Source organism: Paroedura picta, unplaced genomic scaffold, assembly GCF_049243985.1.
Source record: "Paroedura picta isolate Pp20150507F unplaced genomic scaffold, Ppicta_v3.0 Ppicta_v3_sca19, whole genome shotgun sequence".
NCBI lineage: Eukaryota > Metazoa > Chordata > Lepidosauria > Squamata > Gekkonidae > Paroedura > Paroedura picta.
Genome location: NW_027518616.1, coordinates 501,919 through 574,007, shown reverse-complemented (window position 1 = coordinate 574,007; position 72,089 = coordinate 501,919).

Sequence of the window (72,089 nt, the reverse complement as noted above, 5' to 3'; positions counted from 1 at the left end):
GGTGGAAGTAGTGGGCACACTTGGTAGTAGTTACCATGTGATTTTGGAATTTACAGTTGTGGGAAAGAGAAAACCTTTACATAGTTGGACGTATACACTGGACTTCAGGAAAGCAAATTTTAACAGATCCGGGTAACTACCCACCCATCAGCTTGACATCTGTAGCTGGTAAAATTCTGGAACTAATAATCAAACAGTCAGTCCTTCAGCAGCTGGAACAGAGAGCTGTGATTTCTAAGAGTCAGCATGGGTTTTGCAAGAACAAGTCATGTCAGACCAACCTTATCTCTTTTTTTTTTTTGCGGAAGCGACTACCTTGCTGGATCAAGGGATTGCTGTGGACATCGTTTATCTGGATTTTAGTAAAGCATTTGATAAGGTTCCACATGATATTCTTGTTGACAAGTTGATAAAATGTGTTATGGGTCCTAATTTTGTCAGGTGGATCGATAACATGTTGACAGATCATACCCAAGGGTACTTGTTAATGGTTCAGCATCCATAAGTCTTCATGGTGGCCTAAAATGCGCACCTCTCACAAACAGGGACGGGGTGGTATCCTGAGCCGGGCCTGCAGGGTGTAGTCGTCTGACCATGGTATGGCTGAAACTGCTTCCAGATCCACCTCTATTCCAGCATTAAAGATCAGGCCAGCGTAGAGCGAGTTACAGAAATCTATTCTGGAGGTGACGGTCGCATGGATCACTGTGGCCATGGATCCAATTGCCTAACATTTTGACGCCCCTGTTCAGGGGACAGATGGGCACTAGTAGCTGGGGGGCTTGACAGAGATGTTAAAATGCCTGGCCAGCTACTCTTTTGACCTGAGTATCCAGAGTTAGAGGCATCAAGGGTCACCCCCAAATTCCATGTTTGGCGCGCGATCTTAAGGGAGGGTAAACACACTTCTTCCCCTGGCCCCCTACATCCCAGCCATAGGACCTCTGTCTTAGAGGTGCTGAGTTTCAGGTGACTCTGCTCGAGCCATTTAGTCAATGCTTCCAAACATCTGCTGAATGAATCCGGAGGGGGGGGGGAGATCTGGGTGGCTGTCCATGAGGAGATAGAGCAGGGTATCATCAGCATGCGGATGAGCATACTGATCAGCACACTGATGATACCCCAGCCCAAAACTCCATATCACCTGGCCCAGAGGGCACATAAAGATGTTGAAAAGCATAGGGGAGAGCACCGCACCCTGAGAGCCCCCACAAGGGAGCCGGTTAGGGTGCGATATCTCATCTCCCACCACTACCCTCTATATCCGGTTGTGGAGGAAGGAGTGTATCCAGCTAAGAGCATATCCAGCCCCGTATCCCCGTCCTGGTGAGGCGGTGGGCCAGCAGTTCATGGTCAACCACGTCAAATATGGCTGACAGATCTAAAAGAACCAGCATGGCAGAACCGCCTCAATCCATCTGGCAATGGAGATCATCTAACAAGGCGACCAACACCGTCTCCACGCCGTGGCCAGGCAGAAGGCAGACTGATATGGATTGAGTGCTGAAGTTTTCTCCAGAAATGCCAGGAGCTGGTCCACCATGGCCCTTTCAACTACTTTCCCCAGAAACGCTAAATGTGCAACTGGTTGGTAACTGGCTGGGCCCCGTGGGTCCGACAATGTTTTTTTTTTTAGGAGAGGGTAAACCATCACCACCTTGAGCAGCACAGGGAACTCCCCAGTATGCAGGGAGCAGTTGATGATATCTCTGAGCTGATCACCTATCCGCTAACTGCCCCCTTTAAAGAGCCAGCATGGACAGGGATCAAGAGGGCAAGTAGTAGCTCTCACCTTCCCTAGCAAACCGTCCACTTCAGGTAAAGAGAGCCGCCTAAAGCCATCAAACATCACCTCCAGCGGCGGCCAACAGGCCTCCAGTTCATTTACTGTATCAATTGTAGCAGGAAGGTCGTGGTGGACTGACAAGACTTTATCCACAAAATAGATCGCGAATGCCTCACAGCCATGATCCAATCGCCTAACATTTTGATGCCCCTCTTCGAGGGTGGTAAGAGACCGAACTACCCTAAATAATTGGGCTGGGTGAGAGCTTGCGGATGCAGTTTCTGTAGCAAAAAAAAATCCCGTTTTGCCGCTTTCACTGCCATCTCATATGCCCTCATAAGCGTACGCTAAGATGTTCTCACAGCCTCATCCCGAGACTCGCCACGCTCGCTTATAGCTGTCTCACTTCCCCGGAGTGAGTTGGGGGTAGAAAGGGCATCTAGGAGCAATCTTGTCGATAGGCAGTGCTCCATCAATGCAATGAAGTAGGAGGGAACAGGGAAGAGAGAGCCGATGAAAAATCTTCTGCAAATGCTTAGAGGAACTTTACTATCATTTCTGCTTAAGAATTTCCCAGAAGGAAATCATTGACAAATCTAATGTCAGTCACTGGAAATGCCACAGTGGTTCTGAAGTGGTGGTGTTGTGTTTGTGTTTCTGCGAAGGACCGAGCTTGAAGTCCAAGCTGTAAACAGCATTTTCCTTTGAAAATAAGGACTGTTCTCTGTGAACTCAAATTGTTTATTGCTGGATGTAAACTACCAATGTAATTTACATCCAATGTAATTTACAGCCGATGTAAATTACCAATGTGGGATAAATCCCATCTGCAGGATCCAATCAGTTTAAACTGAAATTGACCAATAGCGCTCACGGGTCGGAAGATGTTTGCTACTGTATATAAGTTGGGAGTTTTCAGGGGGTTCTCAGTTCAATTTTGCCTCTTGTACCACCATGGTGAGATCACAATAAATTGCTTTTGGAACTCCCAGTTGTCCTGGCTTTTTGAACTCATGGATTTAACAGGTGTTAATGCCATTTAGTGCATCTATGTACGTTGTATGTCTATCAATTGCCCCAGAGCAGTGTTGCCAACACTGGGTAGGGAAATGGGTGGAGAGTTGGGGGATTAGCCTGGTGTCATGTACCATGGTACTTCCCCCCAAAAGTGCAATCTCAGAGTGTTTCCGCACAAGGACTAATGTTGCCAATTGGTTCCACAAAGCGGAAACGGTATTTTAAAAAGTGCAATCTTGGCGTTACGCATACCTGCATTTGTAGTGGAATCCAGTAGCATTTCATTCGTTTCCCACACGTTTCCGGTCTTGCGAAAATCGCTAGCAAGGAAGCGATTTTTTCTGTGCTTGGTCCCTGGCCGTCAATCAAACGGAACAGCCAATGGGTGGTTGTTATCATGCTCCGGAAAAACCCCTTTCCCTTTAAGCACAGTTTTTTTAAAACACACACATTGTAACGAATATGCGTTGATTCTTCCTAATGTAGAGACCCATCTAGCTGGTGTGTGAGATGGTGAGTCATCGTTACCACGCTCCCCCGAGTGGGAAAAAAATCCCCCCCCCGATTTTCGGCAAAAAATAAAGGGAACTTGCAAACGGGGCTATGTTGTGCTTGGGGGACTTAGGGGAGCTTTAAAGCACTTCTGTGGAGGGACTGTAGCTGGAGAAGCCTCGCTGGGTGAATGAAGGCTCGCTGGTTCGTTGCTTTCCCTGCTCACTCCGAGGGGGGGGAAATGGCGATCACTTTGCCAGAAGTTTGGAGGAGAGAGCCAGGGGGAGGGACTTTGTTGGAACCGCAACAATGAGAACGCACAGGTCTTTTTCGCTAGTGTTGCAGATTGTTCGCAAGAGTGTAGCACTTTTCGGAGGGTGAATCCACTTTTCCCGATTTCCCTAGAAGCGCTACAACGAATCGCTTTTCGCAGAACTGTTGCAGGAGTGTTGCAGATTGTGTGCGAACTGCAAATTAGTAGCGTTTACAATATGAAAGCCTTCTGCTATATTAAAGTCATGCGGAATGGACCTCAGAGTTTAAGCAAAGCCTCAGTGGTTTATTTTCAGAAAGGAAATAATAGCATCACAGCAGCTCTTGCGATGCTTCAGACAAAGGCCAGAGCGTTGAAAGAACATTGATAGAGACAAATCCCCCATCCAGCAATAAACAATTTGAGTTCACAGAGAACAGTCCTTATTTTCAAAGGAAAATGCTGTTTACAGCTAACACCTCTGGGCACGAAAAAATAGCCAAAACATCAGGAGCTGCAATAGAGGCCATCAGGCCTTGAACATGGGAACATGAGTGTGTGTGGATGATTGGAGCAACTCTTCTCAAATGATTCTGGGGCTCAGGTCAATAATGTCATGGAAGGGAGCCAGGGGCAGGTACAGTTTGTGGTGGGAAGGGACCTTAGTGGGGTATAATATCACAGATATCCAAAACAGCCATTTATCCAATATCCAAAACAGCTATTTTCTCCAGGGAAATGGATCTATGTATCCTAGATATCAGAAGTTACTCTGAGAGGTCTTCAGCCTGAACCTGGAGATTGAGAACCTTACCTCAGAGACTTTGGCTAAGTTCACCGATTCTATTATCTAAAGCCTCTAGTTTTATGTACTTTTCATTCACTCTGCTTTTGGGCCATTTCTGCCTAGGTTGTTTTGAGCCAAATACAGAAAAGCATCACAGGTCAGCAATATGCAAGAAAACAGGAAACACCGGTATGGCCCATTATGCACGGGGGGGATAGTCCACATTCGGAGTGGAATGGCGTCAACTAAAATCACCGATAATGCACAGCATCGGCGGAAACTGGCCGCAGATTCGATGCACGCCGCCGAAAAAGCCGCGTTAGCGAATCGAGGAGGTCCGGGGTTGAATGCCAGCGCCACCATCGAAGCGGCTGCTGGAACACCGCCGCAGGCAGGAGGGAACCAAAGGGAATGGGGACAGAAAGACGGCCGGGGAGCCCACAGGGGAGGGTGACCAGGGGAGCACGCAGGCAGGGGGCCAGGGCGCGGAGCACCGGCAGGGAACAGAGGGCACCATGGCCCTATCCAGGGGTGGCACAGAGGCCGCCTCACCAATCACCCACCAATCCCCAAACCCTCCCCCAACCACAAACCACAACAGAGGCGAGGGGGTGTATGAAAATAGAAAAACTTTATAAAACAGTAAAAACAAGTGACAGAGAACAGCAATGCAAAAAGGGCGTTCCACCGGCGGCAGGCAGCTCGCCTCCAGGACAGGGAGGCACCCCACCACATCCCCCACCTGTGCCATGCCTCCTTGGCTCGGTGTCACCTCCGGAGCCTTCTTCGGCGCTGCCGTCACCGGACGGTCGTGGAACTGTCCGCCATTAGAGCACGCAAGCCGCTTACTAGGACAGCGATGGCTGCTCCCACCTGTGCGACTGCCACTGCCGCTGCCCTGCGGTCCATTCCGTTTATCCGAGGGTCATGGCTACGGCACTTGCTCTCTCCCCCTCCGTGCCCTTCAGACCTGGCAGGGCTGCGCCTGCGCAGGCTCTGTCCGCATTTCCTGGTGTCTGTCTCCGACGTGGCGCCCGCTTGCCGGCACAGGTTTGGAGCTATGCATAAGCAAGGTACATATCTAAGGGTGCCCAAAGTGACATTTGTATATTCCACACATCTCCAGGGTGGGGTCTGAAGATCTCCAGGAATCACAACTGATTTGCAGATTATAGAAATCCATTCCCCTGACAAAATGGCTGCTTTGGAGGGTAGTCTGTATGCCATTATATCCCACGGAGGTCTCCAATCCCCATTTCCCCAAACTGAGTCAAAAAGTAAATGCCGCTGCCCTTACGTTTATAGCAGATTGGATAGAAGAGCCGCAGACAAAGGAATTAATTTTTGAAAAAGTAACATTAGGAAATAGCCTACATGAAATTTTGTGGCCATCTTCAAAACAAAAGTTCATGGCTTTTAGGATTAATGAATGTATGGTTAAAATACAAAGAAAGACTTTCACCAGCACCATCTGTGATGAAGTCACCAACAGAAGCATATTTCAATAAGGTTCAACAGAAGAGATTGACTTGTCTTCTATATAAAGATCTTTTATCCAAATCTGGCAAGATTAAATAATTGCAAATACTAGAAAAAGAATGTAACCAACTTTTATCTAGGTTCAAAGCAGAGTTCCAGGAACTTTTAGACTTAACAGCCTTTATACCAGAATTTGAGAATATGTAGATACAAAATTTGTAGATACAAGGTTTACCTCATCTACAGGGTCAAATATATAAACTGTTATTAAAATATGAAACTGAGATGGAATGTGTAAAGCCTTGTATGATTAAATGGATGCAAAATATAGAGACAAATGTTACGTTTTAACAGTGGCAATATGTTTGGTCTAGAATTCCTAAGCTTACAAATAGTCAGATTCTTAAAAGTTGGTCTAAAATGTTCTATAGGTGGTATGTGACCCCTAAAGTGACTGCAAAAATGACAAAAGGATGTGATGATAAATGTTGGAAATGTATAGACAAAGTAGGTTATGTGGTGGAAATGTGAGAATGTCTATAAATTTTGGGCAAAGGTCCACTCTATCTTGGAGTAAATTCTAGTTGAAAACTTCCCTTTAAAACCTGAATCTATTTTATTAAGTTTGCCACTGCAGTGCCTTCCAACTCAGACCAGAACATTCTTTTTTTATGCGACAACAGCAGCAAGACTGGTATTGGCCAAGAAATGGAAGTTGCAAGTACTACCTTCAATAGATGACTGGTTAGATAAACTGGCAGACTTAGCTAAAATGGCTAAAATAACACTGATTGTTAATGGAAAAACAGAAGATGTCTTCTGAGAGCAATGGGGCCCTTACTTGAGCTTTTTTAGCAAAATAAGCCATATAATATGATAGGAGGGGGAAGGTTGTATTGTATTGTACCATAATAAGCAGGTATGTTTTATAGCATTCCTATCTGTATACCATGCTCCGCAGTATAAATAAAAGGCTAAGGGGGGTGGGAGTGGGCCGAGTCCAGGATCGAAATCAGCCATTAGCCCCTTTGCCACGGACTGATGAGTCAGGAGGCGCTGTGCCCACACACACTGCCCCCATTACACGCATGCCCACGGACACGGCAGGTAGGTGGGAAGCCAGGGGAGCCTTCCGTGCGGGCCTCGGAGCTCCGAGGCCAGCATAGAAGCGGGGGGTGGCAAGCTTCCCCATGACCCGGCAAGCGCAACCACCTTCTCGAAGAGACAGTGGGTGCGCTTGCCCACCCGGGGGGAAGAGCCGAGGGAGGGTGCCAAGCTTCCCCACGGCCCGGCAAGTGTACCCGCCGCCTCAAAGAGGCAGTGGGTGTGCTTTCCGGGCCATGGGGAAGGCCTCGAGCCGGGGGAAGGCCTCGAGCCGGGGGAGGCTTCCTTCATCCCATCCCTTTCTTTCTACACTTCTCCCTCCCTTCCAACCAACCATCCCTTAATCTGCTCTCTCCTCTTTTTCTTTCTTTCTTTCTTTCTTTCTTTCTTTCTTTCTTTCTTTCTTTCTTTCTTTCTTTCTTTCTTTCTTCCTTCCTTCCTTCCTTCCTTCCTTCCTTCCATCCACCCATCCCCTTCCTTCCTCCTTTTTCTTTCTTTCTTTCATCAATCCCTTTCTCTCCTTCCTTCTTTCCTTCCTTCCTTCCTTCCTTCCTTCCTTCCTTCCTTCCTTCCTTCCTTACTTCCTCTCTTTACCTCTTCCTTCCTTCCTTCCTTCCTTCCTTCCTTCCTTCCTTCCTTCCTTCCTTCCTTCCTTCCTTCCTCCCATATTCTGGACACTGCATCTTTTTCCTCCCTCCCTCCCTCCCTCCCTCCAATCCCAAGACTTCAAAGCATTACACTCCACCATCCCACCATGCTAGGGCCCATTGTATTTCCTGCTACAAGGGGCTTAAGCTACTAGTTTTTCTATATGGTGTAAAATGACATGTTTTACTACTACATTAGTACTTTCCTATCTTATGTAAAATGAAAATAAAAATATGTTATAAAAAAGTAAATGCCTTTGGAAATGTGCTTATACTTTCTAAATAATAGTATTTGCCTAAAAGAATGCTGGGACATTGTTCCTTGGATCATTAAGTGTACTGAAGCTGTGTGGGGAGGAAACCAGCGCTCACATTGAAGTGAACACACTCAGAATGAGTTATTGCTGCAAATGATAACACTGCAGGCTGATTGCTTCTTGGCAGCTACCAGACGAGGGAAGTGATCTCTATCGCTGCCTTGCTTTAAATAAATATTTAAATATTATTAATGAACATTGTCACGTCTCTCTTCTAAAGGTGGCATTTATACACCGAACAGGGTGAGCGAGCATAATCTGGAGTTCGGTTTCAGAATTAATGTTTTTTTTTTCTTCATGCAAGGGTGATGTGTCTAAACTTTAAGCGGCTTTGATGGATGGCTTGCAGCGTCAAATAACAAATCGCATAACCCATCAGAAGCCCTAAAGATTGGAGGCAGCGTGATTGTTTCAGCAGGTGAGTGTTAAAGGGTCTTGTTTTCTTAGCGCTTAGCTACGAAACCTACATGCCCTGTTATTTCTTGTATCTACCACATTCAAATCACACTTGTCCAAACTTCTCTAAGTACTGAAGGCTTTGTAGAGTTCCTCTTTTAACTAATCCTCGTCTCATTCATTCACTCATTCATTAGTTCGGTCGTTCATTCATTCATTCCATAATATAATAATGAGGAGGATGATCATGACATATTTGAGTTGCAGAAGTCCAGTCTAGAGGTGACCGTCGTGTGGATCACTATAGCTAGATACGCCAAGTAGGGCGCTAGTAGTTTGGCTTGCAAAAGGTGGTGGAATGCCAGCCATGTTACCATCATGATCTGAGCCTCCATTGAAAGGGAGGCATCAAGTATGATAACCAGGTTCCTGGTGGAGTGGGCCACTGAAAGCTGCACTCCATTCAGGTTGGATAAGTGCACTTTTTCACTTGGGCCCTTCCTGCTCAGTCCACAAGACCTCCGTCTTTTAATTAATAACATTAATAATAATTAAGTAGAAAAACAACATTAAAAATCCAATAAAGCCACTCATTCTGAAGTCATCCTATCAGTTTTGCACCGGGAGGGGCGATATAAGCATAGATTCACAAATCGTTTAGAATAGCAATCCCCAACCTGTGGGCCGCGGACCACATGTGGTCCTTTGACTAAATGGAGGTGGGCCCCGAAGGACGCCTTCTCCCCCCCCCCCCCGGCCCTTTACTTCATCCCCCCCAGCCTTTTACAACACACTTCATTGTTGTGGCGTGTCTGTATCTTATTTTGAAGGCATGTTTAAACATTACTATAGCGATCAGAGAGCGTTAGGGCAGTGGTTGAGAGTAGAGGAGTAAACTACCCCCCCCCACCGGGCCTCAGTAAAAGCCAGTGAGTGGTCCCCAGTGAGTGGTCCCCAGCATTGAGTGGTCCCCGGTAATAAAAAGGTTGGAGACCACTGGTTCAGAACTTTACAGGTAATAACCAAAACCTTGATCCGGTCTTCAATCTGGAGCCAGTGTTGCTAAGAGAGCACCTGTTGAATATGTGCTGTTCACTGGGTCCTGATAAGGACCTGCATTGCTACATTCTGGACTAGCTGAAGCTTCTAGTGCAGCTTCAAGGGCAGCCCCACATAGAGCGAGTTGCAGTAGTCCAGTCTGGAAGTGACAGTTGCATAGATCACTGTGGCTAGAACAGGTGCTGACAGGTGCGAGTTGTTGCACCAGGCAAAGATGATAAAATGCCTGGTGGGCAACATTTGTAACCTTGGCCTCCATTGATAGAGAGGGATCCAGGATCACACTCAGGCTCTTGACAGTGGTCAGAATTGTTAATTAGACTCTGTCAAGAACGGGGAGCTGCATTGTCTCAGGCAGAGGAACTCCATCTTAGCTGGGTTCAGAAGAACATAAAAAAATTCTGAATCAAAGGGTGTCAACGCAGGAAATAAATGAGGCAATAACAGCAACGAAACTTCATAAGGCACCAGGACCAGAGGATCTTCCCTCATTGTATTATAAGAAGTTAGCTCAAGTTATTTGGGCTGATCCTGCGTTGAGCAGGGGGTTGGACTAGATGGCCTGTAGGGCCCCTTCCGACTCTATGATTCTGTGATTCTGTTATCACACCTATATTACTCCGGATTATAAATGAAGTAATGGACCATCCAGAAAAGCATTTATCAGTTTCCTGGCAATAAGCATCAGTAACTCTTATTCACAAAGAAGGGTCGGATCCACTTTCACCAAACTCCTATAGACCTATCACATTACTTAACGTGGGTTATAAAATCTTTGCAAAGATTTTGGCAGAGAGAATGAAAAAATGTATCTGACATGGATACTTCATTGCTCCGGCTGTGAAGTTATTCCAGAAACTATTAAATACCTTGGAGCAGGAGTAGTCTAACTACGGCCCTCCAGATGTCCATGGACTACAATTCCCAGGAGCCGCAGTTTGACTACCCCTGCCTTGGAGTATATCTTGGAGTGGATTCTACCATCCTAATGGCAAATAATTGGATCTGGCAAGATAGACTAAGCAAAGATTTTCATGGCCGGCTCGAATGGCAATAATCAAAATGAATATCTTACCCAGGTTTAATTTTTTATTTCAAGTCTTGCCTTTATTGATTAAAGATGAGACCATTCACAAGTGGCACAGTCTCATGCTGCTTTTGATAAGACATTCTACCACCCAGGAGAGACAGTGGGTTAGGCAGAAGATGCCATCTTGGATAAGGTGACCAGATTCCAAGATTGGCAAAGAGGGACACCACTGACCGGGGGGGTTACCAACCTCCAGGTATAGCCTGGAGGTCTGGAATCACCTCAGGCCTGCACAGCTTGGAGACATCAGGGGGTTGCCATCCTCCAGCCGTGGCCTGGAGATCTGGAATCACCACGTTCCCCTTTATCACTGAAAGATTGGTAAAGAGGGGGGTTCAATATGGAACAGCAAAATTTTGCATAGAACACAAAAAATAGTATTGTACTTTTTATTTAATTTCAACAAATAACAACTACAATTAACAAATATTAAACATTAAACAAAACTTATTTATAGTATTATTTTATTCTTTGGCATAGATTCAGATTCAGAGTCATGGCATTGTTGTCAGTTATTCTTTGGCATATTTCTCACTCAAGGGAATTTTTTTAAGGAGATTGCTGTCGTTGCTTAAGATGTCATGAAATTTGTCACAGGAATTTATTAAATTATACTTCACAACTAAAATGGCTTTCAAAGTCTCAACAATTGTGTGTGTGTGTGTGTTTTTTTATGTCCCCACTTTATTTACAGTAGAAAAAAAACGTTCAGTCACAGCATTAGTTCCTGGTAAGGACAGTGCATATTCCACAATTTTTAGTGCATTTTTGTATGGAACATGGTTTGTTTCAAAATGACAAGATATTTCTAACCATTTGTTCTCTATTGTGGTTTTTGCTGATGCCCAAGATGTTACCTTTCCCTTATCAGCATTTTTATTTTTTTTTTACTAATGATACCTCATTAAAAAGATCATTTTCAGAAATATCGCAATCTGGATCATGAGTAACATGATCAAATGATTTTTGCATTATTCCAATTAAGTTCTTGTTTTAATGTAACCCAGTGAAAATGCTCAATATCATTATAATGTACTGCCCACTCTTCTAAATAATCTTTGCAGTTACCATAGAACTTTTTAACATGACTCATGAAATCCGCACGATTTAGCGCACCTTGTTCTTCTAGGTGGCTTACACTATGACGGATGGTCAATGGAAGAAAAGCATTCTCTAACCGCTCTTGGCACGGAAATTTTATATTATTAACTTCATGTGCCACCTCCATCACCGTGATTTTGTCACCTTCAAGGAGTTTTATTGCATTTTAAAAAAGATCTGCTTGACTGTGTACAAACTCAAGCCAAACTTCTGAGGATTCCTGTTCAAAAAACTCTTTGAAATCAGTCTTGGTTTTTTTAAGAAAAGGAAATTCACATTTCAGATCATCATTGAAGCTGCATGCTCTTTTCTTACTCATGATGTTGATGAGCTAAAAAAAGGTGCAGAATTATATTACAATGTAGTATATACATATTGCTTAACATATTATATGAAAACTATATTAAAAGCCCATTTTAAATGTAAATAAAATGGGTGCTAGCTGGGGGAAACGTAGGGTCGCGAGACTCTTGGCGGCTGGGCGTGGTCGGCGGGGCTGCGGGCACCCGTATATTGGCGCGACACTGACCTTGCGGAGGCTCTCAGGGAGCGGCGGAGGTCTTTGTCGCGTGTCGGCAGCGGCCTGGCCAGTCCAGAGGGCCGGGCATGCATCGAGGCAAAGGTGGGCATCAGGAGGCGAGGCAGGAGGCATCCGGGGATGCGCAGAGGCGCGGGGGCATCGGCCCAGCCATGGCGGGCCAGGCATAGCAGGCCAGGCGCGGGGTTTTCGGAGGATCGGCTTGTTGGAGGCGTGCGGTCAGGCGCAGAGGCATGGCGGCGGGGGCATCGGCCCTGCCGCGCCGGGCCAGCCGCGGGGCTTGCGGAGGATCAGCTTGTCGGAGGCATCCAGGCATGCGCAGAGGCTGGCAGAGGGGCAGGCGCGGGGCTTGCGGAGGATCGATTGGCCCGGTGCCAGCAAGTGTGGAACCACGTAGTTCCCTTGCCAGCGGCGGGCCAATCAGAGGGCCCAATCGGCAGGCGCAAAGCGCCTGCCGATTGGACCCTCCAATTGTCAGTCTGAAGGAGGGGCCAATTGGCACCCTTCATCATCCTGGACACAGCCCGACCTAACTCCTCCCCCCCAGCCCTTATGGCATTATTTAGTCCGCGGCGCCTGTGGCGCCGTGGGCGGTGTTCAGATATTTTATTGTTCGTTTATAAAGTAAATTAAATTGATTGTTGTAAAGTAACTGTATTGTGGAAGTTATTTTAATTTTAATCCTATATTTCTTTCTAAGTAATGACAATACTAACCTGTATTATTTGTTCTCTGATTTTGCTGTATCATGAGTTGTGTCACCTTCAAGGCCGGCACTACATTTTATGCCACCAATATAAAATATAAAAAAAATTGTGTGGGAATCAGATTCCCACATCTATATGTGAAATATTGTACGCAGCAACCTTGGTTCACACAGCGTTTCCTGGGAAAGACAAAACAAAAACAGCACTTTAAATTGTGCTGTAAGACGATTTAGAAGCCAGTAGGTTTTTTCAAAACTGAAAAGACATTTCCCAAACCCTTACCAGTCAGTAGTCTTTCAGTTGTCCTGAAAAGCTGAGCTGGTTCAGAAGACGACTGCAGAAGCAGCCACACGTGGCTGGAAAGACCTGCAGGAAGAGAGTGACCACATACTTATTCCAGTGGTAAGTTTTACCTTCCAGGCCCCTCCCGCCCCCCCCTCAGAATTCCATCAATAAGCCCTGGACCTGTTTGTACTGCTGTATTGTTTACTGTTATATTGTGCTGTTGTACTGTTATCTGGTTACAATTATTAGTTATTATTATAAGGTTATTCACATGTTTTTATAGACCGTTTTATGTATTGTTCCTTGTTATGATGTAAACTGCCCTGAGCCTCCAGGGAGGGCGGTATATAAGTAAGATAGATAGATAGATAGATAGATAGATAGATAGATAGATAGATAGATAGATAGATAGATAGATAGATAGATAGATAGATAGATAGATAGATAGATAGATAGATAGATAGATAGATAGATAGATAAAGTTTAAGCAAATACTGTGTCCTTACTATGGAGATAATCCTAGATAAATTGCCCATATAAGCACAGTCAAGAGAACTATAGGCTAAGCTAAGAACCAGCTCTTCTTCTTCTTAAAGAATTATATGCAGGTTGCGCCCAGTTTCTGGGTGCTGATGGAATATTAAGGATTAAGAATATGGTCAGACTGGTGTTGAGGCAAAATAGCACCATGTAACTAACATTCCTGCATAGTGTCCTGCATGGTGCAGGGGGTTGGACTAGATGACCCATGAGGTACCTTCCAACTATGATTCTACAAAGGGTCAGGATATTTTTCTTCAGGTTGTTGGCAACCCTAAGGCATGGAAAGTCATCAAGTTGTATAGATCTGGTAACTCTACTTGCACATACACATATTTAATCCTCTGCAGCACTGGATCTTTGAATCACAGCATATTCAGGGCCACAGTCCCATGTATACTTAAGCTGAACATGGTAGAACTCTTCCAAATGAAAGTAGAGTTCTGCCATTTCTGGAGCCAGCTTGGTGTAGTGGTTAGGAGTGTGGACGTCTAATCTGGCATGCCAGGTTCGATTCTACGCTCCCCCACATGCAACCAGCTGGGTGACCTTGGGCTCGCCATGGCACTGATAAAACTGTTCTGACCAGGCAGTGATATCAGGGCTCTCTCAACCTCACCCACCTCACAGGGTGTCTGTTGTGGGGAGAGGAAAGGGAAGACAGCTGTAAGCCGCTTTGGGAAGGGAAAAGTGGCATATAAGAACCAACTCTTCTTCTTCTTCTTCTTCTTCTTCTTCTTCTTCTTCTTCTTCTTCTTCTTCTTCATTTGTCTGTAAACACAGGCACACAGCCTCCAAAGCATTCATCTTCCCAAGGGGAACTGATCTGTGTAGTCTGGACATGAACAGTAATTCTGGGAGATGCCCTGGCATCTCCTAGAAGCTGGCATCCCTCAGGCTGTTCCTCAGGCTGGAATTGCAGCATGTAAATAACCTTAATAAATAACCAGAAAACAGAAATGCTCATAGTTCTAGTGAGCTTCCTGTCCAAGAAGGAATTCGAACGCAGGTCTCCAGCCAATAACCCACAACAAGTTGCTACTGTACCATAATAAAGGCCACCAGAATTTTGCAAATTTTGAAGGTACAGTACTATGAAGAAAATAGCAGTTTTCCCAAATGGATTTTAACAGGATATTATGTCCAGAAGATTCCCACCAGCCACCCAATCTATTGAATATAATAATGCAGAAAAATGGAAAAAACTTCACTTGAATGTTTTAAATGTTAGAAACACAGCAGCATGCATGTTACAGACAGGGAAATTCCTGGTGTGTGGCATAAGCAAGGAGAGAGAGGCGTCCTTCTCTCGCTTCCGGAGGCTGCAGCGGGCCATGCAGAGGTCTGCACGGTTTGCTTTGCTCCCACCCAGTGAGCGTGGCCAAGTGCGGGCACAACTGCCGCGCCTGCCCGGCTGGGCGGTCGGGGGCTTCTGTTCTGCCCCGAGTGCTGCGCGGCAACTCAGCCTGGGACCCTCCAGCCGAGGGCAAGGAGGATGCCAAATTTCTTCCCCCCACCCACCCCCACGGGGTCCGAGCCGGAGCGACCGCTGCTCCCCGAGCTGGGCTCACCGGAAAGTCGAAAGAGCAGAAGAAAGAAACGGCAGCAGTAGGCTTTTTTACGGTGTGTTCCCTCCCTCGCAGTGAGTCACACGCACAGCTCGCCTCCATCCTCCACGTGCTGCCTGGACCCACTGAACAAAGAAGGCGGAGTCCAGGGCAGTGGCAGCCTGCACGGGCCCGGCAGAACGCGCATGGGTGGCACTGCGGCATGACCTCAGCGCAGCCAGGGCCACGCCATCAACAAAGGAAGCCAGAGGAGCATGGAGAATGCCGAACGCCATCTTGGGCTCTGCGCGGCCAAGCCCGGGCCCAGAGGACACTGCGGGACATTCTGCTGATGGCCAGGGACGTGGGACATTTGGGGAAAACCCGTGACTGTCCCACTGTTCTCATGGTGTATGGCCACTATAATCTTGGGGAATGGGTGGGGATGCCAAGCAAACTGGCTGGTAACCACAAAGGCAAGGGTTGATGTAGTGAAAGAGTCCGTCAGATAGGCATGTCCTAATTGGGTGAGCTTCGATATAGATGGTCAAGGAAATTCCCAAAGCTTAATGTGCTCTAAGTGAAGTAAAGCATGCAGCTGCATCTAGAACTGCTTGATGTTTCCATGTTGTATTTAAGGGTAGCCCAATGTAGAATGCATTTCCAATTAAAAACTAGAAGTCTCTTTAATTTACCCACGACATGGAATAAAAAAACAAAACAAAACAGGGTTAGCATTCAGTGGCAATTTTTCTTTTTAAGCAGCGCAGCATAATCTCTGTCAAAGCAGTTCAAGGGAGGCTATTCTTTCAGCAGCTATCTTTTTACGAAATGCCCCCAACAATGAAATGAGATGGCCCAGAGGCAGCTAACCTGCCTCGCCTTCCCATTATTCTGAAGACATTCAGATGCCATGCAGGGCTCAATTGGTGAGGCTTAAAGCAGTCTGTGGCCAGAACGGCAGCAGCACAAGAGGCCGCTCAACTCTCATCCACTGTGTATACCCATAATAAAATGAGACACAGATTTAAAGCAAGATAGCAGGGGGAATGGGTCATTAACCACAAGAAAGTGGCAGTAACACAGGGAGACGGATTAGCCATGACAACGACGATGTCCTTGATGAAGAAAAATGCAAAAGAGGCAACATTGCTCCCAGACACCCTCCCCACACACACTCCCTTAAATTCCTTTTAGCTGCTCTTTCTATGGGCTTTGTTTCTGTGACAGGCTGATGAAGGGGACTGTTGCTGGTGTTCACAACTTCCGCACGACTGTGTACAGGCACGGGTCTGCATGGGGAACAGTTGGTGGGCTTGGGGTTTTTTTTATGGTCGGATCATAACATCCATGTCTTCCTGGCTGAGCTCATGCTCTATACCAGGGGTAGTCAAACTGCGGCTCTCCAAATGTCCATAGACTACAATTCCCATAAGCCCATGGGAATCTTAGTCTACGGACATCTGGAGGGCCACAGTTTGACTACCCCTGGTATTTATTGTTATTGTTATTGTTATTGTTATTGTTATTGTTATTGTTATTGTTATTGTTATTGTTATTGTTATTGTTATTGTTATTGTTATTGTTATTGTTATTCAATTTATTTTCCACCTCTCCCTATAGGCTCGAGGCGGGTAACAATAATCTCAACCCCATTAAAACCCATTAAAACCCCAACTAAAACTATGAGATACTAACATGACAGCAGAAAATCCTCATCCCTCCCCATAATAACATCGGAGATAATGGAAGAGTGCGATGTACACTTCCTAACTCCCGGGGGGGGGGTGATGTCCCTGGTTCGCTGACCCCAGCCTCAACCATAAACCTGGTGGAAGAGCTCTGTTTTGCAGGCCCTGTAGAAAGCTGACAAATCCCGCAGGGCCCGCAGCTCACCCGGGAGTTCATTCCACCAGGTGGGAGCCAGGACCGAAAAGGCCCTGGCTCTGGTCAAGGCTAGGTGCGCTTCCTTAGGGCCGGGAATGATCAGTAGGTTCTCACCCGCAGAGCGTAAAGCCCTGCGGGGAGCATAGGGCAGCAGGCGGTCCCTCAGGTATGTGGGTCCCTACTCGTGTATGGCCTTGAAGGTTAGAACCAAAACCTTGAACCAGATCTGGGCAGCTATTGGTAGCCAATGCAGTTGCCTCAGCACAGGACGGATGTGGGCCCTCCAAGGTGTGCCAGTGAGGAACCTAGCAGCTGCATTTTGCACCAGCTGTTTAAGTTTAAAGAGCAGAAAACAGGGATTTAAATCCCTACAGACAGTGATTCCCACCTTAGGGATTTACAACCACCCTTTTTGGTACTAAAATACTGAAGTCAGATAAACAGATGAACAGGTGAACAGATAAACAATGCCAGAATGGCACCCAGAGAAAACCTGTTGCAACACAGGCCCAAGGGAGACAATAACGGAAACTGCTCGTGGTCACCTCTGGCTCTCAAAGCCAATCAACACATCATCAGTGACTTACAACCTGGATAATGACAGTAATTGTGAAAATATTGTGAAAAAGACAGTTGTCTTTCACAGATATTTTCTTACCCACAGACAGCCCTTTCATCTTAAACAATTCCACACCCAAAACACTACATCTAACTAGAACATGGACATTGGTAAATGTAAAGGTAAAGGTATCCCCTGTGCAAGCACCGAGTCATGTCTGACCCTTGGGGTGACGCCCTCTAGGGCTTTCATGGCAGACTCAATATGGGGTGGTTTGCCAGTGCCTTTCCCAGTCATTACCATTATCCCCCAGCAAGCTGGGTACTCATTTTACCGACCTCGGAAGGATGGAAGGCTGAGTCAACCTTGAGCTGGCTGCTGGGATTGAACTCCCAGCTTCATGGGCAAAGCTTTCAGACGGCTGCCTTACCACCCTGTGCCACAAGAGGCTCTTTGGACATTGGTACCAGATGTCAACTTTGCTGACACATATACCCAGACAACATAATTGCTGGACCTATCAACATCAACTACACCATCTCAGGATCATTCACTTGTTCATCTTCTAACACTGTATATGCTGTTAAAATGCCAACAATGCCTTTCAGTTTGCTATACAGGGCAAATAGGTCAAGCCCCATGCCGAGGGATAAAGGAAATTTCAGAAACAAACTATAAACAGAGATTGTTGAATTGCAAGTTATTATAACACTCTGGACAATGGAACACCCAAGGTTTAACAGAGATCTTGGTTTCTTATCTCACCATGCCTGCTAACTTCATTTTCACACATTGTTTGTAAACTCTTTTGCTGCATGCTAATTTGCTGCTATTCATAGGTCTTAATAATTGCCTTAATCCGATCTTCAATGTGTTTACTGCTCAGTTATTTATTTATTATATATTATTAATTATTATTTATTATTATTTATTTAGACTTTTATACTGCCCTTCCATATGGCTCTGGGCAGTTTACATAAAACATTGTAGAACATTATGCATACGTACTCTAATATTAGCCCTTCCTGATCATACTCTCCCCAACTTCTAACTATCTATAAGGGTTGATGACTTCCGTTTCAGGGTCTCTGAAGAAGTGTATATACACTAAAGCTTATATATAGATTAAACCTTTTTTTCTGTTAGCTCTGTACTGTTTTATGGTTGTTTAAATTTTATCTCCTTATTGGCTGGTTTATAGGTTATTGTTCGGTGATATAATCATGTTATTCTATTTTTATTTTGTTTGTATTTGTGTTTTGTATGACAAACACAGTGATATGGTATATTAACTGGTGAAGTATATATATTTTAAATAATATCAACAAAGAAAGATTCAAGCAGGTAGCTGGGTTGGTTTGAAGCAGCAGAATACACTTTGAGTCCAGGGGCACCTATAAGACCAGCAAAGTTTTATTCAAGGTATGAGCTTTCGTGTGCAAGCACACAATTGTGTCTGAGGAAGTGCATGTGCATATGGAAGCTCATACCTTGAATAAAACTTTGTTGGTCCTTTAAAGGTGCCCCTGGACTAAAAATTTATCAATAAAGAAGGTGGCAGATAATGTCCTTATCAGCTTCTAAATTTTTTTTGCTGGGAACTGAAGGCACCTGTGTATGTGTGTATGTGTGTGTGTGTTTAAGAAAGGCTTAATTTAATCAAGATCACAGGAAAAAGATAGTGTCCCTGTCAACCAATTTTAAATTTTCACCTGAATCTTAGTGCTTTTTGTATTGTCAGATTGCATGTGGTACGTAAGGGCACCTGCCTCGGTCTCATGATTAACTGCACTGTGGCTACCCCGGACACCTCTGGACTGCCTAACCAGGAGATTCCATTAGGCTGCCCGATTATATTTTTGCCTCACTTTGAAAGCAGTCAAGGTCTGTTGAATTTGTGGTTTGTTAAATGAATGTTTAGTTGAGCAGCTCGGACAGTTTTATTGGCAAGATTAGGAGGAAGGTTTGAGGTTGCTAAAGGACTACATGACACCCATAACATTAAAGGAGAACTCTGGATCCTTTTGATGGCAAACAACCAGCACGTAGGGCAACATGGGCAGGTTTTGTGCTTTAAATGTTTGTGCTTCATTGTTGATTTTCAAATGAGATTTTGGGGTTTTTTTTTGCATATTCCTCTGTTACTTTTCATCAGAAGAAATAAATGTGTTGCTGGAGAAACTGCTGCTATGTCAGCTATCAGTGAGAAGAGTTAACACCTTTTTGTTTAAAAGAACAAACAATACTCCAACAGCAGGTACATTTTTATGGTCATACCACGCACTTATCCATTTTAGCTTCATAGATTCATGAAACATACACTACAGAGCAGGGTTTTTAAAAAATGAACTTAATGCTTTTGTTATATACCTATGCTGTTTTTCTAGTTTGGAGAATATTCAAAGTCATGAATAGCATAAAACCAAGTTGTTGTTAGGTGCAAAGTTGTGTCCGACCCATCGCGACCCCATGGACAATGATCCTCCAGGCCTTCCTGTCCTCTGCCATTCCCTGGAGTCCATTTAAGTTTGCACCTACTGCTTCAGTGACTCCATCCAGCCACCTCATTCTCTGTCGTCCCCTTCTTCTTTTGCCCTCAATCACTCCCAGCATTAGGCTCTTCTCCAGGGAGTCCTTCCTACTCATCAGGTGGCCAAAGTATTTGAGTTTCATCTTCAGGATCTGGCCTTCTAAGGAGCAGTCAAGGCTGATCTTCTCTAGGACTGACCGGTTTGTTCGCCTTGCAGTCCAAGGGACTCGCAAGAGTCTTCTCCAGCACCAGAGTTCAAAAGCCTCAATTCTTTGACACTCGGCCTTCCTTATGGTCCAACATTCACAGCCGTACATTACAACTGGGAAGACCATAGCCCTGACTAAACACACTTTTGTTGGCAGGGTGTTGTCTCTGCTTTTTAGGATGCTGTCTAGATTTGCCATAGCTTTCCCCCCAGGAGCAAGCATCTTTTAATTTCTTTGCTGCAGTCCCCATCTGCAGTGATCTTGGAGCCCAGGAAAATAAAATCTGTCACTACCTCCATTTCTTCCCCATCTACTTGCCAGGAATTGAGACGGCTGGATGCCATGATCTTTGTTTTCTTAATGTTGAGTTTCAAGCCAACTTTTGCACTCTCCTCTTTCATCCGCATCAACGCGCGCCTTAGTTCCTCTTCACTTTCTGCCATTAGAGTGGTATCATCTGCATATCTGAAGTTGTTGATATTTCTCCCTGCAATCCTGATCCCAAACCAAGTACAATCCGCTAAAAAAAATCAAAAGTCAAAAGCAAAGGTTTTTCCTCCCATTTACATTTGTCGTGGTTCGGTCCTTGGTGGCTTGGGAACCAGACCGAACCCCGCCATCAGAGGCGCCCGCGATCACGGAGGTAGGGCATGGTGATCACAGGCAAGCCGGCAGCTGGGCGCCCCACCCGATCGTTGAGGTGGCAATGGCCGCTAAAGAACCTCAATGTCCCCCTCCACCTTTTTGACAAGGGCCCGGAGATGGCCCTTTGTTCCAGGAAAATGGGCCATCGGGAACCCCGGAAAACCTCGCATATGTGCATGAGTCATGATTGTATCAGCATGTTCCCTCCGGAAGTACTGGGTGGGGCAATACAGCCAAAGGAGGTGGGTTTTGTATAAAAGAGAGCTTCCACCTGGAGTTCGGTGGAAGCTCTTACTCCATACCAGCGGACTCCACGTTGCTGAAATAAAGCTTGTTCCTGTTGTATCGTTCACCAGGCCTGGCGTGACGTTTTCTTCAAGGGGCACCCTGTTTTTTCAGTTAGCAAGCGGGTTCCCGACATCGTAAGAGCTTCCCACCGAACTCCAGGGTCGGCATCGCATCCGAGCGCTTATCGGGACGGATCCAGAGATGGCGTTTTCAAGCAACGAGGCGGTCTCGACCCCCACGAACCCCGGGAACATGGGTTTAATGTCCCCGGGAGATTTCCTCCGAAAATCGGGGGGCCAGGAGCAGCTGTCCGGGACCCCGAGACCCTCGGCAGCGGCGGCCAAGGGAAGGCGCCGGGCCATGGGGTTCCCAAGCACGGCGGGGAGCGCGCCGAGGTCTGGGGGGTTGGCCCCAACCTGGGACACCCAGCTGAGGCAGGCGCTTCGCCCGGTAAGACCTGAGGAATCCCTAGAGGACCTGCGGCGGGCCATGGCGGACTTGGCCAGGCGCTTGCAGGCAGCTGAAGCCCGTGAGCAAGCTCGGGCCGGGCCCGGAGGGACTGGTAATACAACGGCGGAGGGGATCGCGTCGAGTGAGGACGCCTCCAGCGACGAGGACGAGCCCGGCACTGGTGAGCGGGCCCCGGACCCCGACCCGGAGCAGTTTTCAGTCCCGAGTAGGCGAGACGGCCAGCGGAGAGGCGAGACAGCAGAGGATCTCGGGGGAGCGGGCGAGCCGACGGGGCGGCGAGAGCCGGACCAACGCAGGAGCGACGTGCAAGGCAGGGAGCGGCACGGCGTCGTTGGGCAAGTTGGTAGCCGGTGGAGCGGAGCAGGACGAGACGGCGGACGCCGAGAATCCCGGATCCGGAGGGGGTCGGACTACTCTCCAAAACGTTCCCCCCCAGAGCTTAAGGCGCGTTTCGACGGGACGCCGGACGATCTCCCGCAGTTCCTCCTCCACGCGCTGACGCATGCCCGGAGATATGGAGACCGGTATGAGGACTCCGAGGACTTGGTCTGGGGGGTGGCCTCGTGTCTCCAGGGCAAGGCGGGTCAGTGGCACCTGGGGTTTTCATGAGTCTAATTAATGAGGTGTTGCAGGACCTTCTGTTTCAGGGGGTGGTTGTTTATTTGGATGACGTCCTGATCTACAGCCAAGATCCCCAAGAGCACGTGACCCTGGTGAGGGAGGTGTTAAAGCGCCTGCTGGCAAACCACCTATACGTGAAGCTGGCTAAGTGCGAATTCCACCGTCCCTCCCTGGACTATTTGGGTTACCGCATCTCAGCCCAGGGCATAGCTATGGACCCCGAGAAGGTGCAGGCGGTGCTGGACTGGGAAAGGCCCCGCACCCGGAAACAGCTACAAAGCTTCCTGGGGTTTGCTAACTTTTTTAGAGGCTTCATCCCCAGATACTCCTCCGTAGTGGCTCCCCTCACGGACTTGCTAGGTACCAAGGGGAGAGGTCCTCGCGCCACGCGGCCCAGCGCAGCGCTCGGCTGGAATGAGAAATCGGAGGCAGCGTTCCTGGCCCTCAAGCAAGCTTTCGCGTCTGAGCCCACGCTACTGCACGTCGACCCAACCCAGCCGATGGTGGTACAAGTCGACGCCAGCGACGCAGCAGCCGGGGCGGTTCTCCTGCAGCGAGACCAGGCGGGGCAGCTGAGGCCGGCGGCCTACCTCTCACGAAAATTCGCCGAAACGGAGCGGAACTGGTCTACCTGGGAGAAGGAGGCGTTTGCGATTAAGTTCGCCCTCACCGAATGGCGGCATTGGCTGGAGGAAACAGAGGAGCCGTTCGAGGTCTGGACAGATCACAAGAATCTGGAGGCGCTCCGGCAACCGCGATCCCTGAACGCCAAGCAGATGAGGTGGGCGGAGTTCTTTTCGCGGTACAATTTCAAGCTGGGTCACATCCCCGGCAAAGAGAATTTCCTCGCGGACGCCCTCTCCCGGCTGCCGCATCATGGGGAGGGGTACGCTCCCTGCACCAGGTCTGTGTTCGGTGAGGAGCAGCTGGGACGGGGGGTCGTCACTAGGCGTCGGGCCAGGGGGGAATGGGAGCCCGACCCGGCGACCGCCCCGCTCCGAGACCGCCTAGTGGCAGCCTACGGGACAGACGAGGAGCTGGCTGAGCTCCGGGACTCTTTGATTTTAGACTCCGGTCTCTGGCGCAGGGGGGAGGCTGTCTACGTCCCGGAAGGGCTACGACGGGAAGCCCTCAGCCTCTGCCATGATGCTAAGACCGCCGGGCACTTCGGTTTCGTAAAATCCTGGAAGTTGGCCCGGCGGCGGTTTTGGTGGCCCAGTCTGCGGCGGGACACAAAAGCTTACGTCAGTGGTTGTCCTGTCTGCCTGACCTGCAAGCCGGGGGTTGGCAAGCCGAAAGGGCTGCTGCACCCGCTCGAGGTCCCGACCCGGCCGTGGTCAGTGATCTCCATGGACTTTATAACAGACTTGCCTCCCAGCAAGGGGAAAACGGTGATCTGGGTGGTGGTAGATCTATTTTCCAAACAGGCCCACTTCATTCCTTGCGCCAGTGTCCCCAGTGCTTCACAGCTGGCTCGGATGTTCCTGGATCACGTGTTCCGACTGCACGGGCTGCCGGACAAGGTGATTTCCGATCGGGGCTCACAATTCGTGTCCCGGTTTTGGCAAGCTTTCCTGCGCCTGTTAGACATCGAGCAAGGGCTGAGCTCCGCTTACCACCCCCAGACGGACGGGCAGACCGAGCGGGTTAATCAAGTACTGGAGCAGTACTTGCGGTGTTTCGGTTCCTATCATCAAGACACCTGGGTGCCCCTGCTCCCCCTGGCCGAGTTCGCGTACAACAACGCAGACCACAGCAGCACGGAGATGTCGCCTTTTGCCGTCGTCTACGGGACAGACCTGAGACACTTCCCGGAGCTTGGAGAGGTCCCCGCCCGGGAATCGGCCGACCTTCGCGAGTGGGGGAAGCGTGCCGGGAGCTGCTGGAAGTCGCTGCAGGAGCAGCTCCACAAAGTCAAGGCAGCGCAGAAAGAGGACGCCGACCGGAAGAGACGACCAGCTGAGGAGATCCGACCGGGGGATCGAGTTTACCTTTCCACCCGGAACCTCCGGTTGAATTTGCCCAGCAAGAAGCTAGGCCCTCGGTTTTTGGGGCCTTTCGAGGTCTTGGCCCCGATCAACGAAGTTTCGGTCAAGCTCAAGCTCCCCAAGAACCTCCGGCACATCCATCCCGTCTTTCACGTGAGCCTTCTAAAAAAAACTCCGGACGGTGACGTTTGGCACCCCGTGTTTTCCCCGCCAGCGCCCGAGGTCCTGCCGGGGGGGGAGCACCACGAGGTGGCGGATATCCTGGACTCTAGACTCCACAGGGGGAAGTTGCAGTACCTCGTGGAATGGAAGGACTTCGCTTTGGGGGACCGGGAATGGGTCTGGGCAGCGGACGTCCTTGCGCCCCGACTCACTGAACGTTTCCACAAGCGGTATCCTGGCCGTCCCGGGGGGTTGGAGAATGGACCTTTGGGGGGGCAGAATGTCGTGGTTCGGTCCTTGGTGGCTTGGGAACCAGACCGAACCCCGCCATCAGAGGCGCCCGCGATCACGGAGGTAGGGCATGGTGATCACAGGCAAGCCGGCAGCTGGGCGCCCCACCCGATCGTTGAGGTGGCAATGGCCGCTAAAGAACCTCAATGTCCCCCTCCACCTTTTTGACAAGGGCCCGGAGATGGCCCTTTGTTCCAGGAAAATGGGCCATCGGGAACCCCGGAAAACCTCGCATATGTGCATGAGTCATGATTGTATCAGCATGTTCCCTCCGGAAGTACTGGGTGGGGCAATACAGCCAAAGGAGGTGGGTTTTGTATAAAAGAGAGCTTCCACCTGGAGTTCGGTGGAAGCTCTTACTCCATACCAGCGGACTCCACGTTGCTGAAATAAAGCTTGTTCCTGTTGTATCGTTCACCAGGCCTGGCGTGACGTTTTCTTCAAGGGGCACCCTGTTTTTTCAGTTAGCAAGCGGGTTCCCGACAACATTCAATGTTTATATATGTATGTGTGTATTTATATTTATATATTTATATTTAGCAAATAGCTTTCCAACTGATAGAAGGGTCGGAGCATGTAGGAGGTGACACTTTGTGAGATATATTTGCCCTTATTCCAGTCATGAATATTCAGCACTGGAAAGCAAGGAGGCTAGAAAAACCATTGATTTGACTCACACTCTCTTCACTGAGTAGGACGAGGAAGCCAGTTTTTTGTTGATCTGTTCCCTGTTCACATACAGTTGGATCCTGTTCATTTGGTGACTTTTTACTATTCCAATACTGCAGCACAGGACAGTGCAATTGGTTGTGTTTCAAACATGTGCGTGGAGATGGGGAAGAAATGGAGATAGTGACAGATTTTATTTTCCTGGGCTCCAAGATCACTGCAGATGGGGACTGCAAACAAAGAAATTCAAAGACGCTTGCTCCTGGGGTGGAAAGCTATGGCAAATCTAGACAGCATCCTAAAAAGCAGAGACATCACCCTGCCAACAAAAGTGCGTCTAGCCAAGTCTGTGGTCTTCCCAGTTGCAATGTATGGATGTGAAAGTTGGACCATAAGGAAGGCCGAGCGTCAAAGAATTGAGGCTTTTGAACTCTGGTGCTGGAGAAGACTCTTGCGAGTCCCTTGGACTGCAAGGCGAACAAACCGGTCAGTCCTAGAGGAGATCAGCCCAGACTGCTCTTTAGAAGGCCAGATCCTGAAGATAAAACTCAAATACTTTGGCCACCTCATGAGAAGGAAGGACTCCCTGGAGAAGAGCCTAATGCTGGGAGTGATCGAGGGCAAAAGAAGAAGGGGACGACAGAGAATGAGGTGGCTGGATGGAGTCACTGAAGCAGTCGGTGCAAACTTAAATGGACTCCGGGGAATGGTAAAGGACAGGAAGGCCTGGAGGATCATTGTCCATGGGGTCGCGATGGGTCGGACACGACTTCGCACCTAACAACAACAAACATGTACTCTTACATAGAATCATAGAGTTGGAAGGGGTCATCCTGGCCATCTAATCCAACCCCCTGCTTAGTGCTGAATCAGCCTTAAACAGGGGTTGCCAAACTGTGGGTCTCCAGATGTCAATGGACTACAATCCCCATAAAATGCTGTGTTCTCCCCTCCACTGCCCACAAAGGGCAAGTTTGAGGTGCCAGTTGAGTGATAGCTTTGGGAGACAAGTCAGTAAGCAGGGGAGCACCCCTTAACTGCTATTGTTTCTTTGCTGGTGAATGACAAGGGAGGATGCTTGTTGCTATTGGAACCAAGCAGATGGGGCCTGCTGGGAAATCAGGTGGGCTAAAAAGTTTTTAAGAACTTCAGATGTAAGCCTAGATTTTCTCCAATTTTAGTTCTGAAAAAAAAGCACCTTATCTATCAGAAGCATGGGGAGCATTGCTACATAACGTGAACCTCAAAAGTAAATCTCTTTGAGTTCTACAAGACCTGCTCACCAGTAAGTATGCCTAGGCCTTTAAGACCTGGAATTTTTTTAAAAAAATCAAACAAAACAGATTATTCTGTATGAATAATGGAAAAATAGATCCTGTCACATTACTGCAACAATGTATGAAAAGTTCAGAAGACTGACAGGTATTTTAAATAGGGAACATTTGCCTTAAAAAAGCCTCAAAAGTTTCTGTTTTCATATTCCTTACACACTTCTTTTAGAGGAACATTTTCATCTCTTTCAAAAAAGGTGGAAGAGGGAGAAAGAAAATGAAAAATGCAGGCTTTCTCTCCCCACATGGTCTTCAATCCTTGATGCTTCAAGCCCCAGGGAAGAAGAGACTGGCTTGATATTAACCGTTATGGCGTCTGCTGATGGCTTTGCATCGCCAACTGGTGTGAAAAAGTCAGGTTATGGAGAAGACTTGACCTTTCCGATTACTAGGTGATTTGTGCTGTCAGTATGCATTTGCTGTTCTGTGATCCCAGACAGAGACAAATAATACAAGACATTAGGGGGCAGTCCAAAGAAAAGTGGTCCAGCGTTTTCTTGAAACCAGGGGTAATAAACCTTAATCCTGCTAATGACGGATAAAAAGAGGGTTGGCAAGGAAGCTTAGCGCAGGCTTCGAGGAAGGAGATGATAGCTGTTTTTATCATTGTGTTTTAGGGCTTTTAGTGAAAACAGGGAAGACAAGATGCTACAGTAAATAGTACAGATTACAGTAAACCAATTTACTTTTGATATGGTTTGGAGATTTCTGGCAGGGTTATTTAATGAAGTGAGGAGGTTTCCCACTGACTTTGCATTATCATGCGGAATAATTTTTCTTTCCCGTGACTTGCTGTGGTTTGTAAACTGCCAACACAGGAAAGGGGGGGGGGGATCCAGTTCTCTTGCCATTTATCGGTCTTTGAATAAAGAAAGAGCTATCATTTGTCTCTTTCATATCCCCAAAGCAGATTGTCGGGTGCAAGTGAAAAGATGATAATAGATGTTTCAGTTTGAAGAGTGAAACCTGAGGATATATTAGATTGGATGTTGCAAGAGGGCTTCCTAATTCTGCACATCCTCGGTTGCCTGCAGTTGTCCGAAGAACAGACAACACAAATGTGTGGATGGGATTAGCCTACCTTCCAGTCTCTGACCCAGGGGTCAGAAATCACAGGTGGTTCATGGAGCTCTGCATGCTGAGTTGCTGACTTTTTTTTGCTTTTGGGAAGGATTTTGGGAAGGATTTTTGGGAAGGATTTGCTCGCGTCATGACCTGCTCTGCCCAGCCTAGTGACTCCAACGCTTGAGAGGAGAGTCTGAGGGAGAACAGAGGGACTGGGGAGGGCTCAGCAAGGCAGAGGCACCTGTTCATAACATTCCAGCAGAGCTACAGGCCTCCTCATCCTTTCAGAGTCTTCAACGGCAACCTCACCACTGGCCCCAAAATAACTGGCATCCACTGGACAGGATGCAAACCCATAGCCCCTCCCAAGATATTCTTACTCTGCAGGAATGGGAGGGAAGACCATAGTGTTGCCATACATGATGGCCGCAAACGGTTCAGATATATTTGCAATTTTTTTTTTTTGCAAAATGTTTATTTTATTTTCCAAGATTAAGATAATGCAATACAGTAATCTACATTATTGATACAGAAAAAAGTAGGTTATGCTCTTCATTTAATACACCTAATCCCCCGTTTCAATCCCCTTTTGATTTATTTTCTTAGATAATTCAAATAAGGGCCTGATATGTTTGCAATTTTGCTCCTTTTGAAAAGGGAACCAAATAGTTATTGCGAGAGGATATGGAGGGTTTGATTTGAGAAAACTGATATTTCAAATGAGTTAGATTTTTGAACATATTCTTTGTGGGGAAGGCATGGGGAGGGGGGACAGTGCACTGCCTTCTAGCTGTATTGTTTCAAACACGATGGGGAGAAAGGCTGCTCATATGGCCTATAACGGGTGTTTAGGGATCTGAACCCAGTTGCTTTCTCTGTTCAATTTTCTCTACAGATGGGGAGAGGGGTTTGACTCAGTGGCAGGGAGCATCTGCTCAGCATGCAGAGGGTCTCAGGCTGAGTCGATGGCATCTCCAGTTCGTAGGACCAGGCGGGTGCATGATGGGAGTGATCTCTGCTCCCTGGGGGCTGATGCCAGTCAGAGTGGACCAGACTTGGTGAGCCAGTGGTCTGATTCTTCTCAGTGGACCTCAAATCTCTGGACATGCATTGGGAAGCAGGGACACCATGGCTCTGCCCCCAGTTGTGGTAGGATATGAGCTGCGAGACATTTGAGTTTTTGAGACATATACATATTTGATAGTTGGTTAGATAAATATATAAATAAAACAAGCTTTAGTAAACAGGACCTGGACCAACTGTTGCAAGAGTGGTTCTGACAGTGGGATTGTCACCTTGTCAGGTCCTTCACCAGTGAAGGTCTTCGGTCTTCTGTCGGCAAAAGGTTTTCTTAGGGGTCAGTTGGGGCTTCTAGGTATTTCCCCCATCTGTTGAGCCTCCCTGAACTTTATAGATTATGGGTACACAGTTGACCTCTTATCTTCTCCTTCTGCCTCAACCTCTATTTTTAATTATTTATATTTATGTACCGCCCTCTCCTGAGGCTCAGGGCAGTTTACATAAAACATAGGGAATTGTACATGGAACTTTTCTATACAACAGTGATAATATTAGCATTAATATGAGCCAGCCTCAAATGGCAACGGAGAAGGCATGGCGCGGGGGGTGGGGCCTGGATCCTATTTAGGCCCCTATTTAGCCAAAGGCTATTTAGCCAAAGGCCAAAGGCTACATTTGGCTATTTAGCCAAAGGCCCGTATTTAGCCAAAGGCCTACGCTGGAGACCTCCCTTTGTTCTGCGGCTCCCAACACCTCAACTGTTTCTCACCTTCCCTCTCTTTGGCTAATCAGATGTTGTGTTGATTGTTTGGCTACATTCTGTTCTGATGTGTTTTCTTTGTCACAGCTGGTGGTGTTGGTAAGGGACAGGCTATCAGGAGCCTCCGTAAGAGGCTGGGTGCATGCAGAGCAGTGGCTCCTCTATGGGTGTGGAGCTGCCTCACTGTGCAGGTGATGGTGGGAACCCTAATACAAGATAACGTCCATAGGGCCTTCACCAATAACCCTCTGCTGTGGGACCCAGCAGGCCTAGCGGTTGGGATGAGATTGACCATGGGTGTCGCTCGGTTCCCAAAATGGTTGGCCTGCTGGGGTGGTAGGGCTTCAAATGATCCACTTGCCATTCGTAAGCTGAAACCACCCTGTTGGTACACCAACTATCATGTTCACAGTGAAGATGTGGCCACCTTATATGCCAGAAAGAAATATAGTTTCCTGAGTCCTCTATTTCCCTGTCCTCATAGAATCATAGAATCATAGAGTTGGAAAGGGCCATACAGGCCATCTAGTCCAACCCCCTGCTCAACGCAGGATCAGCCCTAAGCATCCTAAAGCATCCAAGAAAAGTGTGTATCCAACCTTTGCTTGAAGACTGCCAGCGAGGGGGAGCTCACCGCCTCCTTAGGCAGCCTATTCCACTGCTGAACTACTCTGACTGTGAAATTTTTTTCCTGATATCTAGCCTATATCGTTGTACTTGAAGTTTAAACCCATTACTGTGTGTCGTTTCCTCTGCAGCCAACAGAAACAGCATCCTGCCCTCCTCCAAGTGACAACCTTTCAAATACTTAAAGAAGGCTATCATGTCCCCTCTCAACCTCCTTTTCTCTAGGCTGAACATTCCCAAGTCCCTCAACCTATCTTCATAGGGCTTGGTCCCTTGGCCCCAGATCATCTTTGTTGCTCTCCTCTGTACCCTTTCAATTTTATCTACGTCCTTCTTGAAGTGAGGCCTCCAGAACTGCACACAGTACTCCAGGTGTGGTCTGACCAGGGCCGTATACAATGGGACTATGATATCTTGTGATTTTGATGCAATGCCCCTGTTGATACAGCCCAAAATTGCATTTCTACCACTGCATCACACTGCCTGCTCATGTTTAGTTTACAATCCACAAGTACCCCAAGGTCTCGTTCACACACAGTGTTACCTAGAAGCATATCCCCCATCCAGTAGGCATGCTTTTCATTTTTCTGACCCAGATGCAGAACTTTACACTTATCTTTATTAAATTGTATCTTGTTCTCATTTGCCCATTTTTCCATTGTGTTCAGATCTGCAAACTTGATTAGTCCCTCCACCCCCTCATCTAGATCATTAATAAATATGTTAAAAAGTACCGGACCGAGCACCGAGCCCTGAGGTACCCCGCTGCTCACCTCCCTCCAGTCTGATGAAACGCCATTGACAACAACTCTTTGAGTGCGGTTCTCTAACCAATTCCCTATCCACTTAACTATCTGAAAATCCAGATTGCAGTCCTTCAATTTATCCATCAGAACATCATGGGGAACCTTATCAAAAGCTTTACTAAAATCCAAGTAAACAACATCAACCGAATTTCCACGATCCAGCAAACCTGTTACTTGGTCAAAAAAGGAAAACAGGTTGCTCTGATAGGACCTGTTGGAGACAAATCCATGCTGACTTCCTTGGATCACCAAATTGTCCTCCAGATGTTTGCAGATCATTCCCTTTAATATGTGCTCCATTATCTTAACCACAAAAGAGGTCAGACTCACTGGTCTGTAGTTTCCCGGGTCATCCTCCCCCCCTTGTTTGAAGATCGGAATAACGTTTGCTCTCTTCCAGTCCTCCGGAATATCTCCAGTCCTTAAATAGGTCCCAAAGATGATGGACAAGGGCTGTGCAAATTCTCTGGAAAGTTCTTTGAACACTCGGGTGCATTTCAACCGGCCCAGGGGATTTGAACTCATCCAGTGCAGTTAAATGCCTCTCGACAACCTCTCTGTCTATGTCAACCTGGACCCAGACACTATCTCTTGGCTACTGCCATCTCTAGATGTGCGTAAACCCTTTGACCTCTCGGAAAAAAACTGTTGTAATATAGGCACTGAGCCTTTCTGCTTTCTCTGCATCCTCTGTTAGAGTTTGTCCATCCGCACCCAACAGTGGGCCTATTGCCTCCTTTACTTTACGTTTGTTCCTCACATAACTGAAAAATCTTTTCTTGTTACAGTGGGCTTCCCTGGCCAATCTTAGCTCACTCTCATCTTTGGCCTTTCTGATGATTGATCTACAGTGCCTATTAACCTGTAGGTACTCTTCATTAGAGCTCTGTCCTTCCCTCTATTTCCTAAACAGTTCCCTTTTCTTTCTTAGTTCCTCTTGAAGTTCTCTGTTTATCCAAATAGGCTTCTTAGAGCTCCTGCAGTGTTTTCGTCTTTCTGGGATAGTCTGGGATAGTCAAAGAGACTGTGAGTAGGGTTCCCAGCTCCAGGTTGGAAAAGTCCAGGAGGTGTCGGGGATTAGAGGGTATAGTTATTAAATTTGCAGACAATACTAAACAGGGAGGGGTAGCAAAGACAAAAGAAGACAGAATCAGAATACAGGATGAACTTAGGCTTAAGAAGTGGGCTAAACTAAATTAAATGAAATTCCATAGGCACAAATGTAAAGTTCTGCATTTATGTAGGAAAAAACACATATACCAATATAGGATGGGGGAGACTTGCCTTGGCAGTAGTATGTGTGAAAAGGATCTAGGATCTTAGTAGACCATACATTGAACATGAGTCAGCAGGGTGACTTGGTGGCTAAAAAGGCAAAAGGGATTTGGCACTGCATCAAACCGAGTATCATGTCCAGATCACGGGAGGTGATGGTACTCTGTTCTGGTTTGGCCTCACTTGGAATACTGTGTTAAGTTTTGGACACCACAATTGAAGAGGGATGTAGACAAACAGGAGTGTGTCCAGAGGAGGGCAACAAAGATGGTGAGGGGTTTGGAGACCAAGACGTATGAGGAAAGGTTGGGGGAGCTTTGTCTGTTCAGCTTGAAGAGGACACAATTGAGAAGGGATCTGACAACCATCTTCAAGTATTTAAAAGGCTGCCATGTAGAGGATGGAACAGGGTTGTTCTCTCTTGCCCCGGAGGGATGGGCCAGAACCAGTGGGATGAAATTAATGCAAAAGATATTCCGTCTAAACATCCAAAAAAAGTTCCTAACAGAGCGGTTTCTCAGTGGAACAGGCTTCCTCGAGAGGTAGAGAGTTCTCCATCTTTGAAAATTGTTAAACAGAGGCTCGATAGCCATCTGACAGAGAGGCTGATTCTTTGAAGGGTCAAGGGGGTGGCAGGCTACAGTGGATGAGTGATAGGGCTGTGAGTGTCCTGCATAGTGCAGGAGGCTCCTTCCAACTCTATTATTCTATGATTCTATGATGAAGCCTGGAGAGGACATTGTTAAGTGTAGGGACTTAGGACTGCGAGTTCTTGGTTGGGAAATATATTTTGGGGTGAACCTGATGGATCTTTGTTGTAATCCCAGAAGATCTCCAGCCATTCCCCTAGAGCAGAGTTGACCAAACTGTGGCTCTCTGGATGTCCATAGACAGTTCCCATGAGCCCCTGCCAGAGCATGCTAGCTGGGGCCCATGGGAATTGTAGTCCATGAAGATCTTGAGAGCCACAGTTTGGCTTCTCCTGCCCTAGAGGTTACAGATATAAATGGCCAAACTACAGGGGTTGGCAAAACGTATTTGAGGCTCTAATTGTTTGTAAGCACAAAAAAATCACATCATTACTGAAGAATAAACTTCTTTATAGTGAGCAAGTAAATAAGGGAATTGTAAATATGGAGTCTCTCTAGCGACTTCCAGTAAAGTCGTTTTCAACTTTAAATTAAAGTCTTCATCAGGATTTGCATTGCGTCTGCACCTCCATAGAGAACATTGTTTGATAGGAGCATAAACAACTCGAAAACAACTTTACCGGAGGTTGCTAGAGAGACTTTTCATTTACTATTTAGTATTTTCTTATTTACTTGCTCACTATAAAAAGTTTATTCTTCCGTGTTGATGTGGCTTTTTGTGTGTGTGCTTACAAACAAGAATTCAAGCCTCCAATGTATTTGGCCTATTTACCCACGTGGGGTCTGGCAACTCCAGGGACATCAGTGAGGGTAATTCCATATAGTCCAGCTTCCAAAGCAGCCATTGTCTCCAGGGGAACAGATGCCAGCTTAGTGTAGTGGTTAGGAGTGTCAACTTCTAATCTGGCAACCTGGGTTTGATTCTGTCCTCCCCTATAAGCAGCCAGCTGGGCGACCTTGGGCTCGCCACAGCACTGATAAAGCTGTTCTGTGGCCTGGAACATTCCAGCCTGCTAGATAATCCTTTTCATGCTGTGACCTGAATAGCCCAGGCTAATCTGATTTTGTCAGGTCTTGGAAGCAGGGTTGGCCCTGATCAGTATCTGGATGGGAGACCACCCAGGAACATCAGGGTTGCTATGTAGAGGGATGCAATGGCAAACCACCTCTGAATGTCTTTTGCCCTGAAAACCCTACGAGGTTGCCATAAATCGACTGAGAATTGGTGGCCAATGTTATGTATGTAAACAGTCTGCTCAAGAACTGCAATATGCAAATGAAGGATTGAGATCTGACCAATGACTGACCCAAGATAGAACTCTTTTATGGGCCAATCAGATGGCTCTGTTAAGAGCCAATCAGGTTCCTTGGTGGGCCAAAGTGTATACAAATTCCATGAGTTCCTATGTCTGCTTTTTGTGTTTCTTGTTGGAGTTGGGTTTACGGAACCCACAGACCTAAAAGCCTCCCCACCAAAATCATTTTCATAGCACCAGGATTCTTCTCCAGTAATTGGATGTATTGACTACTAAAGTTGCTAAAGTTTGGATCAAAGACTTTGTTAGCCTATTTAGAGTTTTAAAAAAATCCCACTGCATGTTTTTTTAAAAACAAAATTTACTGATAATTCAATACCAGTCTAATGTTTGCTCGTTTCAATTTGCGGGACAAAATTAGTGGTGGAAATATATTCTGGCCATTAATCAAATGAGAACATTAACTAAAAGAAAATCATCTTGCTGCCATTTGTTTCCCTAACTTCCTGCAGCTTTAACACATTTTCTTCTCTCAGTTAGGGCTTCTTATTTCTTCCTAAAACAACATAAGCTATTTGGGTATAGGATAGTATGTGATGGCATTCTATTACACAACCAGTCGGGCATGTGCTGGTACTGACTTCACTAACAGCCAACCAAAATTAGTTGAGAGAGAGGTCATTGCTTCCAGCCGGATCTGAAACTGTGGGGTGGGTACTGACACCGGGTAGTGCCCTTCCTGAAATATGCCTTGCCCCCTCAGCAAACAGCTGCCTATAGACTAATTTATGTGGTAGCCAAGAAGAGGGAACAAAATAAAACAAAAAGCCTGCCCTGTGTTAACTCTGGGTTCTGATTGGATGTGGTAGATGGGGGTGGTGATTCTAAGCCTTGTTGTTGTTGTTATGTGGGGGAGATTTCAGAATGGCAGCCTCCATTCCTCCCCAATGCACACTCTCTGCCTTCTTAGCTCCCAGCTCCTGCCTGCTTGGTGAGAGGCGGCCCACCCATCCTCAAGCAACCTATCATTTTAGGGGAAATTACCAGGGAAGTCTGGGGTTATCTTGTGTGGAGGGGGTCTGGTGAATACTGCTCTCCACCATGCTACACTGTCCCCTTACAAAAAACAAATGCCCCTCCACCAAAAAATTCTGACTACAAGCCTACTTCCAGGATTGAACAGTTTAGATTGGGAAATAATTGGTGAATTGGGGTACAGCCTGGGGAGGATGGAGTTTAGGGAGTGGGGGAGATCTCAGTGGGTTATAATAATGATTATTTATTTAATTTCTATACTGCCCACCCAGTGAGATGGCTCAAGGCGGGGTACATCATTTAAATGTATAAAAATACAATCAGATCCAAATTAAAACAAATATAAGATAAAATCTTATAAAACCAATGTAAACAGCATGTAAACAGTCAATCAGCATATCAGATTATAAAATTAGTCAACATATAAATAATTAAATATCAACAAGCCTGTACTGAATCGTCAACAGTTCACTTGGAACTAGTCTTCAGTCAGGGGGTATTTTCAGAAGGGAGGCCTGGTAGATGTTCTTGTGTGCCCAAACAAATGTTTGGTGGAAGATCTCCATCTTATTATAGAATCCACCTTCCAAAACAGTCATCTTCTCCAGGGAAACTGCTCTTTGTAGTCTGAAGATCAACTGTAATTCCAAGAGATCTCTAGTTACCACCTAGAGTTTGGCAACCATTCAAATCATCCTGGCTAATGAGGAAGCATTTGGTTAATACAATTATATTGATGAGGATGGACGATGCCTGTTAATGTCAAAGCAATGCGTCATATCCACCCTCCAGCTAAAGGCAGGAGGGTTGAGTTAGAAGCTTACTGAGCTCCTCCCTCCCTCCTTTCACTCTTTGAACCTCCCCTGGCCTTTTGGTCAACTTTATGACTTTCCTTCCTCCGCTGTGAGAACTCTGAGGACATTCCCTCATCCATGCCATTTGTTCTTGGTTTCTTTGGGAGATGCTGGGATTTACTGGTTTGTTTGGGGAGGCTGGAAATTTACTGCCAAAAACAACTGTCAGGGCAGACCAGATGTCTCCATGCTATATTTGCACTTTTTTAGATCAATATTTTTTCCCCGATGTGAATCCCTCTTCCCACCTGAACTCCCCTCCTATAAAATCCCCTATCGGGTCAAACTACCCTGTCTCAGTCAATGTTCCCCTGTACCAGTGTTTTCGCATCATCTAATGGGACCTTTCATGTGTCAGGAGCACTTTTGTTTGAGAGGGTCTCTTCCGATTGAGCATGATCAGACGCGGTTTGAGACACAATTCAAACACTTTCATCCCCCCATTGTTTTCAAATAACCACTTTGTTACCCATGAAAATATTGGCGAAACCTGTCCACTCCCCTTTCAATTCAGTCTAACATTTGATGACACTGTTCTTCTGATAACCACCCTTGGCAGGAAGAAGCACTCCCTGCTAAAACAGCATCGTCAGAAGTGTGAGATCTGTCACCAGCAGACTTATAAATAGTTTTTGAGCCTTAATCTATCATGCTGAGGGTGGGTGGTTTTAAAAATATCCCGCTGTAGAGTGAGTCTTGCCAAGAAGGTGGGGGTTCTTAAGCATCTACAAAAGTCATAAATGACTCTTTATTCAGTAGTAGCCTTTTCTAAAAGGATATGACAGCATATCGTGCTTGGGCCTCTGCGAACAAGTAGTAAGAATGAGTGGCAAGAAGCACCTACAAAATATGTCTGTGATTCTTTGGATGATCCTATCATCTCCTGTATTTGGAGAAGAAAAATGGCTATTAACTACTCTGGGTGCTAATTATAGCAAAGGCCTTGCCCGAACAATAGCACAGTGTCTAAGGTAACCTGACCTTACGCACCATTTTGAAGGAGACAGAACCATTTTTAACACGATTCCTGGCTGTCCTCTCATTTTAATATAAATAACAATTTTGTCCCCTTTTTAATAAAGAGATACATACTTGCTGTAGTGTTAGTTTTCGGTTTTGTTTTGCCTGCAAACTGTTGTAACCCATGTCATTTTCATTTATGTTTGATATCTGTTAGACAGAATTTGGGCCTGTTAGACAGAATTTGGGCCTTCATGGAGTATGCGTAGTTGGTAAACTTGTAGCTCCATGAGCCCCATCCCGACAGTTCTTCTGTGCTGCAGGGAAGGGGGGGAGGGGGGAAGGGGGAATAGGGAGAGAGCCATGCTGAAGTTAATCCCTAAATCATAGAATAGAATCATAGAATCATAGAGTTGGAAGGGACCATACAGGCCATCTAGTCCAACCCCCTGCTCAACGCAGGATCAGCCCAAAGCATCCTAAAGCATCCAAGAAACGTGTGTATCCAACCTTTGCTTGAAGACTGCCAGTGAGGGGGAGCTCACCACCTCCTTAGGCAGCCTATTCCACTGCTGAACTACTCTGACTGTGAAAACTTTTCTCCTGATATCTAGCATATATCGTTGTACTTGAAATTTAAACCCATTACTGCGTGTCCTCTCCTCTGCAGCCAACGGAAACAGCATCCTGCCCTCCTCCAAGTGACAACCTTTCAAATACTTAAAGAGGGCTATCATGTCCCCTCTCAACCCCCTTTTCTCCAGGCTGAACATTCCCAAGTCCCTCAACCTATCTTCAGAGGGCTTGGTCCCTTGATCATCTTCGTCGCTCTCCTCTGTACCCTTTCAATTTTATCTGCATCCTTCTTGAAGTGAGGCCTCCAGAACTGCACACAGTACTCCAGGTGGTCTGACCAGTGCTGTATACAATGGGACTATGACATCTTGTGATTTTGATGTGACACCCCTGTTGATACAGCCCCAAATGGCATTCTCCTTTTTTACCGCTGCATCACACTGTCTGCTCATGTTTAGTTTACAATCCACAAGTACCCCAGGGTCTCGTTCACACACAGTGTTACCTAGAAGCATATCCCCCATCCAGTAGGCATGCTTTTCATTTTTCTGACCCAGATGCAAAACTTTACACTTAGCTTTATTAAATTGCATCTTGTTCTCATTTGCCCATTTTTCCATTGTGTTCAGATCTCGTTGAACTCTGTCTCTATCTTCTGGAGTATTTGCCAGTCCTCCCAATTTGGTGTCATCTGCAAACTTGATGAGTAGTCCTTCCACCCCGTCATCTAGATCATTAATAAATATGTTAAAAAGTACCAGACCGAGCACCGAGCCCTGAGGTACCCCGCTACTGACCTCCCTCCAGTCTGATGAAACACCATTGACAACAACTCTTGGAGTGCGGTTCTCTAACCAATTCCCTATCCACCTAACTATCTGAAAATCCAGATTGCAGTCCTTCAACTTATCCATCAGAACATCATGGGGAACCTTATCAAAAGAATATTGATAATAAATATTTAAACTGGTATTTGTTTTCCCCTCACTTGGGTTTTAGCAAAGACTAGAATTTTAGTTTTGTCATAGTTTATTGTGAGCTTGTTTTCAAGACAGTTATCAATAAACATTTTGAGATATTGAATCAGCCCCACTCAAATTCTTCTAGCTTGCCACACCCAGGGGCAGGAGGTGCCTGGGCTGCAGAGCCTACCCGGAGTCTACACCAGAGTAAAGTCAAAGTCCAATCCAAGTTGTTAGGAATCAAAGCAAGCAGAGTTAAGGGCGAGGCAAAGAGTAGTCGAGAGAAAGCCAAGGTCAGAGTCCAGATAAGCATATATTCAACAAGGCCATTTACCAGATGCGTAGTGAAAAGCTATTTGCCAGGAGTCAGGAAAGCCCATGGTAGTCATAAGTTCGCAGACCAAGGAATCCAAGCCGGACAGGAGGGTTTCTGCATATATTGTACCGAAGAGCTGATGCTGTCTCTCCTAAAAGCAGCCCAGCTAATTGGCTGCACCTGGAGGAGGACTCACTCATCCTCCCCAGGAGCTATCCCAGCTGGGTCCCAACTACTTTGACAGCGTGCCTGCAGTCTCTGGCTCCTTCGGCGTTCAGCAAACACCACCCTTCTGCTTTGCCTGCGTGGCTCGGGCAAGCTGTCAGGGCTGGAATGCATCTGCGGATGCACCAAAGATGCCTCTTGGGAAGAGCTTGGCTGACTTGTGCTGCTTTCCCCTGCTGCACATTCAGAGGCCTCTCTCTCTTCTGCCAGAGCTGGCTCAGCTGCAGGCCCTGGTTGCTGTGGCAACTCCTGGGAGACAGGAGGTGGCAGTGGGGGCATGACACCCACCTTGCCAGATTAGAAGTCCACGCTCTTAACCACTGGCTTGCTCTCAAGAAGGTCTTCATCTTGTCTGAGCTCCAGCACTGATCAAGCATTTAATTTTTTTTGAAGCCCCCTCTTAAGTCTTCTGAGAATCAGGATTTAGCATTAGTGAACTATAGACAAGCCTTTCCTGTCGGCCCTCTCCAGCCACTCCCCTATTTCTTCCTCCTGGCTTGTGCATCACACAATGGGGGGGGGGGGGCGGGTTGAGAAAAGTTTACACATGGATGAGTCACTGGATAATATGCATGTGTGAAGCGACCTTTAGTTTGCATCTGTGAAGTTGCGTCTCAGAAGTCTGATATGATAATTTAATCAGATGAGTTGGGTTGCCAGCCAGTCTTTGGTTCCATATTGTACTGTAGGTGCAAGGTAGGTGCAGCAATAGAACAAGAAGATCTGGTTGGCGAGAAGATCTGGTTGGGCCCGCCTGGTGCCAAGTGGTGTCAAGCTTTGTATAATCTATGCTCCCTCTTCCCACTTCCTCTTTCAAATGTTATGGAGGGGGGGGGGTTAGGAGGTTGAATTTACTAACGTGATCTTGGGATTTTGATTTTTTCTGTATGGTTTTATGGACTAGTGTGTTTTAATGTTTTTTGTATGTTTGTTTGTTTGTTGAGGGTTTTATTTTGGATAAATTGTACCCTGCCATGAGCCAGTTCTGGGAGTGGTGGGTAATAAATCAAAATCTTAACAACAACAACAACACAATCCTAGACAAAGTTATACCTTTCTAAACTTATGAGATTACTGGGGTATAACTGTTTAAAATTGCACTTGAAATCCAGAACATAGGCCAAATTATGCCACTTGATGAATGGGAGCAATTATGGTGTAACAACATAAAGTTAATGAAATGTCAACTATTGAGGGGAAATTGGTACAAAATGTTTTATAGGTGGTCTTTAATGCCTAAAGGAATAAGGAGACTGTCCAGTCAACATGATGGAAAATATTAGAATCATAGAATCATAGAATCATAGAGTTCTTGTTACGGTGGGCTTCCCTGACCAATCTTAGCTCACTCTCAGCTTTGGCCTTTCTGATGATTGATCTACAGTGGTACTCTTCTTGGTACTCTTCTTTAGCGTCCACCCTTCACATGCTCCCTTCCTTCCAGCAGATTTGAGGAGTTTGGGCAGCCGTTCTGAAACATCTTTAATTTTCGCCCCTGGCAAGCAACACACCTCTTGGGTTAGGGGGTCAGTCCCAGCCATATGGCGATCCATTCCTCTTAGCAGGGAGTCTCCAATTACCAGTATTCTCCTTTTTCTTTTCTTCTCAACACCATTTCCTTCTATCCCTGTGGCCTCTTCATTTTGTCTTAGACGTCGTTTTGGGACCTCTTCCCTCGTTGATACTTGCACCTCCTCGGCAAGGGCCTGAAATCTATTTTGGAGCTCCAAAGGTCCCGAGAACCATCTTGCTCTACGCCGTTGAGTCTTTTTCCTAACTGTCTGCAGAGGTTCCATAATGAGGTCAATCCCCTTATCCTCTTCAAGACTGGTTGTATCCTCTTTATTCCGAGTTGCACAGCTCTGGTCTATGAACTCCTCCCCTTTCTTAATTTGGGTTAGAGTAATAATCCTCTCTTCTAAACCCCTAATCCTTTCCTCCAAAAGTTTTACCAGCTTACACTTGGGGCAGATGTAGTCCATTTTGTCTTCAGGGAGGAAGGCAATCATGTCACACTCACTGCAGATGATGGGATGGATGTCCTGGAGGTCCATTGTAACTTGTAGGCAGTGCAACTACTAGGGAAATATAATCTACTGATTCTAGTTGCTAGGCCAAGAACCCCAGGCTAAGAGCCGCAAGTCAAGAGCCCTTTGTCTCACGCCTCTGGCGAGGAGCAGCCCTTTTTAATCCTCCCAGCAATCACCCAGCAATCACCTCACTCAGCACCCAATAGTCTCAGCTGGTCAGCAGCAGCAGCAGCAGCACTCCCCAGCAGCTTTCTCCACGTGCTCTCAGTTGTCTGAGCTCTCATTGAAGATGTTATGATTCCATGGGTTATTCTTTTCATATGTGGTGGTCATTTATTTATTTCTATTTCTATACCATTCTCCCATGAGGCTCAGGGCAGTTTAAGCAAAATGTGAAGAATATATATAGAATCACCATACCAATAATAACAATAACAGTCAGAACAGTGGGTTCCAAGTTGAACAGCAGGGATTACAATCAGTTTCATAAAGTCTAATATAAACCTATGGGACATCGGCTTACGTCCAGAGCATGTGTGAAAATGCTAAATGCTAAAAAAACATTGGATAAAGATCCACAAGGTGATGGAAAACATTCTAAAACTGAATTTTCCTCTATATCCTAAATGTATGTTATTAATTGTTTTTCTCTACAACTGGCCCAAAAATACCAAAGAAATTCTTCTCACGTGCTACTGCCACCACTAGGCTCGTAGTAGCAGCAAGATGGAAACAAGAAGAGCTGCCTGGTGTGAACATAAGGTCAGAGATTTCGGAATTAGGGCCAAACTAACTAACCTTGAAAATAGAAGGCTGTCAAAAGAATTTAATGATAACAATGATTGCTGCCCGGATCCAATTCAAGGTTTTGGTTTTAATCTTCAAGGCCTTATGTGGGTTGGGACCTACATACCTGAGGGACCGCCTATTGGCCAATGCCCCCCGCAGGGCCTAACGCTCTGTGGGGGAAAATCTATTGGTTGTTCCTGGCCCCAGGAAAGTGTCCCTAGCCTCAACCAGGGCTTTTTCTGTCCTGGCCCCTACCTGGTGGAATGAGCTTCCAGGTGAGCTGCAGGCATTGTGGGATTTGACATCATTCCCCCCCCTTGGGTGGTCGAAGTGTACATCTCCATTGATCCATCGCCTCGGTAGTGGGGGTGGGAGTGGGATATCTTTCCGCCATGTTGGGAGTTTTTAAGTCTTTTAATGGGGGTTTTAAATGGGGTTTTAAGACTGTTGTTACCTGCCACGAGCCTGATCAGGAAGTGGTGGTATATAAATTGAATTATTAAAAAAAAGTGGCGAAGACTTATCTGCAGCCGCCATTGACACTGTGCAGGAGTGGACAGCAGGAAGACATGCCGGGGTCGAGCCCTGGCAGCATGTAAGGCAGGCGCAGTCATGACATGGTGTTGCTGCAGAGTTGGAAAGGAGGCATGGGCCCAGGGTGCCTTTAACAGATGCCACAAGCAAGGGGCCTAGCTTCCTGCATCAGACCTGCTGCCAGAACAGCTTTCCTCCCACCCTATGTTGGCTAATATTGTTTATGTCTCAATGGCCACTGTCAAATGTCTGAATTGCATTTTGTCACAGCTGGTGGTTTTGGTATGGGATGAAGCCAGTTTGGGGGGAGTCCGATCTGCTCATTGGACTCCCCAGGTTAGGGACTTCCTTATGGGGTGGCAGGTCTGCGAGCAGAGTCAACCCGGCAGGGAGTCATGGGCTTGCAATGCCAGGTAGCCCAGGGTGGGACCAAGGGAGATCAGTACCTCTCCTTGGCACCCCAGGGTTTACAGTGCCAGGTGGCCAAGGGTGGGGCCAAGGGAAGTCTGCACTTCCTCTCGGCACCCCAGGTAGATGCTTCCCTACAGTGGGAATCCAGTGGCAAGGGGACCCACATTCCTGGAGGGAAACCGAGTGGTCCCTAGGGCACCGCTAGACACTTCCCTTGGGTGGGATCCCAGCAGCAAGGGGACCCGCATTCCCAGCGGAGGAACTGGGTGGGACCCAGGGCACCGCTGGGAACAGGGTTCTTGTGGTCAGCTGACTACAAGTCAGGCTCCCTCCCCCATGCTGCACCAACACTCCTGTGGAGTAATAATAAAGCTGTGGCCTTGTTTAAGCTAGCAGAAATGTGTGTGTGTGACTTCTTTGAGCCCAAGGTGCCCTCCTGAAAGTCAACTAGAATTTTTTTTCATAGAATTTGTTGATAAGCAGAAGTATAATTTGAATTCCTCATATTAGAGTGATTGCGATAATAGATGCGGATATTTCTAATAGAAGTAGATGCCGGGGAGTGATACTTAATGTATTCTTTGAAAGGCTTTTTTCCTGTATCCCATTAAACTTAAAATAGAACTTTTTAAAAAGATAGCACTGGAAATACAAAGAGTAAACATTGAGGCTGCCTTCTGTTAAAACATTCAACGATGGCATAATAAGGAGGTGAAATTACTCAGAGAGGGGGGGATTTAAGGCCACTAAAAATATTCATAGAGATATTGGATTTTGCAAAACTTCCCCCCCCCCCGAACAGCATAGACAATGCCAGGAACAAAAGAAATGTGCCAAAACCTTAGAAACAGGGCATGATGACATTGGACCAGACGTTCTTTCAAAGAGACTAAACCTGGTAAACAAGTTAATTAATCATTTTAATGAGTGAATACGGGGGAAGGAAGTCAACCAAAACAGCTATTTTTTTGGATTGGCAAGGAATAAAGCCCAAGGGGTAAAGAGTTCCAGATTTGCAATATCATGTTAATGCCAGATACTAGGTTACCAATAAAATATTATTCATTATTTCTGTATTATTAAGCACAACACATTACAAATCTGTAATTAATTAAAATTAATTGTCTTTGATTTGTCCAAATGTAACCACCATTGGTATAAACAAGCTCACTCAATTCCAGTTCATACAGTACTGCTATGACTCTTTCATACAGTGCTGTAAAAAAAATATTATTATTTATTAAATTTATTAAATGTCTATGGCACACTTCCAATATGGCTCAGGGCAGTGTACAAAGTAGGTTAAACTTAACAGTAAATTTAAAGCAGTATAAAACATTAACAGAATAAGACAAATCTAAAAGCATAAGTACTAAATTGGCAGTATTAAGCAATAGCAACCTCCAGATGTTCACTGTCAGTAAGGGTGTTTGAGGGGTGGGCCAAAGATGTTAAGTCGCTGGCCCTAACCAAAAGCTTGGTGGAAGGGCACCATCTTGCAGGCCCTGCAGAACTGTTCCAGCTCTGACAGGGCATGGATCTCTTCCGGGAGCTCATTCCACCAAGTAAGGGCAAAAATTGAAAAATGTCCTGGCCCTAGTTGAGGCAAAATATAGTTCTGTGGGGCCAGGGACCACCAATCAGTTGGAATTTGCAAAATGGAATGCTCTTTGGGGGACATAGAAAGAGAAGCAGTCCCTCAGGTACATGGAGCCCATACAGTGGGTAGCCTTGAAGGTAAATACCAACGCCTTGTACCAAAACCAGAATTTAGTGAGCTGCTAATGCAGCTGCCGAAGCTCAGGCCATATAAGGGCCCTCCTAGGTGTTCTTGGAAGGATCCAAGCCACTGTGTTCTGGACCAACTGAAGTTTCCAGATCAGGACTAAGGGAAGGCCCATGTTGAGCGAGTCACAGAAATCCAATCTAGAGGTGACCATCGTATGGATCACCGTGGCTAGGTGCTAGTAGTTTGGCTTGATGAAGTTGGAAGAACACCAGCCACACTACTCTCATGATCTGTGCCTCCATGGTAAGGAAGGCATCAATGTTCACACCCAAGTTCCTGGCTGAATATACAGGTATAAGCTGTATCCCATCCAGGCTGGGTAGTTGAAATCTCTTTTTGAATATCATGAAAGTGTAAGGAAACAACACAAACAACACAGTTCTAAAAACACTTTCCTATGAATAAACCCCACTGTGTAGACTTCAGTAGGATCCTAAGTAGACCTACAAAGGACAGCTCTGAAAGACTGTGATGATCTAAGAAAGTACAACATATTTAAAGTTTGCTGAAATGTCTTTAAATGAGCAGGTTTTTGAAAGGAGACTTTGGACTTGCATTGACATTTGGATATATTGCATTTATAAATCATTTATAAGTCTGTTGAACAACACAGGCTCCAGGACAGAACCCTGGGGAACTCCACTTCTCCAAGAGGATGCTGAAGCATTAACAAGTACCCTGGGTACGATTTGTCAACCAGTTATTGATCCACCTAACAGAATTAGGATCCATACCGCATTTTACCAACTTTACCAACTTTTACCGCATTTTACCATACCGCATTTTACCTACTTGTCAACAAGAATATCATGTGGAACCTTATCAAATGCTTTACTGAAATCCAGATAAACTGTCCACAGCATTCTCTTGATCCAGCAAGATAGTCACTTTCTCAAAAAAAGAGATAAGGTTGGTCTGACATGATTTGTGCTGAGTTTTAGAAATCACAGCTCTGTGTTCCAGCTGCTTAAGGACTGTTTGATGATTAGTTCCAGAATTTTGCCAGCTACAGATGTCAAGCTGACAGGTCGATAGTTACCCGGATCCTCTTTTTCCTTTTTCTTGAAGATGGGGGACAACATTTGCCTGCCTCCAATCATCTGGCACCTCACCTGTTCTCCAAGAAGTGTAAAAAAGAATGGACAGAGGTTCAGAGATTAGATCTGCAAGTTCTTTTAGTACTCTTGGATTCAATTCATCTTGCCCAGAATACTTTTTTTCATTTAAAGAAACTAGGTGTTTGTGGACTGCCCCAACAGTGATCCTAGGCCACCATTCCCTTCTCCCCTGTTGTGTTACATTTTTTCCACATTGAGCACTATTTCCCTCACAAGAGAAGACTGAGGAGAAACAGGTGTTAAGCAGTTCAGCCCTCTCTTCCTAGTGTGTTATAACTTCACTATCTTGTCTTCAGAGTGGTCCTAGCATGTCCCTACTCTTTTTCTTACTTGAGGAAAAGGAGTTGACTCTGGCAAGAAGAAAGGCCCTCCTAGCCAAATGAGAATCCAACTGATAAAGATCAGCGGATAGGAGTTTATAATTGGATGAAATGCCCCAGAATTGGGGGGAACAGGTATTAAATGGGACAGAAGATAAAATTTGCATTTCGATATCTCAAGCCTACATGAAATTACCTTGATAATGTCTTTTACACTCAGAGCCATAAGCCACACAATATAGAGCCCAATATTTTTCAGCTGAAGTAAAATTCTATTGTACCAACTGCAAATGTACGGGTCGCACAATAGGACACATAGCAGGCTACCAGACTAGGCTGAGAAATGAATTCTCAGCCAATATTTGAAGGTCTGTAGCCAAGCTTTCAAAGCCAGTTGTTGCTGACCTAATTCAATAAGGATGGTTTGATTTGTGACACTTTTGGGTACCTCAAGTAAGGATCTTAAAAATGTGGAATGTAGAGATTCCAATTCTTTATTAAAGTCAAAAATCCAGATTGGAATGCTGTACAAAATTTGCGAGAATGAATTTCATAGAATAAATTTTTAATGCGGCTGGAATATTTTTATTCCCCTTTTGATGGTAGAATTTAGTAAGGAGAGCTAGGGATATTTTCATGGTTTTGGCTATCTGCTTCCTATGATGTACCCATCTGTTGTTAGAAGAGAAGTTGGGACATTTGTTCAATACTGTGCCCATCAATCTTCCATGAATATTTATAGTGGGTTCTTGCAAAAACTAAGATCTTAGTTTCTCAAAGTTTATTTCCAATTGATTGTTGTGGCAATAGACCATAAAACCATGAAGGTACTGTTGGAAACCTGCACGCAATCTAGACAAGATGACAATGTTGTCAGCAAATAAGTTGGGTCGTCATGCAACCAACTGAGTGACCTTGGGCTTGCCACAGCACTGAGAAAGCTGTTCTGACCGAGCAGGGATATCAGGGCTCTCTCAGCCTCACCTACCTCACAGGGTGTCTGCTGTGGGTAGAGGAAGTGGAAGGTGATTATAAGCCACTTTGAGACTCCTTCAGGTAGAGAAAAGTAGCATATAAGAACAAACCCAGTCCACCATAAAATACTTTAATTTATTTTTTTTAATTTACTAGCTTCAAAGCCCGTTCTGAAGAATGGGCCTTGAAAGGGTCCCATCCCCTGGCCCTGGCCAGACAGCTTAAGGGAGCTTTGGGCTGCAGCTCACAGCCAAATCAAGTGGGGAGGGCGGGGGCTAGCCAGTTCGTTAGCAGGGCAGGACAGTGCTCCCTAGCAGGCAGTGAGCAGGCCAGGAGTCCCTCGTTAGCAGGCCCTGCATAGCAGGCCAGGAGGCCCTCGTTAGAATGCCATCCTTAGCAAGCCAAGAGGCCCTCATTAGCAGGCCTAACCTAGCAGGCCAAGGTGCCCTCGTTACCAGGCTCAGCCTAGTTGGCCAAGGTGCCCTTGTTAGCTGGCCAGGAGGCCCTCGTTAGAATGCCATCCTTAGCAAGCCAAGAGGCCCTCATTACCAGGCCTAACCTAGCAGGCCAAGGTGCCCTCATTACCAGGCCCAGTCTAGCAGGCCAAGAGGCCCTCGTTAGCAGGCCCAGTCTAGCAGGCCAAGAGGCCCTCTTTTGCAGGCCCTGCTTAGCAGGCCAGAAGGCCCTCGTTAGCAGGCACTGCTTAGCAGGCCAAAAGGTCCTCATCTGGCATAGACTAGCAGGCCAAGAGGCCCTTGTTAGCAGGCCCTGCTTAACAAACCAAGAGGTCCTTGTTAGCAGGCCTAGCCTAACAGCCTTCATTAGCAGGCCCTCCACTACGACCCTTTGCCCAGGGCCCTCTCCCCTTTCCTGCTGCTGGCTGCAAGCATTGAGGTGCATCTGAGAGCAAAGAGGCTAGATTCCAGGGACGGAGGGCGAGAGTTGCAATGGCAGGGCCAATCTGATTGGCCCTATTCCAACTTGGACAGCCGGACATGTTCTATCCCCCAGGCTGTTTCACAAATATATAGAGGAACCATGGATAAGGATTTGGGGATTTACATTCTACCCCTGTTGGACATACCATATCTGGGTGCTTTACAAAATCTAAAACTTCGTAATACTAATATATTGCACATATAATACAATATAAAACAGATTACAATTTTTGAACTGCACTTAGACATAACAGAATCAGCCAAGATTAATGGATTGATGTGTTGCCAGGTGTTGGATACTAGGAGGTGTTAGAAGAGGAAGGGAGGCCAGAAGGGCTAGGAATCCACTGCTCATTGCCACAACACCACACTGGCTCTCACTACCACTGTCATGACTTTTGTGTATTTATACAGTTTTATTTCATTACCTCCCAAGAACCTAAAGATCGCTGAAATCTAAGTAACTGAAAGAATGTGCAGATTGTTACAGGAGTGTACTTATGTACTTAGCCTGCTTCTCTGAGTACAAGCAAAGGTGCAAAATGACCCAACTTGATTAAATCAGACAAACACTCAAACGTTTTATCAAAAATAATGTGTATATTCCCTTAAAAGAATGCATCTAAAGTCTAATTTTTCTCAAACTAGTATATCATCATATTATAGCAGCCTTTCTCAAGCTTTTTATCTTTGAGAAACCCATGAAACATTCTTCAGGTTTTGAGAAACCCCAGAAGTGGTGCAATCATGCAGAATATGGTTGGGAAGCATAGCTATGTACATACCCACTGGGGGCCCTCCCCTTCCCTTCCCCTCTGGGCCATTATTGTCCATTTTGGGAGGTGGGAATGGGTCAACATGAACATATATGGTTGTATATCCCAATAGATGTTTAACAAATTTTAAATATATATACATTAATTAACTCCCACTCATTCAGGACACCTTTCAAGGGCTGTCAAGCAGTCCCAGGGCTGTCAAGAAACCCCAGGGTTTCATGAAACCATGGTTGAGAAAGCATGCATTATAGGTTTAACACTGCTGTCCATATGAAGACCCTGTAAACCACAATACCAGAAGGATGTATAAAACATTTCCCACAAAGGGACCTCAATAGGAAGGTAAAAGATTTATTGTTATATATATCTTTACAAAACAACATAAGCAATAAATTTACAAGACATATATGATAAAATAAAGGAGACCTTAAAACAGAATAGTTTGCTATATAAAATGGTTAAATATTAAAAGCAACATACAAAACAAAGTTTAGGTATTTGCTGCTGTACAGGGAACCTTAGCTCTTATTTTCCTTGCTGTCAGGGTATATAATGACATTTTATATGCTACGTAGTCATCAGAATCAGATAAGAGAGAGACGCTTAGTAATGGAATAAGAAACCAGGCCAGATAATATCTCAGCAAGAAATTTGGCCCTAGGTTGTACATAAAGTATAGTATGTAATGAGATAAACCCTCCAAGGCTTGCATACGACAAATAAAGAAGCGCAGATAGGTATAACAGCCTGACAGAACCGCCACTGGCATTGTTTCAAAATGCAGTTGAGACCTAAGTAGATGACATACTTTGTAGAAGAATTCATGCAGCTCAAAGAAACATCTTTAGGCCTGAAAAATCAGGTGTGATCCCCACCCTCCAGGGTCTAATTTGGAGAATGGTTTTGATCACAGCATCTGTGATTACTAATAGATTGACAGACAGGTGGGCATTACGTTCACACCAGATTTTGTGTTGGCTTAACCAGGCCACAGCTTTTATTCAACAAAACCAGGAGTGTTAGCTTGGCATAGGAAGGAGTCCTGCTGTAGTGATCAACTGTGGTCTGCAAAGGAATCCTGCCCATCTCCCAGCTGGGAGTGTGGGCTCTTTTGCCACTAGCATCCATTGCAAGGGAAGTGTCCTGCCCGAGGTATCACTGGGGGTGCACACCTCCATTGGTCCACCTCAGGCTACTCAGCTGTGTGAGTCCTGTGCCTTCCCACAGAGTTTGGCCCAGCACACACAGCTGATCAGTAGGCCCCTGATCTGAGGAATCTGGGATGCAGGCCAGATCTCCACCCAAAACATAGGCTCCCTCTGTGCCAGTGGTCCCCAACCCCCGGTCCAGGGACCAGCCCCAGTCCATGGATCAGTCGGTACTGGGCCCGGCTCCTCATTGTCCTCCTCCCTGCAGAGGAAAGGATGTGCAGTAATGGGTTTAAACTACAAGTACAATGATATAGGCTAGATATCAGGAAAAAAAATTCACAGTCAGAGTAGTTCAGCAGTGGAATAGGCTGCCTAAGGAGGTGGTGAACTCCCCGTCACTGGCAGTCTTCAAGCAAAGGTTGGATACACACTTTTCTTGGATGCTTTAGGATGCTTTGGGTTAATCCTAAGTTGAGCAGGGGGTTGGACTAGATGGCCTGTATGGCCCCTTCCAACTCTTTGATTCTGTGATTAACAGATACCTATGGGCATCTTATCAGTGTCGGTGCCTGAGAGGTTTCGATGTGGATAGAAAGTGTCTCTGTTGCCAGGGGTTACACCAGAACCATGTTAATTCTGAATTCTTTTTACCTTCGAATCCGCCAATAATGAATCATCATCAACAAAGGAGAACTGGGGACAGGCCGAGGTGGTTGCAGCCTGTTCGTGTCTCCTCCAAGACAAGCAATCTATCATACTTTATCTTTGTATCATGAAAGGAAGGACAAAAATTTGGATGATACTGATAGAAATGCTCAAGGTTATCTTAACATATAAAGCATGGAAAATAATCTGTATCTTCAGTATCTCTTTCGCTAACGATCCTGCCTGTTGACTCCCAAAGGAATTAATCAAGCTTGATCCGCTTTTCAGGAGGCTAGCTGCTAAACTGGGTTGGCACTCTTTTAAAGTGTCCATACTGTACTCTACTCTCCCCTTTAAGGAGAATGATCATGCAGTCTTCTTATAACGGCCTTTACCTAGGAGGAAGGTTAGGGGTGATTTAGTTAACCCAGAAAAGAAGGTTTCTATGGGTCTGGGATCAATGTCATAGAATCACAGAATCATAGAGTTAGAAGGGACCTCATGGGCCATCTAGTCCAACCCCCTGCACTATTTTTCATTGTCAACAAATTATGTTTTCCTATGTGATTTCTACAACTGGGGAGAAAAATGGGACAGCGATCTTTATATAACCAAATAAAATAAACTGCCCCTCAGAATTTCATATGGGGAAGAAGAGCCTCCAAAGGTTTGTTTTTTTAGGCGGTGCAATATTTCAGTTACAACTCAGAGAAGATCCCAGGCCATGAAAGGAAAGGAAGGGTGCTGCCCGTGAGCTTGACTGAACTTTATTTGAATGGCCTTAAAAGCTGACAAGAACCAAGTTGTTCCATTTGAAATGTAGTGCTGGAGGACAGTTTGACAGATATCATGGACTGCCCAAAAGGCAAATCAGTGGGTTCCAGATCAAATCAAGCCTGAACTCTCCCTGGAAGCTACACTGACTAAGCTGAGGATACAGTACTTGGGTCATATTATGAAAAGACAAGAATCAATAATGTGAGGAAACACTGAGGGCAGAAGGAATACAAGAAGGCATAGGATGGATTGACTCCATCAAGGATGCCATGTCCCTCACGGGTAGACCTGAGTGAGGCTGTTAAGGCCTGGATGAAGACAAGGAAAATTGGATGGGGAGAAAGAAGAAGAGTTGGTTTTTATACGCCGCTTTTCAATCATCAGAAAGGCCAAAGCTGAGAGTGAGCTAAGATTGGCCAGGGAAGCCCACTGTAACAAGAAAAGATTTTTCAGTTATATGAGGAGCAAACGTAAAGTAAAGGAGGCAATAGGCTCACTGTTGGGTGCAGATGGACAAACTCTAACGGAGGATGCAGAGAAAGCAGAAAGGCTCAGCGCCTATTTTACATCTGTTTTTCCCCACAGGTCAAAGGGTTTAGGCACATCTAGAGATGGCAGTAGCCAAGAGATAGTGTCTGGGTGGCAGGTTGACATGGACAGAGAGGTTGTTGAGAGGCATTTAGCTGCACTGGATGAGTTCAAATCGCCTGGGCCGGATGAAATGCACCCGAGAGTGCTCAAAGAACTTTCCAGAGAATTTGCAGACAAGGGGAGAACCCTTGTCCATCATCTTCAGGACCTCTTTAAGGACTGGAGATGTCCCGGAGGACTGGAAGAGAGCAAACCTTATTCTGATCTTCAAAAAAGTGAGGAAGGATGACCCCTTTGAAGGACCAAGCCCTATGAAGATAGGTTGAGGGACTTGGGAATGTTCAGCCTGGAGAAAAGGAGGTTGAGAGGGGACATGATAGCTCTCTTTAAGTATTTGAAAGGTTGTCACTTGGAGGAGGGCAGGATGCTGTTTCCGTTGGCTGCAGAGGAAAGAACACACAGTAATGGGTTTAAACTACAAGTACAACGATATAGGCTTGATATCAGGAAAAACATTTTCACAGAGTAGTTCAGCAGTGGAATAGGCTGCCTAAGGAGGTGGTGAGCTCCCCCTCACTGGCAGTCTTCAAGCAAAGGTTGGATACACACTTTTCTTGGATGCTTTAGGATGCTTTGGACAGATCCTGCGTTGAATAGGGGGTTGGACTAGATGGCCTGTATGGCCCCTTCAAACTCTATGATTCTATGATACTACCTGAAGGAACCTCAAAACAGTTAGTAATTACCTTCCCTTCCTCTCCCCACAGCAGATACCCTGTGAGTTAGGTAGGGCTGAGACAGCTCTGACAGGACTGTTCTATGAGAACCCCATTATCAGGACTGCAACTAACCCAAAGTCACCCAGCTGGTTGCATGTGGAGGAGGAGCGAATCAAACCTGGGCAGAGTCTGCACTTTCTTTATTCCATTGTCAATCCTGTTGAATTCAGATCGCTTTGAACTCGGGTCTTCCTCTCCCACTCCCCATTGAAACAGGAAAGTGTTCTGCACCTGGTTAGGGTAGTTCAGAAGGGGGGGGAGCCAAGCCTCTTTCTTTCTTTTCTTGAAGGGGGGGCGGAGAGGAGCCAGGCAGGGAGCCTCTTTCTTTTCTTGGAGGGGTCGGGGAGAGGATCGAAAGGCAGAGGAGGGAGGAAAAATCCAGGACCGACAGAAGTTGAGAGAAATTAGGGGCTTCTCCTTTAAGGCAAGCTTGTCATATGACCAGGTGTGGCCTATCAGAGGTTCTCTACCACAGAGCTTGGTTTCCCAATCCGGATTTGAAAAATATTGAGCATTAAAAGCACTCTAAGATATTGCACAATAAAGGTAGGGTCACTCCGAATCAATTCTTCTTGCTGCAGAAGGAAAATTTAAATCACCCCAAATCCAAACAGAAATCGCATTCTGTGTAGAGGGCAGGGACTGAATAGACCTAGGATTGGAATAAAAACTCCGTGCAGTTTACACCCAGGATTCTCCAGATGAGAAGCTGCCACTCATAACCGCTATATCACACTAGCTTTGGAGGTCTTTAAACCACAAGATCACCATGAGTCAAAAGTGATTTGATGACAATAGGTTTATGCATGACCCATTTTCCCATACACATGTCAATGTTTTGTATACAGAATGAATATGGTATGTCTTATCTAATCTATATCGATATATATGGTAAAAAAGGTAAAGTAAAGGTATCCCCTGTGCAAGCACCAAATCATGTCTGACCCTTGGGGTGACGCCCTCTAGCGTTTTCATGGCAGACTCAATACAGGGTGGTTTGCCAGTGCCTTCCCCAGTCATTACCATTTACCCCCCAGCAAGCTGGGTACTCATTTCAACGACCTCGGAAGGATGGAAGGCTGAGTCAACCTTGAGCCGGCTGCTGGGATTGAACTCCCAGCCTCATGGGCAAAGCTTTCAGACGGCTGCCTTACCACTCTGCGCCACAAGAGGCTCTAATATATATGGTATGTCTTATCTAATCTATATCTAAACGATATGGTTTATCTAATCTAATGCCAAGTTACTGATGTACAAACAGCATGGGAAAGAATTACACTTGAAATGAAAAATCCTGACTTAGAAGCTTTCCCCGTTGCACTAGCTCAAAAACTACAATTCCCAAGAACCTTAAAAATAACCCTTTCGGTCAGGGCTGGCCAAACTGTGGCTCTCCAGATGCCCATACACTATAATTCCCATGAGCCTCTGCCAGCTGGGGACATCTGGAGAGCCACAGTTTGGCCACCACTGCAGGGCTTTGCATCACTCTGCCTGAGCCACATGTACTGCCCAGAACTTGGACAAGAAACCTCTGGGTTTTGTACCATTTATTTAGCTATTCATAAGAACAGGGGTGGTCAAACTGCGGCCCTCCATATGTCCATGGACTACAATTCCCATGAGCCCCCTGCCAGCATTTGCTGGCAGGGGGTTCATGGGAATTGTAGTCCATGGACATCTGGAGGGCCGCAGTTTGATTACCCCTGCATAAGAAGGTTCTCCTTCTCTGACGTGTAAATAACAACATGGAACATCAGGAAAAATGACAGCTGAAAGCACATAAGTAGTAAGCTGAGGCACACAGGTTCATTTCAAGGAAACCTTTTCATATCCTACCTCACATTCTACCACATTTCTTCCTTAAGAATTCCTCCAGTCTAACTGAACAATAGGGGTCCTGATAAGAACAATTCTATGTTCACTAGGGGGTAATAAACTCAAATTCAGCATCATGCTTTCAGAAAGGTCAGCATTTAATTTCAAACCAATTTTCTTTCTGGACTGACCCGTCTACACAGAGGTCAAATAACTTCCTGGAGGCCAATGAATGACCAAACGGCCAATCTTCCTCTCAAAGAGTTGGACTTTAGTGCCTTCCAATCCTTAATCTCCTCCCTCCTCCGTCTCTCTCTCTCTCTCTCAGCCATGCCTCATCAGCAGCCTATAAGAACTGAGGTGCACTATTAATGGAGCCAAGGTATCCTTAAAGCCCTTCATTTAAGAAATCTCTATTGGAAGAGAAAATTAAATTGCAAACAGTTCCACTCACAAAGCCGCTTCAGGCCAAAACACAGGGGGATACAATTCTGGACTTGACCACTGCAATTTGTCAGCTGCCCACAGTATTCATTACCTCAGTCGCCCATGGGAGACAATCAGAGAGATGCCTTGTAATGTAGTACAGAATAGCAACATCAATCCATCAATTACCGATTATAATGGACCCAAGAGTCTCACATGTAAGATTACAGCTGAAGCATGAAAAAAAAAAAAAACAACCACCACCACCATTCTCCTGAAGTGGCATCTGGAGAAAGACAGGAGGCTGTTTATAACAGAAGCCAGAATGTTTGCAGGGCTGCCACGAAGCCTCTTGAACACTTCCATGTAGATCAGGGGTAGTCAAACTGCGGCCCTCCAGATGTCCATGGACCACAATTCCCAGAAGCCCCTGCCAGCGAATGCTGGCAGGGGCTCCTGGGAATTGTAGTCCATGGACATCTGGAGGACCTCAGGTTGACTACCCCTGCTCTAGAAATACAGCTCATCTCCAGACTGGAACAGTGCTGGCACACTGGTGGAGAAGCTCCTGGGCAGGAGGGGAGTGGGGCGTACCTTCAGGCTCCTGATGCCATTGGAAGTTGGAAGGGTGCGCTCACTGGCAGGCAGATATGCAGGCAGGGATATCCAGGGCCTGCGGGTGACATGCCTCCGTTGGCAACGGCAGGCAGGAAGAGGCCGCACGCAAAGCAAGAGGGAAAGAGAGAGAGGGCAGGCCACATAGGCCGGCCGACCCCCCTGCTCCTTCCTTCCCGCAGGATAAAGACCTCAGAGGTGGGAGGCAGGTCAGCAGAGGCACAGAGAGATTTGCGGGCCCCCTGGCCACCACCCAGCCCCAAAGTTGGGGTGGGGGTCTGCAGGCACTGTGGGAACCTCTTGGCTTATTCATTTGACACCGGTGGGCCTGCGGCATTTCTGGTGGTGTTGGCAGGCTCTGTAAGTGTGGGCCGCAGGCACTGCCTCCCCTGGGCAAGGCTTGGGGCGTTGGGGGGGTACGATCACGGGTAGCGCGGCTGTACTGCTGGGTCCTTCCCCTTGTGCTCGGTGTGCTGGGGGCGCTGCGGCAGTGGCTCATGGGCGTGGCTGGCTGGGCGGCGGGGTCACCGTCTCCAGCTCTGCGCGCTGTGCAGGCTCCAGGCGCGGGGTGTCTCTCCCTTGGTGCATCTCGGTGAGCAGCAGGCCGGCAGCCGATGACGGCCGTGGCTCGTTAATGGGCAGTGGGGGCGGGCCTCTGAGGTTGGCATGGCCGCATGTGAAGTGGCAGCTGGGCAAGTGGCTCGCCCCGTTCGGCGCAGCGGCAGGCGCAGTCCACAGCAGCAGGCTGGCGGTTGTAGCGGCGTAGCATCGGCAAAGCACTTCAGCTGGCAGGCATGCATGTGTGCAGGGTAGCATGGCAGTGAGCAACTGGCAATAGAGAGCAGAAGCGTTAAGGGCCCTTATTGGCCTTATTCCATCTCAGACCCCCTGGACTCGCTCTACCCCCAGGGCAGTTTCACAAATATTAAGAGGAAACATGGATAAGATTTGTTGTAAATCTTTAAAACCTGCCTTTCAACACAACAGGGACTTAAAATGCAGCACCATTCTGCCCCCCTCCATTTTATTCTCACAGCATCTCTTGAGTTAGGGTAGGCAGTCAAAGAAAGAGAGAGTGACCAGCCTAATGTTGTCCAGAGAGCTTCCATGGTGGGCAGTAGGGATTTAGACCCAGGTCTCTCAGACTCTAGTCTGACACTCTGGCCCAGGCGTCTCCAGTCCACTTGCATTTGGGAATTTTGAGAATGGGCAGAGTGCCATTAAAAAATGTCTGCCTTGGGAGCATCAGTGGCCAGTCAAATTCTCAATGAGCAGATTCTTTTGAAGAATAAATATCTTTATTATTAAAATATAATGAAACAGGTGCATGAACCTGACGTTAGGATACGGTTTCTTATCTATATGACCACACTAAAGCCCCCCATGTCCCCAATCACCCCTGGGTTATGAAAACACCCAGCAGGCACCAGAAATGAAAGGCCCAAACTTAGATAAAGTCATAAAACATGCCCAAAAGAACCCAAACCAGTACATAAGGAGGGCAGTTTAGAAAATTTATTATTATTATTATTATTATTATTATTATTATTATTATTATTATTATTATTATTATTGACGACGACGACGACGACAACAACAACAACAACAACAACAACAATAATAATAATAATGATGATGATGATGATGATGATGATGATGATGATGATGATGATGATGGAGTGATGCATCACGAGAAATAGAAGCGAATCCCAGTACAGCCAGCATGGCAAGAACATGTGAAATGGAAGGTGGTACCAATCACAATACACTTGTCTTTGAGTGGCAATTAGCAAATGTCTTGAGGTTCCAATCTTCCAATGCTAGGGACAGCTCTTTCCAAAGGGTGCTCTGTGGAGAACCAAAGAGGATACCTTCTGAGGTCTTCAGTAGCCCATCCCATTCCAATGTGGAGGAGAGAAGCCAATATTGGCTCTTTGGTTTTAGGAAAAGGTACACTGGGGGACCAGCATGTGAGTACCAGAAAATGCATCAACAGGGGCCACAGCACCCACATGACCCATGGTGGGGAGGAATCCCTACTTTGACCACTACACTACACTGGCTCTAGTGTATCAGAATTCATGGTTAGTAATTAATCCACCATCTTTAAATGCCATACACTAGACAGCATAATGGCTTTTGTTAAGTTAATATCACACATACTTAAATACAAGTCGTTACCTACTGGCAGTGTTTTGGGGACAGGGACCTGGAGTTTGTGCTTTGATTTGGGTTATCTCTCTGTGGCCCTAATGTTGTAAAGTTGATATGCTAGCAGAGTTTTGAGTCACGATACTTTTTAGTTGAAGCTTTCTCAGCCAGGGTTCTGTGGGACCCTGGAGTTCCTTGATGGCCCTAGAAGGGTTCTCCCAGTGGGTGGATTACTTTAATTGTTAAACATTCATCAAGTCTACCCACCATTCCTCCCAAAATGGCCAATGATTCACCTGGAGGGAGTGGGAAGGGGAGGGCCCCTGGGCTTCCCAACCATATTCTGCATGATTGTGCTGGGGTTCTCAAAGCCTGAAGAATGTTTTTCAATGGTAAAAAAAAAAGTGGAGAAAGGCCTATGGTTATACACCCTGACCTGGGTAGCCCAGGCTTGCCAATCTTGTCAGATCTCAGAAGCTAAGCTGGGTTGGCTCTGCATAGGAGACCACCAAGGAAGCCCAGGATCACAAAGCCCAGGCAAGGAAGACCATCAAGGAAGTCTAGGCAAGAGCAAACCACCTCTGAATATTTCTTGCCCTGGAAAACTTAAACGGAGTTGCTATAAGTCAGCTGTGATTTGATGGCACTTTCCCTCTCTGCAGTTATACAACGGGGAGATCCCAAGGTTTCAAAAGAGCTTCCCAATGTGTCTATGAGTGGCAACCACCCAAACGTTCAAAGAAGATACCCGTTGTTATAAAAAGCAGGAACTAACAGAGCACGAAGCTGGGGAGTTTAATAATGATAATCTCTACCCCTTGCCAGTAATGATGATGTATCACACTTCCCCAGCATCTAACCATTCAGTGCATCTTCTGCCTAAATATCCTTCATGAGATTCTGACAGTAAGTGTGAAAAAATATTATTAATTTTGTTTTATACAAGGGAAAAGAATAAACTGTTATAGATGAGGTGATTAGATGCGCTGACTAGTTGTACTTAACATTCATTGGAAAGGTAGAGGGATGTTCAGATGAAGGATCACCTTAAGCCTTTCTTTTGCTGTATAACCTGTCAAGTTTCAACTGGTGATTTACAAGGAAAAGAATTTCAACAATTAGAACCCTCATTATTGCAAACTGAGGCTTTTTCTCTCTGTATATGTCGATGGAGAATATTTAGCATCCAGCAGGAACATTTCCAACTTTCAAAAGAGTTTGCATACGTGAGGCAGCGTCCTATCACTCTGGGTGAAGATTTAATTCTGGTACGTTCCTCTCCATTGCTGAGGCTCTTTCGGACTTGTGTTGTAATGGATCTGTATACTGTTTGATGCTGGGAGGGCAGTATAAAAATGTAATAAATAAAATAAAATAAATTCCCTTCTCTTCTGTGCATGTGTTTTGTAGAGATATCTCGGGCATTTCCGCACATCGGTAAAAATACCATTATGCCAGCTGAATACCACAGAGCTAAATATTATTGCGCCTCCCAGCTACTCCTCACTTTTTGCTGTCTTGTTCTAGTCTTCCACCTTTCTGCGCTTCTCACCCACCACAACTGCTGCGGGAAATGGCAGAAGAGAGCAATGCACTTTATACATGAATCTCTTCTGCCTGTCAATCAAGCCATGCAGCCAATCCCCTTTTGCAATGTTTTAAAGGTCCTGCGATGCCCACTATTAAAAAAAAAGATTAATACTTCTCCGTTTAAATCCTATGCACTGATGCATAGTGCTTTTTGACTGCCACCCCTTATGGAATCATGGGTCTTTAGATACTTTTAAACATTAATCTCGTTCCTGATTTTTGGGGGGGGGGGAGACTTTAGAGAGGCATGCTTTGTGTCACAACTTTGGGAAAAAAACTTTTATTCCTGGCATCGCCTGCACGCTTGTGCACCTATTGGTTGCTCCAGATTGTTCTCCATTTTAAAAAACATTTCCTGTTCCCTGTAAGAAGGGAGAGGGAGGCAGGTGCGAGGGCAAGGGCGGGACACTGGAGGCGAAGATAACGCTTCTTTGCCTTTACACATTTTTTTGGCTGGTGGCCTGCTGGTTGTCCTCTGGGGAATTGTTTAGGTTGGTGAATCCACTTTTTGGAATTCACCAACTCGTGCTTTAAAATGGGGGATATAGCAAGCAGTTTGCTGGCAAGACATAGGAGGTTTGTGATGTCATGTGGAGTGCCCAAAATATAGCGTCTTCGGAGGGCAAATGATGCTAAATTTATGGCATGCAGAAAAGCCCGTATCACCTACTACCTGATCATTTGAACTGCAGATAGTTTTAAGTGGCTCAGCAGTAGAAGAGTGAGATTAGAGTCCAGCAGCATCTTGAAGATCAACAAAATTTCGGAAGTACAAGCGTTGGAGAGTCAGCTCCCTTTGTTAGATGAACTGGAGATGTCAGGGATTTTACTTGGGATCTGATGTTCATACAGTCCATGTTCTCTTACTGGGTCATGGCCATTCCCAGAAATGTGGGTGTATGTGGGCTAAAGCTTCTCCCTGCTTCAGTGTTTGGTAATCAGAGGCCTATCCTGCAGGAACGTTTAAAATTGGACTTTCTAGCTAGGGAGAATAATAGAATCATGTAGTTGGAAGGGGCCTCCAGGATAATAACAAGGTTTGGTTAGCCTTGTTCCTTTTTTCCCAGATGCAGAGGGCTGTCATGTCCACCTCCAGCTCATGCTATGGCAACTTGACCAGTGTCATAGGATCCTCTCAGGGCACCCAGAAGGTTTCCTACCTCAAGTCCCCCCTGGATGATTCTCTGATTATTCCCCAAAATCAGACTTAATTTGGAGGAAGAAAGTTCTTTATTTAAGTAACAATTAGATCATCTTGGGGTTCTTGCTAAGACTGGGGATTCAAACCTGACACCCACTTTTTACTCGATGCCTACACCCCCTCCTAGTGCCAAATTGTTTGGGTGTGAACAGTCCTTGTTGATAAAACTGGGAGTCTTTAGTGCTCAAGATCTTTGAGATAGTGTTTCCCAGTAAATGCCCAGTGTGTGTGTGAATGAGACAGGAAGGATGGACATTCACACCTAAGATCTAAGGCAGGATCACAAGTTAAAGGATCTAAGAGAAAGTGGGGAATACAGGCACTATACAACTGATAGGAATATGCAAGTGACAAGAACCAGGTGACATGGCAAAACTTCTATCACAGTTTTGAGATTCTGACACCCCTTCCTGTTTCTCAGGCCCTTGGGCCATATGGAATCCTATCATGTTCCGAATGTTATGGCTGAGTTTGCCTTCCTGGGAGAATTGCCATGAAATACAACAAGGATGATGACAAGATTGCCTTTCTGATGGAAAACTCTGTTTCTCTTATGTCTGTAATCCAATGCTTCCAGTGGCCTTTCACAGATATAGCTCCAGAAGGCAAGGAAGTCTAGAGAACAATGCTGGTGTAGGAATAAGAGCTGGAAGGGACCATACAGGCCATAACAGGAGGGAGTCTTTTGGAATAAAGAGTGGTATGTCTTCCAAAAATGGTTTGAAGATGTTTCTTTTTCTTTAAAAAATGGGCCATTGACATCATGCCACCACTAATAGGCCATGGTAGATTAAATCTTGTTATTAGTTTTGCCATCTCTCTGGTCCTGAAGGCTGGTGCTCATGCTTAGTTTTGGCATGTCAGACAACTTGCTCATTTCATTTTGCCTCCCATTGATCTGTTGGGAGCTCCCTGTCCTTTTCTTTTTTGCCCCCAGCCCAGTAAAAATAAATATCTCCTCTGCAGTTCACTATGACATTTTTAGAATGTAACCCTAAGGATATGCATAACCTTTCTCCCCCTATATTTTGGTTTGAGAGCTTGAAACAGCAAAACAAGATAACTACCCTTAAAAAAATCAATTGAAAACTTAGATCCATATGGGGATTTTTCTTTTGCTGACAGCAGAAGAAAGGATGGAACAAAGGAAGTATTTTAAATAAAACAAAGTCATTTGGATACAGATGCAAACAGCAAGATCCTTCTGTACCTCTGTTGTATTTGATTTGGAACACCAATTTTGATGTATTTTTCCTTTCCTTTTCTGTATTATTAAGCTTGTATGACCAAAGGTTTTTGAACAAAAAACCCCAATAAATTGCAACAAGGCAAAGAAACAAAACCTACATCACAAAACATGACAGAATAGGCAAAATACAGATCAATACAATACATGTATTTCATAAAAGTTTGGATAAAATATAGCAGTGGACTGATGCTTTTAAAAATACATGTTTATGTGTAAGCTCTTGTGTTATCAGGAGGACTGATGCTGAACTTTTGTGAAGATGAAATCCATTTGGGACACTGGACATTTCCGCATTGTCATTTTCCTAATTTCTGTTTCTTGGGGTGGGGGTAGAGGGTCTGTTCTGCATGCATTTTACTCCCTCTAGTAATCAATTCAATATTACATCAGTTTATGTCTGGCATAGCTCCCTGCAGATTTAAACTCCAGTTTTTTCTTTCTTTCATAATTACCATTTACTTTATCAAAGAGCAAAGTAGAGAGAGCAAGGACCTCATTCTCCAGAATTTCAAAAGATTATTGGAAGAAGCAGGAGCAACATAGAAACCATCTCAAACTCAGCATTTGAACTCAATTTTTTATGAAGTAGAGGGCTATTTGAACTAGTACTAGAAAGGAAGGGAATATAAAACTATATCTTCTTCCTCCTTTGTCCTCAAAGTCCCTTCTTGGTGTTGCGGTAAATTTACCACAAATTGATGGCACTTTTCATACACAGAAGGGCACAAGTCTTGTTAGGATTGCACTGTAAGGAGATGTCATTGAGCATTTCCGCACATCACAAAAAATGGCATTACGCTAGCTGAATGCCGTAGCGCTAAATATTATCACCAGCCATTCCTCATCTTTTTGCCATCTCGCTGTAGTCTGCCACCTTTCTGTGCTTCTTACCCTCCAAAAGCGCTGCTGGAAATGGTGAAAGAGAGCAATTCGGTTTATCCGCAACTCTCTTTCACCTGTCAATCAAGCCAGGCAGCCAATCCCCTTTCTCCTTTTTTTTAAAGGTCCCGTGATGCCCACCAATTTTTTTAAAAAAAGAATAGTTCTCCATTTAAATACCTATGCATAGATGCAGGGAGCTTTTTATAATGCCAGCCCTTATGGAATCATTAAAAAATTGATCTCATTCCTGATTGGGGGGTAAACTTTAGAGAGGCATGCTTTGTGTGACAACTTTGGGAGAAATATTTTTGGCTTTGCCTGCACACAAAGGGAGACGGGTGCGAGGGTGGGACGTTGGAGGTGGAGATAGCACTTCTTTGCCTCCACACATTTCTTTTTCTGGTGGCCTGCTGGTTGCTCTTCTGTAGCTTGTGCTTTTTAGGTTGGGGAATCCACTTTTTTGGATTCACCAACTTGCGCTTTAACATGGCGGATTCAGCGTGAAGTTTGCTGGTCGGACATGGGAGGCTGGAGACGTCATGCAGAATGCCCGGAATATATCGTCTTCAAGGGTAAATATCACACTAAATTTATGGCATGCGGAAAGGCCCATTGTTTTCCAGCCATACTTCAGCCACCATATTAGAACTGCTAATAGAAGCAGAATCATAGAGAGCTGGAAGAGACCACAAGGGACCCTGCATCATGCAACAGAAAAAGGTTGCACCATGTACTTTTTAAGGTAAACGAGGGCTTTCTTTTTTTTTTAATCAAGACTCTTCACTGTGTATCAATATCTAGAACTGTCACTGTCTAATGAAGCACAATTAAATACCTTTGAGCCATTCATTAAGGCACATCACTTCACTCCCCAAAGCACAAATATTTTCAGAATTTTGAAATTCATTGGTATGCTAGTCAAATAGTGAAACACAATTCCTAATACTGCAACTCAGCTGTTCTTGTGTGAGCTGTAGAAGCAGCTGTCAAAATTAAATTATGTACAGAGGGTTGCAAACTGTGGAAAGCTGGGGAAAAGAGCACAGAAGCTGCACAATTTCATACCAAATCGGTACAGCGGTAATGACTCCTGTCCCCAGCAGCAATCTTTTCCCCAGCAAAATGTGGCATCAGCTCAGCCGTTAAAAACGTGTCAGTGTAAAGGAACAAATTGAGAATGTCCGGACTATGACTTGACATTGGAAGAGGGAAGGTATTGTACCAATTAAAGACATAAAGTTGGGGCATCCTTTACACCACTGAAATACAGTCTGGGCCTAGAGGTGGATCATGTCAGTAGTCAATCGATGTACTCTGCTGTTGTTCTCCTGCCCTGATTTTTTCCTTTCTTCACTTGAACACATGAAACTTCCTCATACAGAGTCAAACTCTATGTTAGCACTTTCTCAAGTCTGCTACAGGGACTTGCAGCCAGGCCTGATTCAGATTAGGTCAGTGTCAATCTTTTTCATTCAAATGAGTAACCGTGTTGGTCTGAAGTGGCACAATAAAATCAGAGTCCAGGAGCACCTTTAAGACCAACAAAGATTTATTCAAGGCATGAGCTTTCGAGTGCAAGCACTCTTCGTCAGACTAAGAACTGACCATCATAACAGTAGGAATATATAAGCAAAAGTTAATCCTGTTAAATTAGTAAGCTGTGTCACAGCATCCACACACAGCCACATGATAACTCCCTGCCAAATCAGCCGATCAGACCCCTCGAACTCATTTGTAGTTCACAAAGACATATCTGTAAACCGCTCTGGTAGCAGTAAGAATAAAGCAGTAAGGGGTAGGTGGGAGGAGAAAGGGGTGGGGTGAGTCCGCGCCTCCTGATTGCCTCCTTCGCTATCGGTCTTGGGGGAAGGGGGCAGGGGGGAAGCTTCGCTGTGGCCAAAACAGCAGGCCCGCAGTGTCAGAGACCCTTTTCCTTGGGCTGCACCGAAGCCGGGGAGTTGTGGGGGAGGCCAACGGGGGGGAGCCTTCGGCGCGGGTGGAGCCTTCGGCGCCGAGGCCAGGGACTCAGGGGAGGGGTGGGGGGGAGTTTTCAGAATGGCCAAAGGAGCAGGCCCGCCGCGGGGGAGACATGGGGCCCTGCTCCTTGGGCCGCGCAATGCCGCAGCAGCCCTTTTTTTGGGGGGGCCTGCCAGGAGGCCTGCCTGGGAGCCGGAGGGAGCTGGGGGGGAGGAGAGGGGACGCTAGCACCCACTGTATTCACAGATACAATGGGCTTTCAATCTAGTCAGAAATAAAACAGTTACTCCAACAGGGCTCAATAACAGTTGGGATTTGTTTTGTTTTTATAAATATACAATGTAATAGAGACTGGTCAATTTCACTAGCGGGACACTTTCACGAACCAAACGCTGGTCCTTTGAATAAAAATGCTGACTCATGCCTGGTCGTGTTAAATTACCGATAGGATGGTATGAGAGTTGGGATATTTGTAGGGTGAGGCCTGTAGATCCCCAAGCCAAATTAATGTGAAAACCTTTAGGTGGATGTGATAATTTGAGGTAAATAGTATAGGCTCAATAGATTAGATCAGGGGTGGGCAAACTGTGAATGCTGGCAGGGGCTCATGGGAATTGTAGTCCATGGACATCTGGAGAGCCCACAATTTGCCCACCCCTGGATTAGATAATAGGTTGTGTGTATGATGTTAAAATATGATTTACGATTAAGTGGTATTATTATTTGCTCTGTCTTACAGATTTATAAATCACTTGGTTTGTAATATATTGTTATGAAAGGGAACCTTGTGATGTTAAAATAAGGTATGCTGTAAGAAGATGAATTACTGTTGTACTCCTTATTTTGACAAATTGCTTTATTTAAGATACTTATCTAACTTTTTGTATATAGTCACTGAGGAAGTTGTTCAAAAATGAGTAATTTTTGCCTAGGGACTCATTTTGACTTTGACTTCGTTGGAATAAATAGAATTTGCCATTGTCGGTTTTGCCTTCTGTTCTCTTGGTTTTCCGACAGGCCTTCTTCACTTCCTTACCATTTTTGGCAGGTGAAGCAATTAAGGGACTGCAGGGGCAGATGTTATTGACCCCATCAGGAAGCAGCAAGTGCCAGCATCCCATGCATGTGCCACCTCCCAACACGAGTTTGACTGCCAAAAGTGTGTGGGGGGGGGCAAGAGAATCCTTCTCCCACCCTGCTGTGGTCACATTGAAAACCCGGCCTATCTGTGCTTTGTATGCATCTGTTGCTCCAGAGAGCTGGGCTGATTATGCACAGGATAAAGCCCCACTGTTACTCGGCAAAATGCGGTATGGTAAAATGCGGCAAAAGTTGGTAAAATGCAGAGGCTGGCAGTGGCTAACCACCTTTGAACATCTCTTGCTTTTGACGCCCCACAGGGCTGCACAAATTGGGGTGGGGGTGGGGTGCTGAATGGAGTGTCAATAAAGTTTTGAATTTATTAAAGGAGCCATCCCTGAGACTTGACTTCTCTCTGCTGCTGATACAGGGCTTATGAGCCTAGCCTCCTCTCTAAGGAGCTGATCAACCCATGGGTAACAAACGCTCCAGGCAACCCACAGAGAACAGTATGGATCCTAATCCTGTCAGGTGGATCAATAACTGGTTGACAGATCATACCCAGAGGGTACTTGTTAATGGTTCAGCATCTTCTTGGAGAAGAGTGACAAGTGGAGGACCCCAAGGATCTGTCCTGGGGCCTGTGTTGTTCAACATACTCATAAATGATTTGGATGAGGGATTAGAGGGGATACTTATTAAATTTGCAGAAGATACTAAACTGGGAGGGGTAGCAAACACAACTGAAGACAGCAACAGAATACAGGATGATCTTGATAGGCTCGAGAAGTGGGCTAACCTGAATAAAATGAAATTCAATAGGGACAAATGTAAAGTTCTGTATTTAGGTAGGAAAAGCCAAACACACCAATATAAGATGGGGGAGACTTGTCTTGGCAGTAGCATGTGTGGAAAGGATCTAGAAGTCTTAGTAGACCATACATTGAACATGAGTCAGCAGTGTGACTCGGTGGCTAAAAAGGCAAATGGGATTTTGAGCTGTATCAAATGGAGTATCGTGTCCAGATCACGGGAGGTGATGGTACCGCTTTACTCTGCTCTGGTTCGGCCTCACTTGGAGTACTGTGTTCAGTTTTGGGCCCCCCAGTTGAAAAGGGATGTAGACAAACTGGAATGTGTCCAGAGGAGGGCAACAAAGATGGTGTGGGGTTTGGAGACCAAGATGTATAAAGAATCCCACGTGGTTTGAGGATTCAGAAACCGCTGGCTATGTTTCAGAATGGGGATGAGTGAAAAATGGCATCTGGCTCTCTCGTTTCGTCACTTCATGCGCTGTAGCGCTGCGTAAATGCACATGCGTGGTAGCGCTGCGTAAACACGCATGTGTTGCAGCGCTGCGCAAATGCGCATGCACGGAGTTGCTATGTGTGTGTTTGCGCCCCACCGGCAGGAGCAAACGCATACGCATGGCAGCTCCATGCAACCGCATGTACAGTGCTGCCGCGCATGTGTGTTTGCGTCCGCCGGCATGCCGGTGGCTGCGCCTACCTCTCCCCCCCATAGCAAGAAGCTAACTGGGCCGCAAGCAAAGCGGCTGCTTCTCGCTGCGGGGAGGGGGGGAGAAGCAGCCGCAGCCACCGCCGGCCCGGTACCGAGGCCTTCACGGCCTGGCATGGGCCGCAGACCGTGGGTTGGGGACCACTGCCTTATGGGGACAGTTGGCAGGACGACATGATCACTATACCTGTGAGGGGCTTATTTTGTTTCTAATTATCCCTGGTTGAGAAAGATAAAATCCAGACCACTGTCAGCTGCATGGCTTTGTCCTCAGAGGGTTTGTCATTGGGTCTAAGCAGAGGTAGAAAGCACCTAGGCAATGGCTAATAACTTTTCAAAGAGGCCCCTTCTACACGGCAAACCTTCTGCCTGCTTGTTTCCTGTTTAATGACCTGTAAATGAATCTGTTATTGCTCATTTGCCTCTTGCCTTGGTGAGCGCCATTAACTTTCCAGTCTCAGTGTTGTCTTTGTCAGGCATTGCGGGAGAACTCTTAAGCCCTGTCAGAAGAAATTATTGATATAAATGAGTAGGAATTGAGAGGCAAAATTAATTACAGATGATTTCAAGCACATTAAAAAAAAACCCTCTCTGTGATAAGGATGGGCTGTTGAAGAGGAATAAAGGAATGGAGAGGAAAAGAAGAAGGGCAGGAAGATGGAACGGCTGGCCTATGAACTGCAGGCCGAAATATGAGAATTAAAATAGTTTTTTCTTGCTAACGTTTGCAGGATTTTGAGTTGGAAGCTCTCGAGGGCATGGTGGAGGGAAAGGGAAAGGCATACTATTGAGTCCAGGGAGTTTTTCAGCAGACCCAGAAGTTTTTATGATGTATGCCAGTACTTTGATGACAGGGCTCATTATTAGCATGTGGTGGGAGAGATTTCCTGGCATAGATTCAGTGGCCTGTATTCTGCCATGTAATGGTTACCTAATTCCCATCATGTCTTACGCTGGCAATAGGGTAGCACGGTACAAAAGGTCACACAAAATTGCTTGGATAACTAATGGGGAACTGTACCTTCCATGGAGATAGATCGAGATGGATAGCCATTTTAGTAAGCAGGAGAGAAGAGCCATAGCCTCTTGTGGCGCAGGGTGGTAAGGCAGCAGATGTGCTGTCTGAAGCTCTGCCCATGAGGCTGGGAGTTCAATCCCAGCAGCCGGCTCAAGGTTGACTCAGCCTTCCATCCTTCCGAGGTCGGTAAAATGAGTCCCCAGCTGGCTGGGGGGTAAATGGTAATGACTGGGGAAGGCACTGGCAAACCACCCCATATTGAGTCTGCCATGAAAACGCTAGAGGGCGTCACCCCAAGGGTCAGACATGACTCGGTGCTTTCACAGGGGATACCTTGACCTTCACCTTTTAGAGAAGATCCAGAGTCCAGGGGATCTGAAGAAGTGAGCAGTGACTCACAAAAGCTCATACTCTGCCAAAAATTTTGTTGTTGGTCTTTAAGGTCCTACTCGGCTCTTGCTCTTTTCTACTGTTGTCTTGTGAGGGGGTGTCAGGGGTTCCCCCTGTTGTAGGGGTCTCTCGCTGCCATGACCGAATGGAGAAGGATGCAGCACAGACCTGGAAGTACTTGACAGAAGTTTTCCTTTTATTGCATGCACTAGAAATAAAACCCGCTGCAGTTTTAATACAGGGAGCGCTAGAGCCGTGCTCCATCCCCAGCGGCAGCCATGGCTATGCTTCTCCTGGCGGCTCCAGCAGCCGGGAGAAGGTGCCCCCCCCAGCGGCTGCGATCTTCAGCCTTCTCCAGGCCGGTGGAGCGGCCTCAAGTACCTATTCCCAAGTCCCTCAACCTATCCTCATAGGGCTTGGTCCCTTGGCCCCAGATCATCCTCGTCGCTCTCCTCTGTACCCTTTCAATTTTATCTACGTCCTTCTTGAAGTGAGGCCTTTAAATCATCTGGCCTTTAAATTTCAGGGGCACAGTAGGGAACTGGGCAGAAATTAGGGTCCCATTGCTCCAGTATACTTCAGTACTTTTACACGTGTGACAGCATATAGATCTTTATCCCCATTGAGGTCTTCTCAATGAGCCTGGCCCACCAATTAGACTGACCTAGGAAATTGCCTATGGTGTTAGAGAGGTGGGAGGAAGCTAGAGTAGCAAGCAACAACATAAAGTGGCATCCCCCTCACCCACTGCTGCGATGTGGGGCCTACTCACCTGCCTGCATTCCTCCACCTCCTGAAGGAGGGGTAAAGAACAGGGCAGCCATTCTCTGTCACTGCTACTTCCAGTCTTCCTCCCTGTTGAACAACTTGGGGGCAGCTCCTTCTTTACTGTCCAGCTCAGGTGTAGCATCTTGGGGCACACCCATATCAGTTTATGGTCAGCTCAAGATGCAACCAGGATCCATGTATCAGATGTAGCACATTCTACTGGTCCTGTGTTTCCAGGGGCCCTGCACCATGCCACCCCCCATGCCTCTTTCCTCCGCCCTTTTCCCTCTTTGCATTGGGGGGGGGGGCTCTGCTCCCAGTCTGGCTGCTCCTGCCAAAACTGTATTTTACTAGGGCCCTCCGAATCCTTTAATTGCTTCTGGTGCTATTGGCCCCACAAATCCTTAAACCATTCCTGGGTGCAGCGGCCTGATAGTGGCACCCAGCAGGGGGATGGGCTGGCTACTAGTTGGGCACAGAAAACCCTTGGATCAGCCCAATTTCCTTGCTGGAAGTAGAGCTTTATTGGGCACTCCTTTGGCCAAAAATGCAAAGCAGTGTCAAGGTTCCATTGGTGGATCATTCAATCTGGGCAGAGTCTGCACTTACTTTCTTTATTCCATTGTCGATCCTGTTAAATTCAGGTTGCTTTGAACTCGATTCTTCCTCTCCCCCCCCCCTCTCCATTGAAACAGGAAAGTCTTCTGCACGTGGTTAGGGAGGCTCGGAAGGGGGGGTGAGGGAGGCAAGCCTCTTTCTTTCTTTTCTTGAAGGGGGGGAGAGGAGCCAGGCAGGGAGCCTCTTTCTTTTCTTGGAGGGGAGGGGGAGAGGATCGAAAAAGACAGAGGAGGGAGGAAAAATCCAGGACTGACAGAAGTTGAAAGAAATTAGGGGCTTCTCCTTTAAGGCAAGCGTGTCACATGACCAGGTGTGGCCTATTAGAGGTTCTCTACCACTGAGCTTTCTTTCCCAAATGAATATTGAGGATTTTCAGCATTCTGAGATATCGTACAATAAAGGTCGCACAATCCGGATCAATCCTTCTTGCTGCAGAAGGAAAATTTAAATCGCCCCAAATCCAAGCGGAAATCGCATTCTGTGTAGAGGGCAGGGACTGAATCAATCTGGGTCTGGAATAAAAGCTCTGTGCAGTTTACACCCTGGATTCTAAATTATTCCAGATTAAGGAAGCTCTGTCTATCCCTAAGCAGCAATATTTTAAACAACCACCAATGTGCTTTATTTAAATTTTGACAGAAACCACAGGAAATTTGTCCTTTGACTTTTGGGTACCACAGGTCTTAACATGCACTGAAGTGGCAGTCCAATATGCAGTTGCTCGTAACTTTCTTCTAAGGACATAAACCCAGACTTTTCTGGGTGCACATGCTTCGTATGCTGATGCTATAAAGTGGACCCAGATATTTTGCATCAGAAGCATCCAAATACATCAAGAAAAGTCTCTATCCTCCTTCCCCCCTCTATCATTAATTCTCCTTACGTCCCCTGTGACAACTCCCTTGATCTCCATTTGCTCTCTACCTTTGTAGCCCTTTTCATCCCCTTTCCCCATCTTCCTTACTGTCTGTCCCTGGTTATAAAGATTTAAGGGAAAGGGATCTTTCTGTAGTAGGGGGGCTAGAGAGTTACTTAAAAAAAAAACCCTGGACATTCACAGAACCTGTTATTGTTGCAACAGGACTTCATTCTATCTTAAAACGAAGGGGGCGGGGGTCTATGAACAGCTGAATCTGCATATTTATAATTAAACAAATACAGAGACCCAGATTTCAGAATCTCTGTGGGAATGATTTTTGGCTGATAATTATCAGTGCTTCCCTTATTGTAAAAACTCATTGCTTGTATTGGTAATTCTCCCAGGAAATATATATTCATACTTGAAAAGTACTGTACAGACAGCATGTAACAAATCAGGACTTCAGTTGTTTATTAACATCAAAAAGATCTACTTGTGCTCTCCCTTTGATCAATTGAGTCTTACATATGCTCACAGCCTGTTAATTGTAAATCCCTAGCACTGGTGTCAACAGCTCTTAAAGAGCTTCTTCAAACTTTTTCCATTGAACTAGTTGCTGAACCGAATTTCTTAATTATTCTCATCAGATTATTCTCAACAGACTAAAAGCCACATCACCTAAAAGGCCACATGGTACACACTGGAAAACTGAGTTCAAATTCTGGTTTGTTATGAAGCTTGCTAGCAAGGGCTATTTCGTAGAATCATAGAATCATAGAATCATAGAGTTGGAAGGGGCCATTCAGGCCATCTAGTCCAACCCCCTGCTCAATGCAGGATCAGCCCCAAAATCAGAGTCCAATGGCTTTATATTTCCACTGTTATGATGGCAGTTCATTAGTCTGAGTTCATGCACTCGAAAGCTCACACCCTGAATAAATCTTGTTGGTCTTAATGGTGCTATTGGATTTTGTTGTACACAGGCCTAGTTGGAGAAAGGTGAGGGGCAGTTGCATTTGGGAGCAACTAGCAGCTCCTGGCTTCCCCTTGGACCTAACATGCATGACCAGGAGCATAAGTTTTGTCTACCTCCTTCCACCGTGCTTAACCTTGGTGGCCT